This window comes from Salvelinus namaycush, unplaced genomic scaffold (assembly GCF_016432855.1).
Source record: "Salvelinus namaycush isolate Seneca unplaced genomic scaffold, SaNama_1.0 Scaffold218, whole genome shotgun sequence".
Classification (NCBI taxonomy): Eukaryota; Metazoa; Chordata; class Actinopteri; order Salmoniformes; family Salmonidae; genus Salvelinus; species Salvelinus namaycush.
Genome location: NW_024058986.1, coordinates 147,102 through 219,190, shown reverse-complemented (window position 1 = coordinate 219,190; position 72,089 = coordinate 147,102).

Here is a 72,089-nt window from a genome sequence, read left to right as displayed (position 1 = left end):
CAACAATCTGTATGGAATCTAAGCCCAACAATCTGTATGGAATCTAACCCCAACAATCTGTATGGAATCTAACCCCAACAATCTGTATGGAATCTAACCCCAACAATCTGTATGGAATCTAACCCCAACAATCTGTATGGAATCTAACCCCAACAATCTGTATGGAATCTAAGCCCAACAATCTGTATGGAATCTAACCCCAACAATCTGTATGGAATCTAACCCCAACAATCTGTATGGAATCTAACCCCAACAATCTGTATGGAATCTAACCCCAACAATCTGTATGGAATCTAACCCCAACAATCTGTATGGAATCTAACCCCAACAATCTGTATGGAATCTAACCCCAACAATCTGTATGGAATCTAACCACAACAATCTGTATGGAATCTAACCCCAACAATCTGTATGGAATCTAAGCCCAACAATCTGTATGGAATCTAAGCCCAACAATCTGTATGGAATCTAACCCCAACAATCTGTATGGAATCTAACCCCAACAATCTGTATGGAATCTAACCCCAACAATCTGTATGGAATCTAACCCCAACAATCTGTTTGCAATGTAATAAAAGCAATACCTTTTAAATTAAGTTCCCTCCCCCAAGAAAAGCAATGTAAAGCCTGGTAATCCTTCTGTGTTATCGTTTATTCTGACACACTAGTTTCAGATCTAACGTCTTGACTTGTGTCCAATCCAAAATGAACCGTTCTGTGCTGGCATGGTTGGAAATACACTAACTGATGAAGACAGGATTGATCTGGACCAGCACAGCACCATACGTTGACACTACAGAGTGAAAATGCACTGACTGATGAAGACAGGATTGATCTGGACCAGCACAGCACCATAAGTTGACACTACAGAGTGAAAATGCACTGACTGAAGGCAGCAGGAAACATGCTAACCGTGTGAGCCTCTCTCTTGTCCCAGCTTTCCCTTGGTCATTGGCTTGTTGAGCTGATTCACAAGAACTGACAGTATGTGCTGGTGTTGAATGACACTAACTTATGTATATACTGTCTGTTCTGATCAACGGAGGAGCATCATCCAACACATGGACTATCGACCCAGAGGTGCTGGCAGCCCCAGAGGTGCTGGCAGCCCCAGAGGTACTGGCAGCCCCAGAGGTACTGGGGCCTCAGAGGTACTGGAGCCTCAGAGGTACTGGCAGCCTCAGAGGTACTGGCAGCCTCAGAGGTACTGGAGTCTCAGAGGTACTGGCAGCCTCAGAGGTACTGGCAGTACCCCAGAGGTACTGGGGCCTCAGAGGTACTGGAGCCTCAGAGGTACTGGCAGCCTCAGAGGTACTGGCAGCCTCAGAGGTACTGGCAGCCTCAGAGGTACTGGCAGCCTCAGAGGTACTGGCAGCCCCAGAGGTACTGGAGTCTCAGAGGTACTGGCAGCCTCAGAGGTACTGGCAGCCTCAGAGGTACTGGCAGTACCCCAGAGGTACTGGGGCCTCAGAGGTACTGGAGCCTCAGAGGTACTGGCAGCCCCAGAGGTACTGGCAGCCTCAGAGGTACTGGCAGCCTCAGAGGTACTGGCAGCCTCAGAGGTACTGGAGTCTCAGAGGTACTGGCAGCCTCAGAGGTACTGGCAGCCTCAGAGGTACTGGCAGCCTCAGAGGTACTGGCAGCCTCAGAGGTACTGGAGTCTCAGAGGTACTGTACCATTCCAGATCCCCCCCACAGTTCCCCAATAGCTGTCCCTCAACCATTCCAGATCCCCCCACAGTTCCCCAATAGCTGTCCCTCAACCATTCCAGACCCCTCCCACAGTTCCCCAATAGCTGTCCCTCAACCATTCCAGATCCCCCCACAGTTCCCCAATAGCTGTCCCTCAACCATTCCAGACCCCTCCCACAGTTCCCCAATAGCTGTCCCTCAACCATTCCAGATCCCCCCAAAGTTCCCCAATAGCTGTCCCTCAACCATTCCAGACCCCTCCCACAGTTCTCCCGGAAGAAAAAAAAGAAAAAATACAATGAATTCCATTCCCCCAAGAACCCCCAATGCACCAACAACCAAGAACCCCCAATGCACCAACAACCAAGAACCCCCCAATGCACCAACAACCAAGAACCCCCCAATGCACCAACAACCAAGAACCCCCCAATACACCAACAACCAAGAACCCCCCAAGGCACCAACAACCAAGAACCCCCCAAGGCACCAACAACCAAGAACCCCCCAAGGCACCAACAACCAAGAACCCCCCAAGGCACCAACAACCAAGAACCCCCAATGCACCAACAACCAAGAACCCCCCAATGCACCAACAACCAAGAACCCCCCCAATGCACCAACAACCAAGAACCCCCCAATGCACCAACAACCAAGAACCCCCCCAATGCACCAACAACCAAGAACCCCTCAATGCACCAACAACCAAGAACCCCCCAATGCACCAACAACCAAGAACCCCCCCAATGCACCAACAACCAAGAACCCCCATTGTACCAACAACCAAGAACCCCCCCAATGCACCAACAACCAAGAACCCCCATTGTACCAACAACCAAGAACCCCCCCAATGCACCAACAACCAAGAACCCCCATTGTACCAACAACCAAGAACCCCCCAATGCACCAACAACCAAGAACCCCCCCAATGCACCAACAACCAAGAACCCCCCAAGGCACCAACAACCAAGAACCCCTCAATGCACCAACAACCAAGAACCCCCCAATGCACCAACAACCAAGAACCCCCCAATGCACCAACAACCAAGAACCCCCCCAATGCACCAACAACCAAGAACCCCCCAAGGCACCAACAACCAAGAACCCCCCAAGGCACCAACAACCAAGAACCCCCCAATGCACCAACAACCAAGAACCCCCCAATGCACCAACAACCAAGAACCCCCCCAATGCACCAACAACCAAGAACCCCCCAATGCACCAACAACCAAGAACCCCCCCAATGCACCAACAACCAAGAACCCCCCAATGCACCAACAACCAAGAACCCCCCCAATGCACCAACAACCAAGAACCCCCATTGTACCAACAACCAAGAACCCCCATTGTACCAACAACCAAGAACCCCCCCAATGCACCAACAACCAAGAACCCCCATTGTACCAACAACCAAGAACCCCCCCAATGCACCAACAACCAAGAACCCCCATTGTACCAACAACCAAGAACCCCCCAATGCACCAACAACCAAGAACCCCCCCAATGCACCAACAACCAAGAACCCCCCAAGGCACCAACAACCAAGAACCCCTCAATGCACCAACAACCAAGAACCCCCCAATGCACCAACAACCAAGAACCCCCCCAATGCACCAACAACCAAGAACCCCCCAAGGCACCAACAACCAAGAACCCCTCAATGCACCAACAACCAAGAACCCCCCAATGCACCAACAACCAAGAACCCCCCAATGCACCAACAACCAAGAACCCCCCAATGCACCAACAACCAAGAACCCATCAATGCACCAACAACCAAGAACCCCCCAATGCACCAACAACCAAGAACCCCCCAATACACCAACAACCAAGAACCCCCAATGCACCAACAACCAAGAACCCATCAATGCACCAACAACCAAGAACCCCCCAATGCACCAACAACCAAGAACCCCCCAATACACCAACAACCAAGAACCCCCAATGCACCAACAACCAAGAACCCCTCAATGCACCAACAACCAAGAACCCCCCACCGCACCAACAACCAAGAACCCCCCCAATGCACCAACAACCAAGAACCCCCCAAGGCACCAACAACCAAGAACCCCTCAATGCACCAACAACCAAGAACCCCCCAATGCACCAACAACCAAGAACCCCCCAATGCACCAACAACCAAGAACCCCCCAATGCACCAACAACCAAGAACCCATCAATGCACCAACAACCAAGAACCCCCCAATGCACCAACAACCAAGAACCCATCAATGCACCAACAACCAAGAACCCCCCAATGCACCAACAACCAAGAACCCCCCAATACACCAACAACCAAGAACCCCCAATGCACCAACAACCAAGAACCCCCAATGCACCAACAACCAAGAACCCATCAATGCACCAACAACCAAGAACCCCCCAATACACCAACAACCAAGAACCCCCCAATGCACCAACAACCAAGAACCCCCCAATGCACCAACAACCAAGAACCCATCAATGCACCAACAACCAAGAACCCCCCAATGCACCAACAACCAAGAACCCCCCAACGTACCAACAACCAAGAACCCATCAATGCACCAACAACCAAGAACCCCCCAATGCACCAACAACCAAGAACCCCCCAATGCACCAACAACCAAGAACCCCCCAATGCACCAACAACCAAGAACCCCCCAATGCACCAACAACCAAGAACCCCCCAATGCACCAACAACCAAGAACCCCCCAATGCACCAACAACCAAGAACCCCCCAATGCACCAACAACCAAGAACCCCCCAATGCACCAACAACAAAGAACCCCCCAATGCACCAACAACCAAGAACCCCCCAATGCACCAACAACCAAGAACCCATCAATGCACCAACAACCAAGAACCCATCAATGCACCAACAACCAAGAACCCCCCAATGCACCAACAACCAAGAACCCCCCAACGTACCAACAACCAAGAACCCATCAATGCACCAACAACCAAGAACCTCCCAATGCACCAACAACCAAGAACCCCCCAATGCACCAACAACCAAGAACCCCCCAATGCACCAACAACCAAGAACCCCCCAATGCACCAACAACCAAGAACCCCCCAATGCACCAACAACCAAGAACCCCCCAATGCACCAACAACCAAGAACCCCCCAATGCACCAACAACCAAGAACCCCCCAATGCACCAACAACCAAGAACCCCCCAATGCACCAACAACCAAGAACCCATCAATGCACCAACAACCAAGAACCCATCAATGCACCAACAACCAAGAACCCATCAATGCACCAACAACCAAGAGAACTAATGAGACAAAAGGAAAAGACAGAAAACAGCAAACAACAATGCAAAAATAAAACAAAATAATACATTTAAAACACATCAAGGACAATTGAAATCATGACAGCAATGCCAACTGTATATGTTTGTGTGCATGTCTGGCACTATTACATGTATGTGTGTGTTCTTGTATGTGTTTATTTGAATGAGAGTGTGTGTATATGCATGTGTACAAACACCTGCACGGCATCAGACTCAGGCAAACTGGCATTAGTTGTAGAAACACTGCCACCTAGTGTCATTCAAATGTACTTTTATTATGTTTTATTTTGACTTGTTTTCCTTTGACCATCATTCTCTCTCTCACACAGAAACTCCACTCCCACTTGTCTCCAATTCCACATCCCACCCTCAGCTTCCCTCAGCCCATCCCATCTATCTCTGCTGGCCACCCTCAGCTTCCATCAGCCCATCCCATCTATCTCTGCTGGCCACCCACTTCCTGTTTCTACGCAACACATATCTTTCAACTATGCTGTGATGTTTAACGTACAATTTCAATCTATCTAATCGAAAATAATCTACATATGGCGTGTTGAAGATAAATACTTTTACTTAGAGTATTAGTATATTAGTAATTGACTGACCCGGTCTCTCCAGATCTCCTAACAGTACTATTTCTAGGGTCAATTTTAGATCAATGCTAAGCATTTTCAGCCATTCCTGAACCTGAGACCAGAAACAGGCTACCTGAGGGCAATTCCAAAATAAATGGTCTATTGATTCTGTATCCTCACAACAAAATCTGCAGAGCTTCCATGATTTTATGCCCCAAATATTCAACATTTTGTTGTTGGCAAGAATTCTATGTAATAATTTTAGCCTAAAAGCACGAAGTCTTGAATCTTGCGTTTTATATATTAGCTCATACTCATACTCATACCATGGAATCGGTACATCAAAAATCTCTTCCCAACTATTTTGCAATCTGTATGGCCCAGTTGTCAACATCCTGGTCCTCAAATGAAACTTTCCTATTTATGACATTGTTATTCCTCTGCCAGTTCTGATCCTTTATATTTGGCAGACAGACCAGTTCAATACCTCCTCTATTTTGGGGGGTAATGCTGTAATCAATTGGTTGTACTCTTGGATTGAACAGACCTTCCCGTACAATTCTGATAACTCCATGAAGAACATAACTCTACCATTACAATTTACAATATCATTTAAGAACAAAATACCCTTTTCAAACATCTTTCCCATAAATACAGGTATTTTATCAACCAGCACATTTGAGTTCAGCCATAATATTTGTTGTAATATTTGATCTTTTCAGGGGAGTGAAATTGAAGTTGTAGCTCTGCAGTGCTGTTTTTAAAAGAAATATACTTTCAATAAGGTTTAATTCTCATTTAATCTAAAATGAGACATTGGCAATCTGCACAAAGACCAAAAAGGCCATTTTATTAAACAATGGATGAGCTTTTCTTATTAATCTACTGAAGAACCATTTAGGGTTCAAGTAAAACTGTTGAATAAGTGAAGCTTTTAGAGAGAGGTTTAGGGCTTTTATATCTAATAATCTCAACCCACCCAATTCATATTCATTATATAGATAGGCTCATTTTATTTTTTCTGGTTTAGCGTCCCAGATAAAGTGAAATATGTTTTGCTCATATGATTTAAAATTATCAGGAGTAAGCAGCACCATCAGTAAGTGAGTAAACTGATATGACTAAGGAGTTAATCAGGGCCATTTTTCCATGAACATACAGGTATTTACCTCTCCACGGTTGCAGGATCTTATAAAACAAAATTGTTTACATGTTTCTGGTCATGTGACATTGCCCTTATTTATCAAATGAAATCAAATGTTATTGGTTACATACACATGGTTAGCAGATGTTAATGTGAGTGTAGTGAAATGCTTGTGCTTCTAGTTCCGACCGTACAGTAATATCTAACAAGTAATCTAACAATTTCACAACAACTACGTTACACACACAAGTGTAAGGGAATGATGAAGAATATGTACATATAAATATATAGATGAGCGATGGCCGAACGGCATAAGCAAGATGCAGTAGATGGTATAGAATACAGTATATACATATGAGATGAGTAATGTAGGGTATGTAAACATTATATAAAGTGGCATTGTTTAGTGACTAGTGATACATTCATTACATCCAAAAATGTATTATTGAAGTGGCTAGAGTTGAGTCAGTATGTTGGCAGCAGCCACTAAATGTTAGTGGTGGCTGTTTAACAGTCTGATGGCCTTGAGATAGAAGCTGTTTTTCAGTCTCTCGGTCCCAGCTTTGATGCACCTGTACTGACCTCGCCTTCTGGATGATAGCGGGGTGAACAGGCAGTGGCTCGGGTGGTTGTTGTCCTTGATGATCTTTTTGGCCTTCCTGTGACATTGGGTGGTGTAGGTGTCCTGGAGGGCAGGAACTCAGTCTGCCTCCTCAAATTGCACTCTATAGTGCATTACTATTGGCTCTGGTCAAGTAGTGCACTATGTAGGGAATAGGGTGCCATAGGGCTCTGGTAAAGTAGTGCACTATATAGGGAATAGGGTGCCATAGGGCTCTGGTCAAGTAGTGCACTATATAGGGAATAGGGTGCCATAGGACTCTGGTCAAGTAGTGCACTATATAGGGAATAGGGTGCCACTTGGGACAGAGCCTCAGACTTGAATCACTGGTCCTGGTCTAAGGTAGTGCACTACACAGCCCTATAGGTCCTGGAGACGGCTAGTTGTTCATACGGTGTTGTTTTTAATGATTAACCTTGAAATGCAGTGGACTGAATCAGGGTCACAGTGTTTGTTGGAAGTCTTAAACAAATCTACTTTGAGACACAGGTATATACCTCACACACATGGTTATGGGTTTAAAAACAAGAAGACACCTGTACCATGTCAGAACTGGAGTTGAAATGTATTCTATATTGGTTTTTCATCCCAATATGACACTTTATATACATCACAGTTGACTGAACTATAACAAAACCATTTGGCAGAGAAACACCGGATTTTCGGCCTAAATTGTTTTATTATGTTAATTAATTGTGAAATTATTAAAATTATGAATTCCACCCATGACGTCACTAGGTAATCTGACTGCAGGAAAGGACTCCAGGTAATAATGATACAATATGAATAACATTCCACCATGAGGTCACTAGGTAATCTGACTGCAGGAAAGGACTCCAGGTAATAATGATACAATATGAATAACATTCCACCATGAGGTCACTAGGTAATCTGACTGCAGGAAAGGACTCCAGGTAATAATGATACAATATGAATAACATTACACCATGAGGCCACTAGGTAATCTGACTGCAGGAAAGGACTCCAGGTAATAATGATACAATATGAATAACATTCCACCATGAGATCACTAGGTAATCTGACTGCAGGAAAGGACTCCAGGTAATAATGATACAATATGAATAACATTACACCATGAGGCCACTAGGTAATCTGACTGCAGGAAAGGACTCCAGGTAATAATGATACAATATGAATAACATTACACCATGAGGCCACTAGGTAATCTGACTGCAGGAAAGGACTCCAGGTAATAATGATACAATATGAATAACATTCCACCATGAGGTCACTAGGTAATCTGACTGCAGGAAAGGACTCCAGGTAATAATGATACAATATGAATAACATTACACCATGAGGCCACTAGGTAATCTGACTGCAGGAAAGGACTCCAGGTAATAATGATACAATATGAATAACATTACACCATGAGGTCACTAGGTAATCTGACTGCAGGAAAGGACTCCAGGTAATAATGATAAAATATGAATAACATTCCACCATGAGGTCACTAGGTAATCTGACTGCAGGAAAGGACTCCAGGTAATAATGATACAATATGAATAACATTCCATCATGAGGTCACTAGGTAATCTGACTGCAGGAAAGGACTCCAGGTAATAATGATAAAATATGAATAACATTCCACCATGAGGTCACTAGGTAATCTGACTGCAGGAAAGGACTCCAGGTAATAATGATACAATATGAATAACATTCCACCATGAGGTCACTAGGTAATCTGACTGCAGGAAAGGACTCCAGGTAATAATGATACAATATGAATAACATTCCACCATGAGGTCACCAGGTAATCTGACTGCAGGAAAGGACTCCAGGTAATAATGATATAATATGAATAACATTCCCCCATGAGGTCACTAGGTAATCTGACTGCAGGAAAGGACTCCAGGTAATAATGATACAATATGAATAACATTCCACCATGAGGTCACTAGGTAATCTGACTGCAGGAAAGGACTCCAGGTAATAATGATAAAATATGAATAACATTCCACCATGAGGCCACTAGGTAATCTGACTGCAGGAAAGGACTCCAGGTAATAATGATAAAATATGAATAACATTCCACCATGAGGCCACTAGGTAATCTGACTGCAGGAAAGGACTCCAGGTAATAATGATACAATATGAATAACATTCCACCATGAGGTCACTAGGTAATCTGACTGCAGGAATGGACTCCAGGTAATAATGATACAATATGAATAACATTACACCATGAGGCCACTAGGTAATCTGACTGCAGGAAAGGACTCCAGGTAATAATGATACAATATGAATAACATTACACCATGAGGTCACTAGGTAATCTGACTGCAGGAAAGGACTCCAGGTAATAATGATAAAATATGAATAACATTCCACCATGAGGTCACTAGGTAATCTGACTGCAGGAAAGGACTCCAGGTAATAATGATACAATATGAATAACATTCCATCATGAGGTCACTAGGTAATCTGACTGCAGGAAAGGACTCCAGGTAATAATGATAAAATATGAATAACATTCCACCATGAGGTCACTAGGTAATCTGACTGCAGGAAAGGACTCCAGGTAATAATGATACAATATGAATAACATTCCACCATGAGGTCACTAGGTAATCTGACTGCAGGAAAGGACTCCAGGTAATAATGATACAATATGAATAACATTACACCATGAGGCCACTAGGTAATCTGACTGCAGGAAAGGACTCCAGGTAATAATGATACAATATGAATAACATTACACCATGAGGTCACTAGGTAATCTGACTGCAGGAAAGGACTCCAGGTAATAATGATAAAATATGAATAACATTCCACCATGAGGTCACTAGGTAATCTGACTGCAGGAAAGGACTCCAGGTAATAATGATACAATATGAATAACATTCCATCATGAGGTCACTAGGTAATCTGACTGCAGGAAAGGACTCCAGGTAATAATGATAAAATATGAATAACATTCCACCATGAGGTCACTAGGTAATCTGACTGCAGGAAAGGACTCCAGGTAATAATGATACAATATGAATAACATTCCACCATGAGGTCACTAGGTAATCTGACTGCAGGAAAGGACTCCAGGTAATAATGATACAATATGAATAACATTCCACCATGAGGTCACCAGGTAATCTGACTGCAGGAAAGGACTCCAGGTAATAATGATATAATATGAATAACATTCCCCCATGAGGTCACTAGGTAATCTGACTGCAGGAAAGGACTCCAGGTAATAATGATACAATATGAATAACATTCCACCATGAGGTCACTAGGTAATCTGACTGCAGGAAAGGACTCCAGGTAATAATGATACAATATGAATAACATTACACCATGAGGCCACTAGGTAATCTGACTGCAGGAAAGGACTCCAGGTAATAATGATACAATATGAATAACATTACACCATGAGGTCACTAGGTAATCTGACTGCAGGAAAGGACTCCAGGTAATAATGATACAATATGAATAACATTCCATCATGAGGTCACTAGGTAATCTGACTGCAGGAAAGGACTCCAGGTAATAATGATAAAATATGAATAACATTCCACCATGAGGTCACTAGGTAATCTGACTGCAGGAAAGGACTCCAGGTAATAATGATACAATATGAATAACATTCCACCATGAGGTCACTAGGTAATCTGACTGCAGGAAAGGACTCCAGGTAATAATGATACAATATGAATAACATTCCACCATGAGGTCACTAGGTAATCTGACTACAGGAAAGGACTCCAGGTAATAATGATACAATATGAATAACATTCCACCATGAGGTCACTAGGTAATCTGACTGCAGGAAAGGACTCCAGGTAATAATGATAAAATATGAATAACATTCCACCATGAGGCCACTAGGTAATCTGACTGCAGGAAAGGACTCCAGGTAATAATGATAAAATATGAATAACATTCCACCATGAGGTCACTAGGTAATCTGACTGCAGGAAAGGACTCCAGGTAATAATGATAAAATATGAATAACATTCCACCATGAGGTCACTAGGTAATCTGACTGCAGGAAAGGACTCCAGGTAATAATGATAAAATATGAATAACATTCCACCATGAGGCCACTAGGTAATCTGACTGCAGGAAAGCAGTAGCTACACAGCGATTGTGTAAACCCAAGGCTTGAATACAAAGTTAATCAGTAACTAAAATTACACACAGTTTCTTGACATTGGGGAGGTGAATAAACCCTTCCCAAGGTTTCTGTCTCAGCACAAAGGAAAATCTCACTGACTTGCATGTTCTGGTTGTGAATTCAGGCTACAAGGTAAGACTTTTCCCAGGGATTATTGTAAAGTTTGTAGAGACATTAACTGTATGGTTTTATTTTAGTATAGTGAATGACTGTAAAACACTCAGATCTAACAGTCCATTTCACCTGGGACAGGTACGTGACAGTTCAATCTTACAAAATGGCGCTAACTGGGCGTAGGCAAGTCAAATTCAGAAACATTGTACATATATCGTATTATACGACTCGTATATCGTGGTTATTTTACCATTTGTATATGTTTTATGTATAAGTTGTAAATCGTCTTTCAGAATATCAAAACATTTGTTGTTTTCTAAATTACAATGATCTCCTGCTTCCTGTGTAGTTTGGTATGAAACCACTGAACATACTTAACATTGTTATTATGAACTGAATTCAGTAACAGCAGAATAATATCAGACCTGTTGAACAAAGCAACACACTAGAATGAGAGACATTATTAAAAGAGAAAGTGAGACATTATTATTATTTATAATATTACTCTTATTATATTGGTATTATTATTATTATTAGTTATCTATTAATTAAATCACCTGACTGTTTGGATGTATCTGATAGTAAATATTTTATTTCTAAGAGATAATGAATCAAATAGAACAATTGACCTTCAATAATTAATTGTCACCACAACCAACATGTTGGATGGATCTCTGTTTAGGGGTCAGTGCTCTAAAATGAGTCTCTCTGGGGAGAAAGAGGAGGGGGACCAAGTGTCTAAAATGAGTCTCACTGGGGAGAGAGAGGAGGAAGGCCCTGCCTCTAAAAGGAATGTCTCTGGGGAACATGGCACCAAATCTAAGAGGTGAGATGACAATTTTTTAAAGATTTTATGAAGAGTTTATATCCAAAACACTATATCCACCATCTTTTCACATTTGTGTTTTTTCATCAGAAATGAAGGCTTATGGCTGTGTAAAATATTACTGTTCTAAGATTTTAAATTTATAGATGTTAGTATTTTACTGAGAACATCACAGCAAGATGAAACACATATTGTTGCGTTCTCTAGATTCTCCCATTTCATTTGCGCTATAGAGCCCCACTCATAATACCCATAACACCTAGCGGTCAAACAGGGAAATGGTTCCAATAGTTTTATAGAGCCCTACAGTGGAGGTGTCATAATACCCATAACACCTAGCGGTCAAACAGGGAAATGGTTCCAATAGTTTTATAGAGCCCCACAGTGGAGGTGTCATAATACCCATAACACCTAGCGGTCAAACAGGGAAATGGTTCCAATAGTTTTATAGAGCCCTACAGTGGAGGTGTCATAATACCCATAAAACCTAGCGGTCAAACAGGGAAATGGTTCCAATAGTTTTATAGAGCCCCACAGTGGAGGTGTCATAATACCCATAACACCTAGCGGTCAAACAGGGAAATGGTTCCAATAGTTTTATAGAGCCCCACAGTGGAGGTGTCATAATACCCATAACACCTAGCGGTCAAACAGGGAAATGGTTCCAATAGTTTTATAGAGCCCTACAGTGGAGGTGTCATAATACCCATAAAACCTAGCGGTCAAACAGGGAAATGGTTCCAATAGTTTTATAGAGCCCCACAGTGGAGGTGTCATAATACCCATAACACCTAGCGGTCAAACAGGGAAATGGTTCCAATAGTTTTATAGAGCCCCACAGTGGAGGTGTCATAATACCCATAACACCTAGCGGTCAAACAGGGAAATGGTTCCAATAGTTTTATAGAGCCCTACAGTGGAGGTGTCATAATACCCATAAAACCTAGCGGTCAAACAGGGAAATGGTTCCAATAGTTTTATAGAGCCCCACAGTGGAGGTGTCATAATACCCATAACACCTAGTGGTCAAACAGGGAAATGGTTCCAATAGTTTTATAGAGCCCCACAGTGGAGGTGTCATAATACCCATAACACCTAGCGGTCAAACAGGGAAATGGTTCTATAGTTTTTCCAACGCACACCCATATTTTATTTATGTGGAGGTGCTGACTAATGGCTAATAAACTATAAGCTATAAAACATAAAGAGAGTCCCACACTCCATATATAAACTCCATATATAAACTCCCAGTAATGTATTGGGTAAATAACCAATGTTTCGGCATCACTGTGCCTTCTTCAGGGTGATGTCATGAATACTTGAACCAGGTTATGTAGACAAACAGTCTAATTAGTGCAACCAATGACAATAGTGAGGGGTGTGTCATAATTATTAAGTTAATTAGAATGAATTAATGAAACTGTTAACAAAACAATAGTTTATGTCATATTGAATATATTAGGCTATTGCTATCATATGGAAACATAACTGAATATTGTACATAACATTAGCATCAACATACATTATTGTTTAATTCCACATAAGTAATTGTTTCCTATTTAATGTAATGTTTTGGTTCAACCTTAATGCATAATAAGTATCATCAACAAGGGGAACATATTGGATCTGATAAGATGTAGAAAGAATATAAACATTTACAAGAGAGAATTGTTCATAAGAAGGTCCTGAGATCAAAGTCAGTAGTCAGACCACTAGGGGTCAATGTTTTTAGACAGGATATCCTGTCTCCCTTTGTAGTAGTAAGATCTCCATGTTACCTCCTCTCCTCTGTAGTAGTGAGATCTCCATGTTACCTCCTCTCCTTGGTAGAGCAACATGCTAAATGCTACACTTATAGACCACCAGTGGGTGTTCCTTGAAGAGATGTGTGATTTTTTTTCTGATTGTAGAATATGAAAGTGCTTTTTCAGGATTGCTTTCATTTTCTCCTAATACTTGGTAAACTTGTTGCAAAATACGTTGTTTTTTTTAGTAATTGCTCTCTTGGTTTTTGAGATATTTTCATCATTGCAGCATCAAGAGTTTTGTCCTTGTAGCCTCTCCTTTTGAATTTATCTGTCATTTTGTTTATCATTGCTGTTCAAAATCCAATAGTTTTCCACCATATATTTATCCCATAGGGAATTGTAGAAACACTTAACATAAGGGATGTGTTCCGTGTAGGGTGGGGTGGTGCGGTGGTCCTTGTGGGAAAATGATGTCATCAAAGTCTGTCTCTGGATTTATGGTGCTTTCAACACAACTGGGATGTTCTAATTATGACGTCATTGATCTTCAGGTCAGAGCTCTAGAAACTGAACACTAAAAAATACAAAATAAAAACACAATAGAAAACAGGCTACCTAAATATGGCTCCCAATCAGAGACAGGTGTCAGTCGTTGTCTCTGGGATGTTTGAATTATGACGTCATTGATCTTCAGGTCGGAGCTCTAGAAAGAGGCCGAGTTCCCGTCTTGGAATTTCAAGTTGGATGACCGTTCAAACCTTATTTTCTCAGTCGGAGCTCGTTTTTTCAGAGTTTCCAGTTGTCCTGAACTCACTGAAGTCTGAGATTTCCCAGGTTCCAGGTGTTTTGAATGCAGCAGAAGTCACAGCATGGCCAATGTATTCAACCTTTTCTGGTCCATAGTGTTGCAGGTGAATGTTTATCCTTTTAAGCTTGAAAAAGAGACCCTAAAACGCAGAATTGGACCACACACCCTCTCCACTGAATAGCAGGCTAGTGATTGCTTTGCAATGCTTGCAGGTAGCCACTGATTCCTTCCAAACCACTCATTCCAAACCACTCATTGCCAGCTAAGATTTTGAACGTATGATGTTGACATGATCAGTCCAATCAAAGCTACGGTAGATATAATGTGATTTGATATCATTTTATCTGTGGCCAATGACCTTGAGCCTTTTGGATGGGCACTTTTAATGTAACTCTATGGCAGCACTCAATGGGCTTGAATGTTCCATCTCTCCCTGTAGATTTAGTGGTGACATAGTGTCTCAATGAGTGACAGAACACAGAGCCAATCAAGGCGCAACTACAGAACATTACCAACCCCTACGCTCAGTTTTTCCCGCTGGCTGCCCCACCACCACAGAAAGCACTGAACTAGGCTGAAACACCTTCATTTTGGAGCTGCCTTACTCAAGAAAACAAAAAAGAGACCATGTTTGTATGCAGCTTTATTAACTCAGTGATTATTGAAAAAAAAAAGTTTGACAATTAAAATGTTTAATCAGTCGTCTTCCTCAAATGAAGGGGATGATGATGCAGTCTTTGCAAGAGGGAGGGAATCTGATTTAATTGGTCGTCAACTGGTGGCTCAGTCATTTCATTCAGGGTAAGTGGAGTTAGCCCTGAGTTAGCCTGCAGCAGAGCAGGTCAGTTCTGAAGGACTCAGTCATTTCATTCAGGGTAAGTGGAGTTAGCCCTGAGTTACCCTGCAGCAGAGCAGGTCAGTTCTGAAGGACTCAGTCCTTTCATTCAGGGTACGTGGAGTTAGCCCTGAGTTAGCCTGCAGCAGAGCAGGTCAGTTCTGAAGGACTCAGTCATTTCATTCAGGGTACGTGGAGTTAGCCCTGAGTTAGCCTGCAGCAGAGCAGGTCAGTTCTGAAGGACTCAGTCATTTCATTCAGGGTAAGTGGAGTTAGCCCTGAGTTAGCCTGCAGCAGAGCAGGTCAGTTCTGAAGGACTCAGTCATTTCATTCAGGGTACGTGGAGTTAGCCCTGAGTTAGCCTGCAGCAGAGCAGGTCAGTTCTGAAGGACTCAGTCATTTCATTCAGGGTAAGTGGAGTTAGCCCTGAGTTAGCCTGCAGCAGAGCAGGTCAGTTCTGAAGGACTCAGTCATTTCATTCAGGGTAAGTGGAGTTAGCCCTGAGTTAGCCTGCAGCAGAGCAGGTCAGTTCTGAAGGACTTGTTGTGATAGAAATGTACCTGGCTAAAAGGTGAGCCACTTTAGTATGACCTGTTATCCTGAGTTGAATTCAGAGACGACCAAAGTTACCTCGTAGGATACCCCTCTGTAGAGATCTGTAAGATATGGCACTTCTCTAGCCAAATATATAATTCATACATTTTGTTCTGTTCTTAATGACCTGGTTTGATGGTGCATTGATCAGTTATACAGTTTAAAGCCACTATTTTCACGTCATCTGACCAAAGCACCGATTCCAAATCAAGTGCCAATGTCGTTTAACAAACTCCAGGCGTTTACATTTGCTCAGTATTTGAATTATTTGTTTTATACAGTCATTTGTGCTAAATTAAGAGTTTGTTTGGACAGATCTGAATCAGGAAACTAAGAGTTGGTTTGAACAGATCTGAATCAGGATACTAAGAGTTGGTTTGAACAGATCTGAATCAGGAAACTAAGAGTTGGTTTGAACAGATCTGAATCAGGAAACTAAGAGTTGGTTTAAACAGATCTGAATCAGGAAACTAAGAGTTGGATTAAACAGATCTGAATCAGGAAACTAAGAGTTGGTTAAAACAGATCTGAATCAGGAAACTAAGAGTTGGATTAAACAGATCTGAATCAGGAAACTAAGAGTTAGTTTAAACAGATCTGAATCAGGAAACTAAGAGTTGGTTTAAACAGATCTGAATCAGGAAACTAAGAGTTGGTTTGAACAGATCTGAATCAGGAAACTAAGAGTTGGTTTGAACAGATCTGAATCAGGAAACTAAGAGTTGGTTTGAACAGATCTGAATCAGGAAACTAAGAGTTGGTTTAAACAGATCTGAATCAGGAAACTAAGAGTTGGTTTAAACAGATCTGAATCAGGACACTAAGAGTTGGTTTAAACAGATCTGAATCAGGAAACTAAGAGTTGGTTTGAACAGATCTGAATCAGGAAACTAAGAGTTGGTTTGAACAGATCTGAATCAGGAAACTAAGAGTTGGTTTGAACAGATCTGAATCAGGAAACTAAGAGTTGGTTTGAACAGATCTGAATCAGGAAACTAAGAGTTGGTTTAAACAGATCTGAATCAGGAAACTAAGAGTTGGTTTGAACAGATCTGAATCAGGAAACTAAGAGTTGGTTTAAACAGATCTGAATCAGGACACTAAGAGTTGGTTTAAACAGATCTGAATCAGGACACTAAGAGTTGGTTTAAACAGATCTGAATCAGGAAACTAAGAGTTGGTTTGAACAGATCTGAATCAGGAAACTAAGAGTTGGTTTGAGGGTCAATAATGTTGGACCCCATTGTATACTTCAAAGTTAGAGATATGTTGAACCTGGATCATCATAATGATTCTACATGTTATAGTATGAACCTGGATCATCATAATGATTCTACATTTATAGTATGAACCTGGATCATCATAGTGATTCTACATTTATAGTATGAATCTGGATCATCATAATGATTCTACATGTTATAGTATGAACCTGGATCATCATAATGATTCTACATGTTATAGTCTGAACCTGGATCATCATAATGATTCTACATGTTATAGTATGAACCTGGATCCATCATAATGATTCTACATGTTATAGTATGAAACTAGATCCATCATAATTATTCTACATGTTATAGTATGAACCTGGATCATCATAATGATTCTACATGTTATAGTATGAACCTGGATCATCATAATTATTCTACATGTTATAGTATGAACCTGGATCATCATAAAGATTCTACATGTTATAGTATGAACCTGGATCATCATAATGATTATACATGTTATAGTATGAACCTGGATCATCATAATGATTCTACATGTTATAGTATGAACCTGGATCATCATAATGATTCTACATGTTATAGTATGAACCTGGATCATCATAATGATTCTACATGTTATAGTATGAACCTGGATCATCATAATGATTCTACATGTTATAGTATGAATCTGGATCCATCATAATGATTCTACATTTATAGTATGAATCTGGATTCATCATAATGATTCTACATTTATAGTATGAACCTGGATCCATCATAATGATTCTACATGTTATAGTATGAACCTGGATCCATCATAATGATTCTACATGTTATAGTATGAATCTGGATCATCATAATGATTCTACATGTTATAGTATGAACCTGGATCCATCATAATGATTCTACATGTTATAGTATGAACCTGGATCATCATAATGATTCTACATGTTATAGTATGAACCTGGATCATCATAATGATTCTACATTTTATAGTATGAACCTGGATCATCATAAGGATTCTACATGTTATAGTATGAACCTGGATCATCATAATGATTCTACATGTTATAGTATGAACCTGGATCATCATAATGATTCTACATTTATAGTATGAACCTGGATCCATCATAATGATTCTACATTTATAGTATGAACCTGGATCCATCATAATGATTCTACATTTTATAGTATGAACCTGGATCATCATAATGATTCTACATGTTATAGTATGAACCTGGATCATCATAATGATTCTACATTTATAGTCAGAACCTGGATCCATCATAATGATTCTACATGTTATAGTATGAACCTGGATCATCATAATGATTCTACATGTTATAGTATGAATCTGGATCATCATAATGATTCTACATGTTATAGTATGAACCTGGATCATCATAATGATTCTACATGTTATAGTATGAACCTGGATCCATCATAATGATTCTACATTTATAGTATGAACCTGGATCATCATAATGATTCTACATGTTATAGTATGAACCTGGATCATCATAATGATTCTACATGTTATAGTATGAACCTGGATTATTTTTGAATTATTTGTTTTATACAGTCATTTGTGCTAAATTAAGAGTTTGTTTGGACAGATCTGAATCAGGAAACTAAGAGTTGGTTTGAACAGATCTGAATCAGGATACTAAGAGTTGGTTTGAACAGATCTGAATCAGGAAACTAAGAGTTGGTTTGAACAGATCTGAATCAGGAAACTAAGAGTTGGTTTAAACAGATCTGAATCAGGAAACTAAGAGTTGGATTAAACAGATCTGAATCAGGAAACTAAGAGTTGGTTAAAACAGATCTGAATCAGGAAACTAAGAGTTGGATTAAACAGATCTGAATCAGGAAACTAAGAGTTAGTTTAAACAGATCTGAATCAGGAAACTAAGAGTTGGTTTAAACAGATCTGAATCAGGAAACTAAGAGTTGGTTTGAACAGATCTGAATCAGGAAACTAAGAGTTGGTTTGAACAGATCTGAATCAGGAAACTAAGAGTTGGTTTGAACAGATCTGAATCAGGAAACTAAGAGTTGGTTTAAACAGATCTGAATCAGGAAACTAAGAGTTGGTTTAAACAGATCTGAATCAGGACACTAAGAGTTGGTTTAAACAGATCTGAATCAGGAAACTAAGAGTTGGTTTGAACAGATCTGAATCAGGAAACTAAGAGTTGGTTTGAACAGATCTGAATCAGGAAACTAAGAGTTGGTTTGAACAGATCTGAATCAGGAAACTAAGAGTTGGTTTGAACAGATCTGAATCAGGAAACTAAGAGTTGGTTTAAACAGATCTGAATCAGGAAACTAAGAGTTGGTTTGAACAGATCTGAATCAGGAAACTAAGAGTTGGTTTAAACAGATCTGAATCAGGACACTAAGAGTTGGTTTAAACAGATCTGAATCAGGACACTAAGAGTTGGTTTAAACAGATCTGAATCAGGAAACTAAGAGTTGGTTTGAACAGATCTGAATCAGGAAACTAAGAGTTGGTTTGAGGGTCAATAATGTTGGACCCCATTGTATACTTCAAAGTTAGAGATATGTTGAACCTGGATCATCATAATGATTCTACATGTTATAGTATGAACCTGGATCATCATAATGATTCTACATTTATAGTATGAACCTGGATCATCATAGTGATTCTACATTTATAGTATGAATCTGGATCATCATAATGATTCTACATGTTATAGTATGAACCTGGATCATCATAATGATTCTACATGTTATAGTCTGAACCTGGATCATCATAATGATTCTACATGTTATAGTATGAACCTGGATCCATCATAATGATTCTACATGTTATAGTATGAAACTAGATCCATCATAATTATTCTACATGTTATAGTATGAACCTGGATCATCATAATGATTCTACATGTTATAGTATGAACCTGGATCATCATAATTATTCTACATGTTATAGTATAGTATTTTAGTATGAAACTGGATCCATCATAATGATTCTACATTTATAGTATGAAACTGGATCCATCATAATGATTCTACATTTCATAGTATTCCATGGCCTTTACTGGCCAAAGGTTAAACTGCTGTTATGTATATGATATACTATGGTGTTGTGTCACTAGACTTTGACCAGATATTATTGCATCCAAAGATCAACTGTACCTAGAACATAGATACAGAGACACTTGTCATCAGGAGGCTACTCTCTCAGCACAACGGAAAATATCTCAATGACTTGACATGTTCTGGTTGTGAATTCAGGCTACAAGGTGAGAATCTTCCCAGGGATTATTGTAAAGTGTGTAGATACATTAAATGTATGGTGTTATTTTAGTATAGTGAATGACAGTAAAACACTCAGATCTAACAGTCCATTACACCTGGGACAGCTACGTGACAGTTCAGTCATACAAAATGGCGCTAACTGGGCGTAGGCAAGTCAAATTCAATAACATATTGTTCATATATCGTATTATACGATTCGTATATCGGGATTATTTTACCATTTGTAAAAACGTTATTGTTTCATAGTTGTAAATCATCTTTCAGGATATATGAACATTTGTTGTTTTCTAAATGACAATGATCTCCTGCTTCCTGTGTAGTTTGGTATGAAACCACTGAACAGACTTTACATTGTTATTATGAACTGAATTCAGTAACAGCAGAATAATATCAGACCTGGTGAACAAAGCAACACACTAGAATGAGAGGAATTATTAAAAGAGAAAGTGAGACATTATTATTAATGTTATATTATTATTACTACTATTGTTAGTTCCACTAGATGGATAAAAGGTGAACAATATCAATCACAACTACATGTTCATGTGATGCATTAAATCACCTGACTGTTTGGATGTGTCTGTTAGTAAATGTTTTATTTCTAAGAGATAATGAATAAAATAGAACAATTGACCTTCAATAATTAGTTGTCACTGTGTTAACCACAACCAACATGTTGGATCTCTGTTTAGTTGTCACTGTGTTAACCACAACCAACATGCTGGATCTCTGTTTAGGGGACAGTGCTCTAAAATGCATCTCTCTGAGGGACATGACACCAAAGCTAAGAGGTAAGATGACAATTTTATGAAGAATTTATTAAGTTCATAAAAAAATAAATATCTATCTTAAGATGAATGTACTTCCTGTAAATCACTCTGGATAAGAGAATCTGCTAAATCAGGGGTTCTCAATCCGGGGTCTGTGGAGATACTGCAGGGGTTCTCAATCCGGGGTCTGTGGAGGTACTGCAGGGGTTCTCAATCCGGGGTCTGTGGAGGTACTGCAGGGGTTCTCAATCCGGGGTCTGTGGAGGTACTGCAGGGGTTCTCAATCCGGGGTCTGTGGAGGTACTGCAGGGGTTCTCAATCCGGGGTCTGTGGAGGTACTGCAGGGGTTCTCAATCCGGGGTCTGTGGAGGTACTGCAGGGGTTCTCAATCCGGGGTCTGTGGAGGTACTGCAGGGGTTCTCAATCCGGGGTCTGTGGAGGTACTGTAGGGGTTCTCAATCCGGGGTCTGTGGAGGTACTGCAGGGGTTCTCAATCCGGGGTCTGTGGAGGTACTGCAGGGGTTCTCAATCCGGGGTCTGTGGAGGTACTGCAGGGGTTCTCAATCCGGGGTCTGTGGAGGTACTGCAGGGGTTCCGCTCCACCCTGACTGTACTCGTTGCAATGTAAGACCTTTTATAGAATTTTCACACGACACGACCACTTTTTCTGCTTTTAATTATTGACTAATATAATGGAATTAATAGTTTTTTAACCAATTCTGATCGTTGTTACAAGCAGAATTTTGACAATATAACCGTTATATCAACACACTCTTCACACCCGTTTAACAACTCTAAATATCGTTGGCATAGTAGGCATCAAGTCCCTTCCCAATAATGTTGCCTACAACGTTGCAACAATGTTCATTTTCATGGAACACATATTACGCCCTAGATGCCTTCAATTGCCCAATTTATAGCCACGCCCAATTTAGGATCATCTTTTAACAATGTGATGTTGCGCTCCAAAGGGACAACTTGAAATAACATGATGTAGATAATTAAATAATCAAAAGAAAAACGTGTTTAGAAAATAAGTTTCCTTATAGAACCAAAAAGGCTTCTGTCACTTCCTTAATATATGGAACCACTAAAAGTTATATATATTTTTGGGTTCAGTGAAGAAGAACCTCTAGAGTTCTGATCAACGAAAGGTGAATGTTTTGAGGATGTGAACCCAGCAGCCCTCCAGTGGTCAGATCAATTCCACCTGTTTTTTCCAGCGCCCGGCCAGGGATTCGAACCAGCCACCTTTCGGCCACAGCTCCAACTCCAACCTGAGTTTCTCTTCAGAAATAAACATGAGTTAATCAGCCAAAATGAAGACAAAATGCTAGGCAGACATACATGGTATCGCTTGTTATACATAATTACTTTACATAAATCATTGCCAAAAGCACAAGACATACTGTTGCATGTAGGTCTATATTATTTATGGTTTGATCATATAGAAATATAAAAACATTATTTTTAACTACTACAAAGCAATTACATGTGGTGCAGGAACCACTGACTCACTGCATTATTCTATAGTATTATCAAGACACCTGCTGTTAACTCTTAACTACTTAGGACAGCTCACGAGGTGTCCTAAATATCTGCCGACTAGGTGGGACTAGAGACTTCATGCATAGCTTTAATTTATACCCATAAGTGTAAAATGTCTATTCTCAGCACTTATACAACCAATTTTCTACTCTGAGACACTTTGGCGATATAGGCCAAGATCTCAACATGTTGTTATAAAAAAACTTAGAATGTTTGTTTAACATAATAATAAAAAATGAATATTACTAATGTAACCCACTGTAAAGACTGGGTTTAGTTGATTGTGTTGCACTGCTCATGTCCGCGTCCTGGAACTGTCTGCGTCCCCGTACAGAACTGTCCGCGTCCACGTACAGAACTGTCCGCGTCCCCGTTCGCCAAGCATATTGTCCGGTTACGCGCAGAGTTGGCTGAGGTGATCTTGGAGAATAACGACGGAGTTCACTACCGTGTTGAGACACCGAAGTTTATTGTTCAATTTGCTTTTTTCTTTACGGTCAGGGACAGTATGAGTGTAGCCAGATCCTTTTCACTCTCTGTCCTTGTTTCATTTTGTGGTTCACCGGATTCGTAATTTTCATCGAGACGAGGTACAGAACGACCAGCTAGCTAGTCGGTACAGCTAGGTAAGCTAGCTAGCTACTATACCAGCAGCATCCTAGTTAACTTAGCTAACAATACATTATTCTCTCGTTGACGGATGCTGGATACCTCTGTCCGGTTCTCCTCTCTTCACTAGATGGACGGTAACTTTAGTGTTTAACCCCTCTGTGTCCAAGGACCAATCTTTTGAATAATATTTTCAGGGCGCCTCAATAGCAGGTATTGAACCCCGGGTAAATAATCACTAGTCAGAGCCTCAACCTTAGTATACATTCATTATAAAAAAAACATCTTGATATTGCGAGTAAACAACCTCAACAGTGCGTCTTCCAGCCCACCAATAAATTACATAATTCAACCTTCCCGGTTAGTAAATTTACCTTAACATGCCCCCGGAGAAGGCAGAGTAACGACACCAGCCTTTTAGCTGACAGGCGGACTACAACGCGAGCGTTGCTAAATGAATTTCGTTATTAAAAATGACACACTGCTCGCGCGCCAACGTGCGTCTAGAAGTCAGTTCAATTTGTGACGCAGTTCGCTCTGCATCTCCTCATTGGTTTATAGAAGCAGGTACCCACGTGCCATCTCCTCATTGGTTTATATTAGCAGGTACCCACGTGCCATCTCCTCATTGGTTTATATAAGCAGGTACCCACGTGCCATCTCCTCATTGGTTTATAGAGCAGGTACCCACGTTCCATCTCCTCATTTAGCAAAAAAATATAAACATAACTTAACATAAACATAACTTCTTTAAACAATAAAAGCTAATTTACGAACATTTCTGAAAATGGATATATAGCTTTTTGGAATGAAACTCTTCTTATGTTTCCCCGTCTGAGCTCAGAGTAGATGAGAGATGTAATGTTTGTCTCTGTTGTGTTGAAGTCCAATCAAGCAGGAGAGACCAGCCTCCCCTGAACCCAGCTGTGTGTCCATGAAGAGTGACTGGTCTATGGGTCAAATTATAGACTTTAGAGAGGGAGACATTTCTACTGAACAAAGGTAAGAACTCATGGGTCATGGTCAGTGAGTTAAACAACACTGTCTCTAGTCATTTCTCCTCTCCCATTTCCCCATTTATTTTTGTTGCTTTCATAATCCATAGGCTAATCCTTTAGTCCATTTTCAAAGTCCTAAAACAATATTTAGCAAACACCACATTCCCTCCCTGTGTGTGTGTGTGTGTGTGTGTGTGTGTGTGTGTGTGTGTGTGTGTGTGTGTGTGTGTGTGTGTGTGTGTGTGTGTGTGTGTGTGTGTGTGTGTGTGTGTGTGTGTGTGTGTGCGTGTGTGTGTGTGTGTGTGTGTACTCCCTGGAATGGGAGATGTAATCTCTATCCTGATTGCCTAGTCACTTTTATCCCTACCTACATGTACATATTACCTCAATTACCTGGTACCCCTGCACATTGACTCAGTACTGGTACTCCTTATAGTCTCATTATTACCTCAACTACCTGGTACCCTGCACATTGACTCAGTACTGGTACTCCTTATAGTCTCATTATTACCTCAACTACCTGGTACCCTGCACATTGACTCAGTACTGGTACTCCTTATAGTCTCATTATTACCTCAACTACCTGGTACCCCTGCACATTGACTCAGTACTGGTTCTCCTTATAGTCTCATTATTACCTCAACTACCTGGTACCCTGCACATTGACTCAGTACTGGTACTCCTTATAGTCTCATTATTACCTCAACTACCTGGTACCCCTGCACATTGACTCAGTACTGGTACTCCTTATAGTCTCATTATTACCTCAACTACCTGGTACCCCTGCACATTGACTCAGTACTGGTACTCCTTATAGTCTCATTATTACCTCAACTACCTGGTACCCCTGCACATTGACTCAGTACTGGTTCTCCTTATAGCCTCATTATTACCTCAACTACCTGGTACCCCTGCACATTGACTCAGTACTGGTACTCCTTATAGTCTCATTATTACCTCAACTACCTGGTACCCCTGCACATTGACTCAGTACTGGTTCTCCTTATAGTCTCATTATTACCTCAACTACCTGGTACCCTGCACATTGACTCAGTACTGGTACTCCTTATAGTCTCATTATTACCTCAACTACCTGGTACCCCTGCACATTGACTCAGTATTGGTTCTCCTTATAGTCTCATTATTACCTCAACTACCTAGTACCCCTGCACATTGACTCAGTACTGGTACTCTGACTCAGTACTGGTACTCCTTATAGCCTCATTATTACCTCAACTACCTGGTACCCCTGCACATTGACTCAGTACTGGTACTCTGACTCAGTACTGGTACTCCTTATAGCCTCATTATTACCTCAACTACCTGGTACCCCTGCACATTGACTCAGTACTGGTACTCCTTATAGCCTCATTATTATGGTCGGTCACATTTGAGAGTGAGGCAGATGTATAGCATTTTGCGAGAAAAAAAAACATGATTATTTGTCTCTCTGAAATGAAAACATCAAGTGATTTTTAAACAAATACATGTCTGTCATTGAACAACCCCATGCCATGATTAGATAGTGGAAAAACACACCAATCTCTTTCATAATTTCTTTAAACAATAAAAGCTAATTTATGAACGTTTCTGAAAATGGATATACAGCGTTTTAGAATGAATCTCTTGTTTCCCCATCTGAGCTTAGAGTAGAAGAGAGATGTAATGTTTGTCTCTGTTGTGTTGAAGACCAATCAAGCAGGAGAGACCAGCCTCCCCTGTTCCCAGCTGTGTGTCCATGAAGAGTGACCAGTCTATGGAGCTTCCTATAAAGTTTAGAGAGGGAGACTTTTCTACTGAACAAAGGTAAGAAGAACTCATGGGTCATGGTCACTGAGTTAAACAACACTGTCTATAGTCATTTCTTCTCTCCCATTTTCCCATTTATTGTTGTTGTTTTCATAATCCATAGGCTAATCCTTTTGTCCATTTTCATAGTCCTAAAACAATATTAAACAAACACAACATTCCCTCCCTGTGTGTGTGTGTGTGTGTGTGTGTGTGTGTGTGTGTGTGTGTGTGTGTGTGTGTGTGTGTGTGTGTGTGTGTGTGTGTGTGTGTGTGTGTGTGTGTGTGTGTGTGTGTGTGTGTGTGTGTGTGTACTCCCTGGATGAGGAGATGTAATCTCATGTTTTGTCCACAGAAACCAACAGGAGAGATCAGAGTCAGAGATTCTCAGTGGTCAGTCTTCCCAGAGTCATCAAACAGACCTGGCCTCCATATTCAGTGTATGTGGTCCTGTTATGTACATTTGTTTTTGTTTACCTCAAGAAAAGTTGATCTGTCAATCATTCATTAATGTGTTGATGAGAAAGCATTTTGTCTCTTGCTTAACTTATTTACTTTATTTATTTCAGTTGCTTGAAGAGAAAATTATGACATTTCTGAAGAACGAGCTGAAGATGTTCAAGAGGATTCTCAGTCCAGAACTCCCAGAAGGCTTTGAGAGTCAGAAGCAGGAAGTGGTGGACGCTGAAGATGAGAAGCAGGAGAGCAGTGCCAGAGAGGGGGCTCTGAAGATCACACTGCACGTCCTGAGGAAAATGAACCAGAATGAGCTTGCTGACACACTGGAGAAATGTAAGATCTGTCTGCCTCATGTTGAATGTTGTTTTATAACATTTAAAAGCTGTAGCTAAAGTACAGATAAAGTAGCTGTGTAACTCAATGATATTGTAGCAGCCTTAACACAACACCTAGTGACCTCATCAAGTAGCAGCAGGGATGTGTTGTGGTGATTCATTTAGAGAGAGAGACAACATTAATAATACCATCAATAATACCAATAATAATATAATCAGTCACACCAGTCTGTAATGCATTATGAAAACATTTACACATTTATATAGTCAGTTAAAAGAAAAAATTATGATAATTTAAAACTTTATAACAGTCCTACAATACTGTAGTCATTAAAACAGACGTAATATTAATATCCTCTGTGTTATTTCTTCATTCAGATGAACTTGCTGTGATTTGCCAACGTGAACTCAAATCTAATCTAAAGAAGAAGTTTCAATGTGTATTTGAGGGGATCGCTAAACAAGGAAACCCAACACTTCTCAATAAGATCTACACAGAGCTCTACATCACAGAGGGTGGAACAGGAGAGGTCAATAATGAACATGAGCTGAGACAGATTGAGACAACAACCAGGAAACAAGCAAGACCAGAGACTGCAATCAAATGTAACGACATCTTCAAACCCTTAACTGGACAAGACAAACATATCAGAACTGTGCTGACAAAGGGAGTCGCTGGCATTGGAAAAACAGTCTCTGTGCAGAAGTTCATTCTGGACTGGGCTGAAGGAAAAGCAAATCAGGATGTCCAATTTGTATTTTCATTCCCTTTTCGGGAGCTGAATTTGATGAAAGAGGACAAACACACTTTCATTGAACTTCTCAATCACTTCTCAATGGAAACCAAACAATCAGGAATCTCCAACTACGACAAGTACAAAGTTCTGTTCATCTTTGATGGTCTGGATGAGTGCCGACTGCCCCTAGACTTCCAGAAGAACAAGATATGTTGTGACGTCACACAGTCAACCTCAGTGGATGTTCTGCTGACAAATCTCATCAAGGGAAATCTGCTTCCCTCTGCTCTCCTCTGGATAACTACCCGACCTGCAGCAGCCAATAAGATCCCTTCAGGGTGTGTTGACCAGGTGACAGAGGTACAAGGGTTCAATGACCCACAGAAGGAGGAGTACTTCAGGAAGAGATTCAGTGATGAAGACCTGGCCAGCAGAATCATCTCACACATAAAGACATCAAGGAGCCTCCACATCATGTGCCACATTCCAGTCTTCTGTTGGATTTCTGCAACAGTCCTTGAACCCATGCTGAAACATAAGAGAGAAGAGATGCCCAAGACTCTGACTGAGATGTACACACGCCTTGTGGTGTTTCATACCACACAGAAGAATGAAAAGTATCCTGGGAACGAAGAGACAGGTCCACACTGGAATAAAGAGAGCATTCTGTCACTGGGAAAACTGGCTTTTCAACAGCTTGTGAAGGGCAATCTGATTTTCTATGAAGGAGACCTGAAAGAGGATGGCATTGATGTCAATGAAGCCTCAGTCTACTCAGGATTGTGCACACAGCTCTTTAAAGAGGAATGTGGGCTGTACCAGGACAAGGTGTACTGCTTTGTTCATCTGAGCATTCAGGAGTTTCTGGCTGCTGTATATGTGTTCCTCTCATTCATCGACAACAATGAGAATCTAATGGCCGAACCGCAATCAACGTCCAGGAACCTTTCTGCGCTGTTCAGAGACAAGCCTAAAGTTACTGTCTACAAGAGTGCTGTGGATAAAGCCTTACAAAGTGGGACAGGAAACATGGACCTTTTCCTCCGCTTCCTTCTGGGCCTCTCACTGGAGTCCAATCAGAAGCACTTACGAGGTCTACTGACAAAGACAATAAGCAGCTCACAGAGCCATGAAGAAACAGTCAAGTACATCAAGGAGAAGATCAGGGAGAATCCCTCTCCAGAGAAGAGCATCAATCTGTTCCACTGTCTGAATGAACTGAATGACCATTCTCTAGTGAAGGAGATCCAAAGCTACCTGAGATCAGGAAGTCTCTCAAAACCCAACCTGTCACCTGCACAGTGGTCAGCTCTGGTCTTTGTGTTGCTGACTTCAGAAAAGGAGCTGGATGTGTTTGACCTGAAGAAATACTCCAGATCAGAGGAAGGTCTTCTGAGGCTGCTGCCAGTGGTCAAAGCCTCCAGAGCTGTTCTGTGAGTAAATAAAAATGACATAATAGAACTAATCATCAGGAAGAAATATTCAGTTTAGAGAATAATATGTATTATAATATGTATATAATATTAAACCAAATGCATCTGCCATTGTCCTTCTACACTACTGGTGTTAAATTAACAGTGTTTTTGAAGTCATGATGATCTCTTTGTCAGGCTGTCAGGCTGTGGAGTCACAGAGGAAGGCTGTGCTTCTCTGGTCTCAGCTCTGAGGTCTGAGACCAGCTTACAGTTTTACATTTGGTGTTATGCTCCTGCATTTTGGATTTGAGATATAATGTTAGATATTAGGTGACAGTACAGAATATCACCTTCTATTTGAGGGAATTCATACATGTATTATGTTATTGGTAATGGTGAGAGGTTAGCATGTTTTGTTGTAGCCTCTGTTATTGGTAATGGTGAGAGGTTAGTATGTTTTGTTGTAGCCTCTGTTATTGGTAATGGTGAGAGGTTAGCATGTTTTGTTGTAGCCTCTGTTATTGGTAATGGTGAGAGGTTAGTATGTTTTGTTGTAGCCTCTGTTATTGGTAATGGTGAGAGGTTAGCATGTTTTGTTGTAGTCTCTGTTATTGGGAATGGTGAGAGGTTAGTATGTTTTGTTGTAGTCTCTGTTATTGGAAATGGTGAGAGGTTAGCATGTTTTGTTGTAGCCTCTGTTATTGGTAATGGTGAGAGGTTAGCATGTTTTGTTGTAGCCTCTGTTATTGGTAATGGTGAGAGCTAAGCATGTTTTGTTGTAGTCTCTGTTATTGGTAATGGTGAGAGGTTAGCATGTTTTGTTGTAGCCTCTGTTATTGGTAATGGTGAGAGGTTAGCATGTTTTATTGTAGTCTCTGTTATTGGTAATGGTGAGAGGTTAGTATGTTTTGTTGTAGCCTCTGTTATTGGTAATGGTGAGAGGTTAGTATGTTTTATTGTAGTCTCTGTTATTGGTAATGGTGAGAGGTTAGTATGTTTTGTTGTAGTCTCTGTTATTGGTAATGGTGAGAGGTTAGCATGTTTTGTTGTAGCCTCTGTTATTGGTAATGGTGAGAGGTTAGCATGTTTTGTTGTAGCCTCTGTTATTGGTAATGGTGAGAGGTTAGCATGTTTTGTTGTAGCCTCTGTTATTGGTAATGGTGAGATGTTAGCATGTTTTGTTGTAGTCTCTGTTATTGGTAATGGTGAGAGGTTAGCATGTTTTGTTGTAGCCTCTGTTATTGGTAATGGTGAGAGGTTAGTATGTTTTGTTGTAGCCTCTGTTATTGGTAATGGTGAGAGGTTAGCATGTTTTGTTGTAGTCTCTGTTATTGGGAATGGTGAGAGGTTAGTATGTTTTGTTGTAGTCTCTGTTATTGGAAATGGTGAGAGGTTAGTATGTTTTGTTGTAGCCTCTGTTATTGGTAATGGTGAGAGGTTAGCATGTTTTGTTGTAACCTCTGTTATTGGTAATGGTGAGAGGTTAGCATGTTTTGTTGTAGCCTCTGTTATTGGTAATGGTGAGAGGTTAGCATGTTTTGTTGTAGCCTCTGTTATTGGTAATGGTGAGAGGTTAGCATGTTTTGTTGTAGCCTCTGTTATTGGTAATGGTGAGAGGTTAGCATGTTTTGTTGTAGCTTATGTAACTTTCTCACTCATTATTCATGAATCATTCATGATTTGTATTAATCAAGGCATCATCAGGATTAATTTAGTAGTGTTTAGAAACATGTTATCTTCTCACTTATAAAGAAAATTACTCCAGTCATCATCCACCATTGAGTTTCTATTGGGCAAAACACAACCAAAACAAACTGCAAATGTGTCAATGTCACCTCATATGAAACATTTGATCTGAAATCCAAAATGTTGGAGTATAGAGCCACATTTAAAATGTTAGCTTTACTGTCAAAATAGATATGATGTGGACTGTATACTCAATACAATCTAAATCTGATACCTCACTGTCTGTCTTTTGACTGATATTGCTTTTTAAACTGGTCTGGTCAGTCTACTATAATATTTGTACTATAGATTTTTCTCTCTACAATTAACACTTTGATAATTTGTCATTTCAAATAATGAAACATCCATTTATGAATAGATATGGCAGGTTTCAGGACGCTGATGTATCTGAAAATGTTAAAATGTTATACTGCCACTATTTTCACCACCAAAGAATAGCAGTGTGATTTTAATATGATTTGACTCTTTGCAGGCTGTCAGGCTGTCTAGTCACAGAGGAAGGCTGTGCTTCTCTGGTCTCAGCTCTGAGGTCAAACCCCTCACACCTGAGAGAGCTGGACCTGAGCTACAATCACCCAGGAGACTCAGGAGTCAGACTGCACTCTGCTGGACTGGAGGATCCACACTGCAGACTGGAGAAACTCAAGTATGTAGAGGGTTTATGTCAATGTTCATATCAGACATGTTTGACTTATCAGGCTAGTTAAGACAAACATTCTTACCTCCACTTGGACAAAGTTATATGCTGACTGTGTGTGTGTGTGTGTGTGTGTGTGTGTGTGTGTGTGTGTGTGTGTGTGTGTGTGTGTGTGTGTGTGTGTGTGTGTGTGTGTGTGTGTGTGTGTGTGTGTGTGTGTGTGTGTGTGAGTTCAGGTGTATCCCTCAATGACTGTCTGTTCTTCTGCTTACCGCTACAGTGTGGAACATGGTGGAGAGAACAGAATGAAACCTGGGCTTAGAAAATGTGAGTGTTGACTGCTGTGAAGAATATGACTAAGAATAAGTCTTAATTCAAGTTAAGTCAAAGTCAAAGACCACCATCATTACTTACTTGGTCATATTAAATATCAGCTGTAGTTCTACAGAAGCAGAAATCAGGGACAACAACGTTTACAAAGAGTTGCTTTGACAATGTGTGTGTGTGTGTGTGTGTGTGTGTGTGTGTGTGTGTGTGTGTGTGTGTGTGTGTGTGTGTGTGTGTGTGTGTGTGTGTGTGTGTGTGTGTGTGTGTAATTATTGGGAATAAGTGTGTTTTATATTACCATACAGTATAACATATGATCATTCAACAAGTCTCAAGTTACCTAAACTTCTCCTTTTGATACCTAGAAACATCTACATTAAATGAATCAGTGAAAAGTGAGTTAACATTCTAATGTGAATGATGATGATTTCTAATATTGTGTCTGGTTTCATCCATCAGATGTCTGTGATCTCACACTGGACCTAAACACAGTAAACAGACGCCTCTCTCTGTCTGAGGAGAACAGAAAGGTGACATGGAGGAGAGAGGAGCAGCCGTATCCTGATCACCCAGAGAGATTTGAGGACTGTAGACAGGTGCTGTGTAGAGAGGGTCTGACTGGGCGCTGTTACTGGGAGGTAGAGTGGAGTGGGGGAGGGGCTGGTATAGGAGTGACATATAAAGGAATCAGCAGGAGAGGAAGGGGTGATGACTGTTGTCTTGGAAACAATGAAAAGTCCTGGAGTCTGTTCTGCTCTGACAACAGTTACTCTGCCTGTCACAATAATAAACCCACTCCCATAGACGTCCTCCCCTCCAGCTCCCACAGAGTAGGAGTATATCTGGACTGGCCAGCCGGCACTCTGTCCTTCTATAGAGCCTCCTCTGACACTCTGACCCACCTGTACACATTCAGCTCCACATTCACTGAGCCCCTCTATCCAGGGATTTGGGTTTATGATGACTCCTCAGTGTCCCTGAAATAATAACCTGACACACACACACACACACACACACTGGACTCACACACACTGGACACACTGGACACACACACTGGACACACACACTGGACACACACACACACACACTCACACTGGACACACACACAGACACATTGGACACACACACAGACACACTGGACACACACACACACACACTGGACACACACGCACTCACACCGGACACACACACAGACACACTGGACACACACTCACACTGGACACACACACACACACTGGACAGATACACACACACACACACACACACACACACATGCGTGTCTTCCTATAATTGTGACAATAACACCGTTAAAATACCAATGTGATCATTTGTTGTCTTTTATGTTGAATAACAAATTGTATAATTATATATGGACATACGCTCCATAGTTGTACAAGTATACAAGGATATATTGTACTTTTCAAATAAAACATTCTTGAAACAAGAAAAGCATGTTAATTGTGAAAACAGTTTGGTTATTGATGTTACGTTTCCTCTGTCAGGTTGACGTTAACCTGCGACTGGTTGAAACATGAAACAAATATGAAATGAAATACAAAACAATTAAATATGTGGAATTGAATTAAACAAATTGTACAACAGAGTGTTGTGATGCAGGGTTACTATAGCAACAGAGTGTTGTGATGCAGGGTTACTATAGCAACAGAGTGTTGTGATGCAGGGTCACTATAGAACTCTATACAGAGTTCACTCTGCTCCCTCTGTGCTCTCTCTGCTCTGCTGTTCTCTCTTTTCTCTGCTCTCTCTCTGCTCTCTCTCTCTGCTCTCTCACTCTATGCTCTCTCACTCTCTCTTTGCTTTCTCAGCCTGCTCTCTACTCTCTGCTCTCCGCACTCTCTGCCCTCTGTTATCTCTCTCTCTGCTCTCTCTTTTCTCTGCTCTCTCTCTTTTCTCTGCTCTCTCTGCCCTCTTCTCTCTGCTCTATTCAATTCAAGGGGCTTTATTGGCATGGGAAACATGTGTTAACATTGCCAAAGCAAGTGAGGTAATAATATTAATCCAGCCGCCGTGTCTGATTTCAAAAATGCTTTACAGCGAAAGCTCCACAAATGATTATGTAAGATCACCACCAAGTCACAGAAAAAACACAGCCATTTTTCCAGCCAGAGAGGAGTCACAAAAAGCACAAATAGAATTAAAATGAATCACTAACCTTTGATGATCTTCATCAGATGACACTCATAGGACTTCATGTTACACAATACATGTATGTTTACATTGGCGCGTTACGTGTATGTTTTGTTCGCTAAAGTTCATATTTATATTAAAAAATCAAATTTTACATTTGCGTGTTATGTTCAGTAGTTCTAAAACATGCAGCATCAAATTACAGAAATACTCATAATAAACATTGATAAAGATACAACTATTATATATGGAATTAGAGATATGCTCCTCCTTAATGCAACCTCTGTGTCAGATTTCAAAAAAACTTTACGGAAAAAGTGTCACGATCGTCATAATAAGCGGACCAAGGCGCAGCGTGAGAGACATACATCTTCCTTTTATTAGACGAAGACGTAACACGAAACACTCTTACAAAACTAACAAAACAATAAACGACCGTGAAGCTATAAACGAAAGTGCACACACAAGCTACTAACGTTCAACATAGACAATTACCCACAATCACCTAAAGCCTATGGCTGCCTTAAATATGGCTCCCAATCAGAGACAACCATAAACAGCTGTCTCTGATTGAGAACCAAACCAGGCAACCATAGACTTTCCTAAACCTCTCTACTTAACCCAACCCCATCCACTATACAACACCCCCTAAACAATACACACACCCTAAACTAGACAAAACACACAAACATCCCATGTCACACCCTGACCTAACTAAACTAATAAAGAAAATCAATATAACAAAGGCCAGAGTGTGACAGTACCCCCCCCCCCAAAGGTGCGGACTCCGACCGCAAAACCTGACACAGAAGGGGAGGGTCCGGGTGGGCCTTCCTATGGCGGCGGCTCGGGTGCGGGACGTGGGCTCCCCTCCACCATAGTCACTACCCGCTTTGGTGGCGCCTCTGGAACGGCGAGTCCCAGACTGAATACCATCCCAGAGGGCGCCACCGGACTGAGGGGCAGCTCCGAACTGAGGGGCAGCTCCGGACTGAGGGGCAGCTCCGGACTGAGGGGCGGATCCTGGCTGGCTGGCTCTGGTGGATCCTGGCTGGCTGGCTCTGGCGGATCCTGGCTGGCTGGCTCTGGCGGATCCTGGCTGGCTGGCGGCTCTGGCGGATCCTGGCTGGCGGGCGGCTCTGGCGGATCCTGGCTGGCGGGCGGCTCTGGCGGATCCTGGCTGGCGGGCGGCTCTGGCGGATCCTGGCTGGCGGGCGGCTCTGGCGGATCCTGGCTGGCTGGCGGCTCTGGCGGATCCTGGCTGGCGGGCGGCTCTGGCTGGTCATGGCTGGCGGACGGCTCTGGCTGCTCCTGTCTGGCGGACGGCTCTGGCTGCTCCTGTCTGGCGGAAGGCTCTGGCTGCTCCTGTCTGGCGGAAGGCTCTGGCTGCTCCTGTCTGGCGGAAGGCTCTGGCTGCTCCTGTCTGGCGGAAGGCTCTGGCGGCTCCTGTCTGGCGGAAGGCTCTGGCGGCTCCTGTCTGGCGGACGGCTCTAGCGGCTCCTGTCTGGCGGACGGCTCTGAAAGCTCATGGCAGACGGGCGGCTTTGCAGGCTCAGTACAGACGGGCGGCTTTGAAGGCTCAGTACAGACGGGCAGTTTATGCGGCGCTTGGCAGACGGACAGTTCAGACGGCGTTGGGTAGACGGGCAGTTCAGGCGCCGTTGGGCAGACGGGCAGTTCAGGCGCCGTTGGGCAGACGGGCAGTTCAGGCGCCGCTGGGCAGACGGGCAGTTCAGGCGCCGCTGGGCAGACGGCAGACTCTGGCCGGCTGAGACGCACTGTAGGCCTGGTGCGTGGTGCCGGAACTGGTGGTACCGGGCTGAGGACACGCATCTCAGGGCTAGTGCGGGGAGCAGGAACAGTGCGTACAGGGCTCTGGAGACGCACATTAGGCCTAGTGCGTGGTGCCGGAACTGGTGGTACCGGGCTGGGGACACGCATCTCAGGATGAGTGCAAGAAGCAGGAACAGGACACACCGGTTTGTGAAGGTGTACAGGAGACCTGGTGTGTATAGCCGGCATCAAATCTTCCGGAACTTTAACACAAGTTTCAGGCTGAGTACGAGGAACTGACACAGGTGGCATCGGACAGCTAACACGCTCCTCAGGGAGAATGCCATGCATACTCTGCCAAACCAACAGCTCTCTCTCTTCACTCTCCTCCAATTTCGTCAACAACTCCTCGAATGTCTCATAATCTCCCCTTCGTTCACTCTCCTCCAATCTTTCCAATAACTCCTCGACAATCTCAGACTCACCCCTCAACTTCGCCGACTGCTCCAAGTGCCCCCCCCCCCCCCCCCAAGAATTTTTTGGGGCTGTCTCTCGGGCTTCCTACCGTGTCACCGTGCTGCCTCCATCTCTGCCTTGGGGCGGTGATATTCCCCCGGCTGTGCCCAGAGTCCTCTCCCGTCTAGGATTTCCTCCCACGTCCAGGAGTCTTGACATCGCTGCTGCTGCTTTTTACCACGCTGCTTGGTCCTGGTTTGGTGGGTAATTCTGTCACGATCGTCATAATAAGCGGACCAAGGCGCAGCGTGAGAGACATACATCTTCCTTTTATTAGACGAAGACGTAACACGAAACATTCTTACAAAACTAACAAAACAATAAACGACCGTGAAGCTATAAACGAAAGTGCACACACAAGCTACTAACGTTCAACATAGACAATTACCCACAATCACCTAAAGCCTATGGCTGCCTTAAATATGGCTCCCAATCAGAGACAACAATAAACAGCTGTCTCTGATTGAGAACCAAACCAGGCAACCATAGACTTTCCTAAACCTCTCTACTTAACCCAACCCCATACACTGTACAAAACCCCCTAAACAATACACACACCCTAAACTAGACAAAACACACAAACATCCCATGTCACACCCTGACCTAACTAAACTAATAAAGAAAATCAATTTAACAAAGGCCAGAGTGTGACAAAAAGCAAACCATACAATAATCTGAGAACAGCGTTCAGACAACAAACAAAGAAGCCAAAGCGATACTTTCCATAAGTCCACTCAGGTTTATATACATATATATGTAACATGTCTTACTGAGCCTTTCCATAAGTCCACTCCAGTTTATATATATATATATGTAACATGTCTGACCGAGCCTTTCCATAAGTCCACTCCAGTTTATATATATATATATATGTAACATGTCTTACTGAGCCTTTCCATCAGTCCACTCCAGTTTATATATATATATATGTAACATGTCTTACTGAGCCTTTCCATCAGTCCACTCCAGTTTATATACATATATATGTAACATGTCTTACTGAGCATTTCCATAAGTCCACTCCAGTTTCTTCAACTGTCTTCTGACTGTTATTAGAGCGATGTTGATGTGCCATGAAGCCAGCAGATTACAGATGGTCTTTGCTGATCGCTCATCATCTTCATTCATCAGTGAATCGATGGCTTGAATCGTCTCGCTGGAAATACAGGAGACAGCTGATGCATTGGTCCAGAGACAGGCGACAGCTGATGCATTGGTCCAGTATGTACTGCGGGCTGTGTTTACTACAGTATGTACTGTAGGCTGTGTTTACTACAGTATGTACTGTGGGCTGTGTTTACTACAGTATGTACTGTAGGCTGTGTTTACTACAGTATGTACTGTAGGCTGTGTTTACTACAGTATGTACTGTAGGCTGTGTTTACTACAGTATGTACTGTAGGCTGTGTTTACTACAGTATGTACTGTGGGCTGTGTTTACTACAGTATGTACTGTAGGCTGTGTTTACTACAGTATGTACTGTGGGCTGTGTTTACTACAGTATGTACTGTGGGCTGTGTTTACTACAGTATGTACTGTGGACTGTGTTTACTACAGTGTGTACTGTAGGCTGTGTTTACTACAGTATGTACTGTAGGCTGTGTTTACTACAGTATGTACTGTGGGCTGTGTTTACTACAGTATGTACTGTAGACTGTGTTTACTACAGTATGTACTGTGGGCTGTGTTTACTACAGTATGTACTGTAGGCTGTGTTTACTACAGTATGTACTGTGGGCTGTGTTTACTACAGTATGTACTGTGGGCTGTGTTTACTACAGTATGTACTGTAGACTGTGTTTACTACAGTATGTATTGTAGCCTGTGTTTACTACAGTATGTACTGTAGACTGTGTTTACTACAGTATGTACTGTAGACTGTGTTTACTACAGTATGTACTGTAGGCTGTGTTTACTACAGTATGTATTGTAGCCTGTGTTTACTACAGTATGTACTGTAGACTGTGTTTACTACAGTATGTACTGTAGACTGTGTTTACTACAGTATGTACTGTAGGCTGTGTTTACTACAGTATGTACTGTAGGCTGTGTTTACTACAGTATGTACTGTGGGCTGTGTTTACTACAGTGTGTACTGTAGACTGTGTTTACTACAGTATGTACTGTAGGCTGTGTTTACTACAGTATGTACTGTGGGCTGTGTTTACTACAGTATGTACTGTAGGCTGTGTTTACTACAGTATGTACTGTGGGCTGTGTTTACTACAGTATGTACTGCGGGCTGTGTTTACTACAGTATGTATTGTGGGCTGTGTTTACTACAGTATGTACTGTGGGCTGTGTTTACTACAGTATGTACTGTAGACTGTGTTTACTACAGTATGTACTGTAGGCTGTGTTTACTACAGTATGTACTGTAGACTGTGTTTACTACAGTATGTACTGTAGACTGTGTTTACTACAGTGTGTACTGTAGGCTGTGTTTACTACAGTATGTACTGTGGGCTGTGTTTACTACAGTATGTACTGTAGGCTGTGTTTACTACAGTATGTACTGTAGACTGTGTTTACTACAGTATGTACTGTAGGCTGTGTTTACTACAGTATGTACTGTAGGCTGTGTTTACTACAGTATGTACTGTAGACTGTGTTTACTACAGTATGTACTGTAGGCTGTGTTTACTACAGTATGTACTGTGGGCTGTGTTTACTACAGTATGTACTGTAGGCTGTGTTTACTACAGTATGTACTGTGGGCTGTGTTTACTACAGTATGTACTGTAGACTGTGTTTACTACAGTATGTACTGTAGGCTGTGTTTACTACAGTATGTACTGTAGCCTGTGTTTACTACAGTATGTACTGTAGCCTGTGTTTACTACAGTATGTACTGTAGCCTGTGTTTACTACAGTATGTAAGTGTAGGCTGTGTTTACTACAGTATGTACTGTGGGCTGTGTTTACTACAGTATGTACTGTGGGCTGTGTTTACTACAGTATGTACTGTAGACTGTGTTTACTACAGTATGTACTGTAGGCTGTGTTTACTACAGTATGTACTGTGGGCTGTGTTTACTACAGTATGTACTGTGGGCTGTGTTTACTACAGTATGTACTGTGGGCTGTGTTTACTACAGTATGTACTGTGGGCTGTGTTTACTACAGTATGTACTGTGGGCTGTGTTTACTACAGTATGTACTGTGGGCTGCGTTTACTACAGTATGTACTGTGGGCTGCGTTTACTAAAGTATGTACTGTGGGCTGTGTTTACTACAGTATGTACTGTAGCCTGTGTTTACTACAGTATGTACTGTAGCCTGTGTTTACTACAGTATGTACTGTAGCCTGTGTTTACTACAGTATGTAAGTGTAGACTGTGTTTACTACAGTATGTACTGTGGGCTGTGTTTACTACAGTATGTACTGTGGGCTGTGTTTACTACAGTATGTACTGTAGACTGTGTTTACTACAGTATGTACTGTAGGCTGTGTTTACTACAGTATGTACTGTAGACTGTGTTTACTACAGTATGTACTGTGGGCTGTGTTTACTACAGTATGTACTGTGGGCTGTGTTTACTACAGTATGTACTGTAGGCTGTGTTTACTACAGTATGTACTGTAGACTGTGTTTACTACAGTATGTACTGTAGGCTGTGTTTACTACAGTATGTACTGTGGGCTGTGTTTACTACAGTATGTACTGTGGGCTGTGTTTACTACAGTATGTACTGTGGGCTGTGTTTACTACAGTATGTACTGTGGGCTGCGTTTACTACAGTATGTACTGTGGGCTGCGTTTACTACAGTATGTACTGTGGGCTGCGTTTACTACAGTATGTACTGTGGGCTGCGTTTACTACAGTATGTACTGTGGGCTGCGTTTACTACAGTATGTACTGTGGGCTGTGTTTACTACAGTATGTACTGTGGGCTGTGTTTACTACAGTATGTACTGTGGGCTGTGTTTACTACAGTATGTACTGTGGGCTGTGTTTACTACAGTATGTATTGTGGGCTGTGTTTACTACAGTATGTATTGTAGGCTGTGTTTACTACAGTATGTACTGTAGACTGTGTTTACTACAGTATGTACTGTGGGCTGTGTTTACTACAGTATGTGCTGTGGGCTGTGTTTACTACAGTATGTGCTGTGGGCTGTGTTTACTACAGTATGTACTGTGGGCTGTGTTTACTACAGTATGTACTGTGGGCTGTGTTTACTACAGTATGTACTGTGGGCTGTGTTTACTACAGTATGTACTGTGGGCTGTGTTTACTACAGTATGTACTGTGGGCTGTGTTTACTACAGTATGTACTGTGGGCTGTGTTTACTACAGTATGTACTGTGGGCTGTGTTTACTACAGTATGTACTGTGGGCTGTGTTTACTACAGTATGTACTGTGGGCTGTGTTTACTACAGTATGTACTGTGGGCTGTGTTTACTACAGTATGTACTGTGGGCTGTGTTTACTACAGTATGTACTGTGGGCTGTGTTTACTATAGTATGTACTGTGGGCTGTGTTTACTACAGTATGTACTGTGGGCTGTGTTTACTACAGTATGTACTGTGGGCTGTGTTTACTACAGTATGTACTGCGGGCTGTGTTTACTACAGTATGTACTGCGGGCTGTGTTTACTACAGTATGTATTGTAGGCTGTGTTTACTACAGTATGTACTGTAGACTGTGTTTACTACAGTATGTACTGTAGGCTGTGTTTACTACAGTATGTACTGTAGGCTGTGTTTACTACAGTATGTACTGCGGGCTGTGTTTACTACAGTATGTACTGCGGGCTGTGTTTACTACAGTATGTACTGTGGGCTGTGTTTACTACAGTATGTACTGTGGGCTGTGTTTACTACAGTATGTACTGTGGGCTGTGTTTACTACAGTATGTATTGTGGGCTGTGTTTACTACAGTATGTACTGTAGACTGTGTTTACTACAGTATGTACTGTGGACTGTGTTTACTACAGTATGTACTGTAGGCTGTGTTTACTACAGTATGTACTGTAGGCTGTGTTTACTACAGTATGTACTGTAGACTGTGTTTACTACAGTATGTACTGTAGGCTGTGTTTACTACAGTATGTACTGTAGGCTGTGTTTACTACAGTATGTACTGTAGACTGTGTTTACTACAGTATGTACTGTAGGCTGTGTTTACTACAGTATGTACTGTAGGCTGTGTTTACTACAGTATGTACTGTAGGCTGTGTTTACTACAGTATGTACTGTGGACTGTGTTTACTACAGTATGTACTGTGGGCTGTGTTTACTACAGTGTACTGTGGACTGTGTTTACTACAGTATGTACTGTGGGCTGTGTTTACTACAGTATGTACTGTGGGCTGTGTTTACTACAGTATGTACTGTGGGCTGTGTTTACTACAGTATGTACTGTGGGCTGTGTTTACTACAGTATGTACTGTGGGCTGCGTTTACTACAGTATGTACTGTGGGCTGCGTTTACTACAGTATGTACTGTAGCCTGTGTTTACTACAGTATGTACTGTAGCCTGTGTTTACTACAGTATGTACTGTAGCCTGTGTTTACTACAGTATGTACTGTAGCCTGTGTTTACTACAGTATGTAAGTGTAGACTGTGTTTACTACAGTATGTACTGTGGGCTGTGTTTACTACAGTATGTACTGTGGGCTGTGTTTACTACAGTATGTACTGTAGGCTGTGTTTACTACAGTATGTACTGTAGGCTGTGTTTACTACAGTATGTACTGTAGACTGTGTTTACTACAGTATGTACTGTGGGCTGTGTTTACTACAGTATGTACTGTGGGCTGTGTTTACTACAGTATGTACTGTAGGCTGTGTTTACTACAGTATGTACTGTAGACTGTGTTTACTACAGTATGTACTGTAGGCTGTGTTTACTACAGTATGTACTGTGGGCTGTGTTTACTACAGTATGTACTGTGGGCTGTGTTTACTACAGTATGTACTGTGGGCTGTGTTTACTACAGTATGTACTGTGGGCTGCGTTTACTACAGTATGTACTGTGGGCTGCGTTTACTACAGTATGTACTGTGGGCTGCGTTTACTACAGTATGTACTGTGGGCTGCGTTTACTACAGTATGTACTGTGGGCTGTGTTTACTACAGTATGTACTGTGGGCTGTGTTTACTACAGTATGTACTGTGGGCTGTGTTTACTACAGTATGTACTGTGGGCTGTGTTTACTACAGTATGTATTGTGGGCTGTGTTTACTACAGTATGTATTGTAGGCTGTGTTTACTACAGTATGTACTGTAGACTGTGTTTACTACAGTATGTACTGTGGGCTGTGTTTACTACAGTATGTGCTGTGGGCTGTGTTTACTACAGTATGTGCTGTGGGCTGTGTTTACTACAGTATGTACTGTGGGCTGTGTTTACTACAGTATGTACTGTGGGCTGTGTTTACTACAGTATGTACTGTGGGCTGTGTTTACTACAGTATGTACTGTGGGCTGTGTTTACTACAGTATGTACTGTGGGCTGTGTTTACTACAGTATGTACTGTGGGCTGTGTTTACTACAGTATGTACTGTGGGCTGTGTTTACTACAGTATGTACTGTGGGCTGTGTTTACTACAGTATGTACTGTGGGCTGTGTTTACTACAGTATGTACTGTGGGCTGTGTTTACTACAGTATGTACTGTGGGCTGTGTTTACTATAGTATGTACTGTGGGCTGTGTTTACTACAGTATGTACTGTGGGCTGTGTTTACTACAGTATGTACTGTGGGCTGTGTTTACTACAGTATGTACTGCGGGCTGTGTTTACTACAGTATGTACTGCGGGCTGTGTTTACTACAGTATGTATTGTAGGCTGTGTTTACTACAGTATGTACTGTAGACTGTGTTTACTACAGTATGTACTGTAGGCTGTGTTTACTACAGTATGTACTGTAGGCTGTGTTTACTACAGTATGTACTGCGGGCTGTGTTTACTACAGTATGTACTGCGGGCTGTGTTTACTACAGTATGTACTGTGGGCTGTGTTTACTACAGTATGTACTGTGGGCTGTGTTTACTACAGTATGTACTGTGGGCTGTGTTTACTACAGTATGTATTGTGGGCTGTGTTTACTACAGTATGTACTGTAGACTGTGTTTACTACAGTATGTACTGTAGACTGTGTTTACTACAGTATGTACTGTGGACTGTGTTTACTACAGTATGTACTGTAGGCTGTGTTTACTACAGTATGTACTGTAGGCTGTGTTTACTACAGTATGTACTGTAGACTGTGTTTACTACAGTATGTACTGTAGGCTGTGTTTACTACAGTATGTACTGTAGGCTGTGTTTACTACAGTATGTACTGTAGACTGTGTTTACTACAGTATGTACTGTAGGCTGTGTTTACTACAGTATGTACTGTAGGCTGTGTTTACTACAGTATGTACTGTAGGCTGTGTTTACTACAGTATGTACTGTGGACTGTGTTTACTACAGTATGTACTGTGGGCTGTGTTTACTACAGTGTACTGTGGACTGTGTTTACTACAGTATGTACTGTAGGCTGTGTTTACTACAGTATGTACTGTAGGCTGTGTTTACTACAGTATGTACTGTTGTTTACTACAGTGTGTACTGTGGGCTGTGTTTACTACAGTATGTACTGTGGGCTATGTTTACTACAGTATGTACTGTAGACTGTGTTTACTACAGTATGTACTGTTGTTTACTACAGTGTGTACTGTAGGCTGTGTTTACTACAGTATGTACTGTAGACTGTGTTTACTACAGTATGTACTGTGGGCTGTGTTTACTACAGTGTGTACTGTGGGCTGTGTTTACTACAGTGTGTACTGTAGGCTGTGTTTACTACAGTATGTACTGTAGGCTGTGTTTACTACAGTATGTACTGTAGACTGTGTTTACTACAGTATGTACTGTAGGCTGTGTTTACTACAGTATGTAATGTAGACTGTGTTTACTACAGTATGTACTGTAGACTGTGTTTACTACAGTATGTACTGTAGGCTGTGTTTACTACAGTATGTACTGTAGACTGTGTTTACTACAGTATGTACTGTAGCCTGTGTTTACTACAGTATGTACTGTAGCCTGTGTTTACTACAGTATGTACTGTAGCCTGTGTTTACTACAGTATGTAAGTGTAGGCTGTGTTTACTACAGTATGTACTGTGGGCTGTGTTTACTACAGTATGTACTGTGGGCTGTGTTTACTACAGTATGTACTGTAGACTGTGTTTACTACAGTATGTACTGTAGGCTGTGTTTACTACAGTATGTACTGTGGGCTGTGTTTACTACAGTATGTACTGTGGGCTGTGTTTACTACAGTATGTACTGTGGGCTGTGTTTACTACAGTATGTACTGTAGACTGTGTTTACTACAGTATGTACTGTAGACTGTGTTTACTACAGTATGTACTGTGGACTGTGTTTACTACAGTATGTACTGTAGGCTGTGTTTACTACAGTATGTACTGTGGGCTGTGTTTACTACAGTATGTACTGTAGGCTGTGTTTACTACAGTATGTACTGTGGGCTGCGTTTACTACAGTATGTACTGTGGGCTGCGTTTACTACAGTATGTACTGTGGGCTGCGTTTACTAAAGTATGTACTGTGGGCTGTGTTTACTACAGTATGTACTGTAGGCTGTGTTTACTACAGTATGTACTGTAGACTGTGTTTACTACAGTATGTACTGTAGCCTGTGTTTACTACAGTATGTACTGTAGCCTGTGTTTACTACAGTATGTACTGTAGCCTGTGTTTACTACAGTATGTAAGTGTAGACTGTGTTTACTACAGTATGTACTGTAGGCTGTGTTTACTACAGTGTGTAATGTAGGCTGTGTTTACTACAGTGTGTAATGTAGGCTGTGTTTACTACAGTGTGTAATGTAGGCTGTGTTTACTACAGTATGTACTGTGGGCTGTGTTTATTACAGTATGTACTGTAGGCTGTGTTTACTACAGTATGTACTGTAGGCTGTGTTTACTACAGTGTGTAATGTAGGCTGTGTTTACTACAGTATGTACTGTGGGCTGTGTTTACTACAGTATGTACTGTGGGCTGTGTTTACTACAGTATGTACTGTAGACTGTGTTTACTACAGTATGTACTGTAGGCTGTGTTTACTACAGTATGTACTGTGGGCTGTGTTTACTACAGTATGTACTGTGGGCTGTGTTTACTACAGTATGTACTGTGGGCTGTGTTTACTACAGTATGTACTGTGGGCTGTGTTTACTACAGTATGTACTGTGGGCTGCGTTTACTACAGTATGTACTGTGGGCTGCGTTTACTACAGTATGTACTGTGGGCTGCGTTTACTACAGTATGTACTGTGGGCTGCGTTTACTACAGTATGTACTGTAGGCTGTGTTTACTACAGTATGTACTGTAGACTGTGTTTACTACAGTATGTATTGTAGACTGTGTTTACTACAGTATGTACTGTAGGCTGTGTTTACTACAGTATGTATTGTAGACTGTGTTTACTACAGTATGTACTGTAGGCTGTGTTTACTACAGTATGTACTGTGGGCTGTGTTTACTACAGTATGTACTGTGGGCTGTGTTTACTACAGTATGTACTGTGGGCTGTGTTTACTATAGTATGTACTGTGGGCTGTGTTTACTACAGTATGTACTGTGGGCTGTGTTTACTACAGTATGTACTGTGGGCTGTGTTTACTACAGCATGTACTGCGGGCTGTGTTTACTACAGTATGTACTGCGGGCTGTGTTTACTACAGTATGTATTGTAGGCTGTGTTTACTACAGTATGTACTGTAGACTGTGTTTACTACAGTATGTACTGTAGGCTGTGTTTACTACAGTATGTACTGTAGGCTGTGTTTACTACAGTATGTACTGCGGGCTGTGTTTACTACAGTATGTACTGCGGGCTGTGTTTACTACAGTATGTACTGTGGGCTGTGTTTACTACAGTATGTACTGTGGGCTGTGTTTACTACAGTATGTACTGTGGGCTGTGTTTACTACAGTATGTATTGTGGGCTGTGTTTACTACAGTATGTACTGTAGACTGTGTTTACTACAGTATGTACTGTAGACTGTGTTTACTACAGTATGTACTGTGGACTGTGTTTACTACAGTATGTACTGTAGGCTGTGTTTACTACAGTATGTACTGTAGGCTGTGTTTACTACAGTATGTATTGTGGGCTGTGTTTACTACAGTATGTACTGTAGGCTGTGTTTACTACAGTATGTACTGTAGGCTGTGTTTACTACAGTATGTACTGTTGTTTACTACAGTGTGTACTGTGGGCTGTGTTTACTACAGTATGTACTGTGGGCTATGTTTACTACAGTATGTACTGTAGACTGTGTTTACTACAGTATGTACTGTTGTTTACTACAGTGTGTACTGTAGGCTGTGTTTACTACAGTATGTACTGTAGACTGTGTTTACTACAGTATGTACTGTGGGCTGTGTTTACTACAGTGTGTACTGTGGGCTGTGTTTACTACAGTATGTACTGTAGGCTGTGTTTACTACAGTATGTATTGTAGACTGTGTTTACTACAGTATGTACTGTAGGCTGTGTTTACTACAGTATGTACTGTGGGCTGTGTTTACTACAGTATGTACTGTGGGCTGTGTTTACTACAGTATGTACTGTGGGCTGTGTTTACTACAGTATGTACTGTAGACTGTGTTTACTACAGTATGTACTGTAGACTGTGTTTACTACAGTATGTTCTGTGGACTGTGTTTACTACAGTATGTACTGTAGGCTGTGTTTACTACAGTATGTACTGTGGGCTGTGTTTACTACAGTATGTACTGTAGGCTGTGTTTACTACAGTATGTACTGTGGGCTGCGTTTACTACAGTATGTACTGTGGGCTGCGTTTACTACAGTATGTACTGTGGGCTGCGTTTACTAAAGTATGTACTGTGGGCTGTGTTTACTACAGTATGTACTGTAGGCTGTGTTTACTACAGTATGTACTGTAGACTGTGTTTACTACAGTATGTACTGTAGCCTGTGTTTACTACAGTATGTACTGTAGCCTGTGTTTACTACAGTATGTACTGTAGCCTGTGTTTACTACAGTATGTAAGTGTAGACTGTGTTTACTACAGTATGTACTGTAGGCTGTGTTTACTACAGTGTGTAATGTAGGCTGTGTTTACTACAGTGTGTAATGTAGGCTGTGTTTACTACAGTGTGTAATGTAGGCTGTGTTTACTACAGTATGTACTGTGGGCTGTGTTTATTACAGTATGTACTGTAGGCTGTGTTTACTACAGTATGTACTGTAGGCTGTGTTTACTACAGTATGTACTGTGGGCTGTGTTTACTACAGTATGTACTGTGGGCTGTGTTTACTACAGTATGTACTGTGGGCTGTGTTTACTACAGTATGTACTGTGGGCTGCGTTTACTACAGTATGTACTGTGGGCTGCGTTTACTACAGTGTGTACTGTGGGCTGCGTTTACTACAGTATGTACTGTGGGCTGCGTTTACTACAGTATGTACTGTAGGCTGTGTTTACTACAGTATGTACTGTAGACTGTGTTTACTACAGTATGTATTGTAGACTGTGTTTACTACAGTATGTACTGTAGGCTGTGTTTACTACAGTATGTATTGTAGACTGTGTTTACTACAGTATGTACTGTAGGCTGTGTTTACTACAGTATGTACTGTAGACTGTGTTTACTACAGTATGTACTGTGGGCTGTGTTTACTACAGTATGTACTGTGGGCTGTGTTTACTACAGTATGTATTGTAGACTGTGTTTACTACAGTATGTACTGTAGGCTGTGTTTACTACAGTATGTATTGTAGACTGTGTTTACTACAGTATGTACTGTAGGCTGTGTTTACTACAGTATGTACTGTGGGCTGTGTTTACTACAGTATGTGATGTGGGCTGTGTTTACTACAGTATGTGCTGTGGGCTGTGTTTACTACAGTATGTACTGTGGGCTGTGTTTACTACAGTATGTACTGTGGGCTGTATTTACTACAGTATGTACTGTGGGCTGTGTTTACTACAGTATGTACTGTGGGCTGTGTTTACTACAGTATGTACTGTGGGCTGTGTTTACTACAGTATGTACTGTGGGCTGTGTTTACTACAGTATGTACTGTGGGCTGTGTTTACTACAGTATGTACTGTGGGCTGTGTTTACTACAGTATGTACTGTGGGCTGTGTTTACTACAGTATGTACTGTGGGCTGTGTTTACTACAGTATGTACTGTGGGCTGTGTTTACTACAGTATGTACTGTGGGCTGTGTTTACTACAGTATGTACTGTGGGCTGTGTTTACTACAGTATGTACTGTGGGCTGTGTTTACTACAGTATGTACTGTGGGCTGTGTTTACTATAGTATGTACTGTGGGCTGTGTTTACTACAGTATGTACTGTGGGCTGTGTTTACTACAGTATGTACTGTGGGCTGTGTTTACTACAGTATGTACTGCGGGCTGTGTTTACTACAGTATGTACTGCGGGCTGTGTTTACTACAGTATGTACTGCGGGCTGTGTTTACTACAGTATGTACTGCGGGCTGTGTTTACTACAGTATGTACTGCGGGCTGTGTTTACTACAGTATGTACTGCGGGCTGTGTTTACTACAGTATGTACTGCGGGCTGTGTTTACTACAGTATGTACTGTGGGCTGTGTTTACTACAGTATGTACTGTGGGCTGTGTTTACTACAGTATGTATTGTGGGCTGTGTTTACTACAGTATGTACTGTAGACTGTGTTTACTACAGTATGTACTGTAGACTGTGTTTACTACAGTATGTACTGTGGACTGTGTTTACTACAGTATGTACTGTGGACTGTGTTTACTACAGTATGTACTGTGGACTGTGTTTACTACAGTATGTACTGTGGGCTGTGTTTACTACAGTGTACTGTGGGCTGTGTTTACTACAGTATGTACTGTAGGCTGTGTTTACTACAGTATGTACTGTGGGCTGTGTTTACTACAGTATGTACTGTAGGCTGTGTTTACTACAGTATGTACTGTGGGCTGTGTTTACTACAGTATGTACTGTGGGCTGTGTTTACTAAAGTATGTACTGTGGGCTGTGTTTACTACAGTATGTACTGTAGGCTGTGTTTACTACAGTATGTACTGTGGGCTGTGTTTACTACAGTATGTACTGTGGGCTGTGTTTACTACAGTATGTACTGTGGGCTGTGTTTACTACAGTATGTATTGTGGGCTGTGTTTACTACAGTATGTACTGTAGACTGTGTTTACTACAGTATGTACTGTAGACTGTGTTTACTACAGTATGTACTGTGGACTGTGTTTACTACAGTATGTACTGTGGACTGTGTTTACTACAGTATGTACTGTGGACTGTGTTTACTACAGTATGTACTGTGGGCTGTGTTTACTACAGTGTACTGTGGGCTGTGTTTACTACAGTATGTACTGTAGGCTGTGTTTACTACAGTATGTACTGTAGGCTGTGTTTACTACAGTATGTACTGTAGACTGTGTTTACTACAGTATGTACTGTAGGCTGTGTTTACTACAGTATGTACTGTGGGCTGTGTTTACTACAGTGTGTACTGTGGGCTGTGTTTACTACAGTGTGTACTGTAGGCTGTGTTTACTACAGTATGTACTGTAGGCTGTGTTTACTACAGTATGTACTGTAGGCTGTGTTTACTGCAGTATGTACTGTAGACTGTGTTTACTACAGTATGTACTGTAGGCTGTGTTTACTACAGTATGTACTGTAGGCTGTGTTTACTACAGTATGTACTGTAGGCTGTGTTTACTACAGTATGTACTGTGGGCTGTGTTTACTACAGTATGTACTGTAGGCTGTGTTTACTACAGTATGTACTGTAGACTGTGTTTACTACAGTATGTACTGTAGGCTGTGTTTACTTGTCAGACAGTAGCCTAATAAACAAATGCAGGCGTATTCTATCTTCAAAATGCTTTATATGCTTTATTATCCACATGTTACTAGTGTGTGGGTGACCTCATGCAACCACAAGATGTCCTATAAAGCTGTACAGTACTGTATTTCTTCATTAGCATCTTTATGCTTTCGTTAATAAAATAATGATAAAAATACTCTTTCAAAATGCAGATGTTTATTTAGTTATGGATCCATAACGAATTACTATGGGAATAAATATCACTGAATTACAGAAATATTGGAACAAAGTTGTCTAATGAAGGTTAACAGTTTGTTGCTTTCTGGAAAAATCTAGTACAGTGCCATTATGGCTATTAGCAGCGCTATTAGCAGGACAATAGACTTGTCTATTAGCAGGGCTATTAGCAGAACAATAGACTTGTCTCTTAGCAGGGCATTTAGCAGGACAATAGACTTGCCAAGAAGGAGGGTAGGGTGACAATTCTATCGTCAAATGTATTTCTTAGTTAGGTTGGCTGTATCACAACCGTCCGTGATTGGTTGCAATTTCAGTTTAATCCACCAGAAAATACAGAACCAATAATACAACACATATTGTGGTTAAACTCAAATATACTAATTGATAAAAAATATGTGGAAGGGGACAAGTATTATTATTGTTATTGTTAACCTGTTTTTCAGGCTGTGAATTCTGCAGACAACGTTTCTAGGATGGGCTGTTAGAAGGACAATATATATTGGTCATATTGTTCATGGCTCCCGAGTGGCGCAGTGGTCTAAGGCACTGCATCACTACAGTCCCTGGTTTGAATCCAGGCTGTTTTGGCTGGCCAGGGATGTCCTTCTCTCCCTCTAAAAACATAAATAAATATTTTGGCCTTTATAAATATTATTTTAGCCTTTATTCAGATTACAATCGCTCACTTTCTTTAAAAAAAAACTAAATAATCTCCAAAATATTGTTACATAGAGCCTAACCGTTGTGGACGACTGTTTCAGCACCGTTTCTGCTCTGACACAAGCATGGAGAAAATAAAATGTTAAATTATATTCCATGATATTATTATTTTTTAAACGAAACCGTCTCCAAAATATTGTTCTATATTATCAAGTTCACGGCACAGTCATATAGCCCCGACACCTACATAAAGCTCAGTGACTCACTCATTCATATCTTTGGATCAAAATAAATAAGTACCTAGGGTCCTTTTTTCAGAATTTCCGCCTGACCTACGTGTCCAAAGTAAACTGCCTGTTACTCAGGCCCAGAAGACAGCATATGCATATAATTGGTAGCATTGGATAGAAAACAGTTTGAAGTTTCAAAGAATTTTAAATCATGTCTGAGACTATAACATAATTGATATGGCAAGCCAAAATCCGAAGAAAAATACTCTTATAATGGAAAGCTATGGGTCCTATGTAATTCCTATGGCTTCCACTAGATGTCAACAGTCTTTAATCAAGGTTTAAGGCTTGTTTTTTGAAAAACAAGAAAGAATTTGGAGTTTTGTTGGAGACCACCGGAACAAATTCAGTCTTTTGGCACGCGAGGAAGAGGGAGCGCACTTATTAATTTTACATTCCTATTGAACATACTACTTTCCGTATGAAATATTATAGTTTATTTACATTTTAGGGTATCTGAGGATTAGATAGAAACGTCGTTTGACTTGTTTGGACGAAGTTTAGCGGTAGCTTTTTGGATACCTTTGTCTGCATGTTGAACGAGTGGATTACTCAAATTGATGGCGCTAACTAAACTGACTTTTTGGGATACAAAAAAATATTTTATCTAACAAAAGGACCATTCATGTTGTAGCTGGGACCCGTGGGATTGCAAACAGAGGAAGATTTTCAAAAGTAAGTGATTTATTTAATCGCTATTTATGATTTTGTGAAGCCTGTGCTGGTGACAAATATGTTGATGTGGGGCGCCATCCTCAGACAATCGCATGGTATGCTTTCGCTGTAAAGCCTATTGTAAATTGGACAACGCAGTTAGATTAACAATAATTTAAGCTTTTAAATGATATAAGATACTTTTATGTTCATGAATGTTTAATATTACGATTGTTTATTTGAATTGCGCCCTCCAACGTCACCGGATGTTGTCGACTGGTGTCCCACTAGCGGGACGCGTAGCCTTATTATTAATAAAGAAATGTTTTGGTTATCCTGATCTGGACACCATGTACAGTATTATAATAGCCCATTATGGACTGTTAGCGGGACAATATACCTTTACCAACACTTCTCTGTATTTTAATGCTTTGTGGATGGGGCCTCCTGATTGGATGGGGCCTCAGGAGTGGCGCAGCAGTCTAAGACACTACATCACAGTGTAAAATGCATTGCTACAGATGCAGGTGTAACAGTACTCTTCTTGCGTTGTGTACAATCAATCCTCGACACGAACTCCAACGTGTAGCACCAGTCAGGGAGATTTATTCTGATAGGAACAGCACAAAATTGCACGTCATGCAATGCACGGCTCACCATCCAAACTCTGCACTCACGCACGCTGGTTTGGTGCTTGTTCACTGGGCTGTAGTTACCAAAATAATACAATTACAATATACAATATAATATCTTTAACAATGTACCTGATAGGAACAGCACAAAATTGCACGTCATGCAATGCACGGCTCACCATCCAAACTCTGCACTCACGCACTGTACAAAATATATGAACCCCCCCCACCAGACACCGGAATTTGATAGCTAGTACTGGCGGGAATTCTTTACAACAAAATGCACAACCAATATTCTCCAAAAAACACTGCATGATGTTCGAATAACATTTACAAACCGATTGATATAAATTGTACATTTAAATCATCACTTGGGAGTATAAAAATCACTTTTGACGTACAGTGCTTTGCAACCAACAACTTACCGCTGGTTTGGTGCTTGTTCACTGGGACGATTCTAACTGAAACATCCCCCCTCGTAAGCAAGCTACGCAAACCAGCCAATAAGATGCCATGTTGAGTAGGTGAAGGCAAGACAAAACTAAAACCAAAAACCCATTGGCTTAACAATAAAGTGGCAAGGGGAATCACCAATATAACCCTGTTACACAGGTTTGATACCTGTGCAGGTTGCAGGTTTGATACCTGGGAGACCCGTAATTATTGGCGGTCACGTCATTGAACCATTTTGTTGTTGTTGATATACTGTAGGCCTATCGTAGGCGACATGAGTCTCACTAGTGTTGAGTAATGTTCTGTAAAGGGAATCGCGGTCAACAACATTCAGTGAAATTGGAGGGTGCGCAATTCAAATAAATAATCGTAATATTAAAAGTGGTGTAGATCTTATTTATTTAAAGAGCATTTTGAAGTTAGAAGCAATAGGATTTGAAGCAATAGCCTACCTGCTGTAGTCAACTATTTTAGCACAGTCTCACGCTGCACGTGGACTGGTCTTGATTAATCTATGACATTTTAATTTTCATTGAATCTCTGTTTGGGTTTTGGTTAGACTACAATTATACAATTAGGGTGTGGAAATGTTCTGCTCTTAATACTGTAGCCTACTACCGACCGTCACGTTGCACAGTGCCATATTGTCCGTTCCATCCTAACGGAAACCCAGAGGATTTTTCATTTTTCTTGAAATAGAAACAGTATAATTTTTATAAAATGAATTAAGCAACATTTATTAAAATCAGTCCGATAAACTATGTTATTACACAAAAAGGTTTTAAATTCTCTAGTACAGCCACTATTGAAGGCTATCGAATGATTCTCAAAGATACCTTCTGGTGGTCAAACTAGCACTAACTAGCATTAATGGTAACATCGGCTGACACTTAAATAACGTGTCATAGAATTCTGCGGCACCATGCAAGCTGTGCTGCAGTACGCTGCAACTTTTAAAGGTCAAACCACTGTACGCTACATGGTCAAATGCATGTGGACACCCCTTCATAAAGTTGGTGCTGTCTTTTCAATGACATTATCTTCTAACCTTGTTAAAGGAAAACAACCTTGAATCATGACTCATCATCCTTCTCTACAGGGGAAATGGAAGCTCATCCAGAGTCCGCAGCTCATCAGTCCCATCGTCCTCTGAAAGGAGCATTAAACATGACAGCTGCTGAGATCTTATTAGCCTTCCTATTAGGAGGAACAGCCTTATAATAATAATAATATATAGTTAATAATAATCAGGCAAACCAAGCAAAAAACACACGCTGCAGCCCAGCCACCGCTGCAACCCCAATTTCCAAACAGGGATTCCAACCAAGTTGTAAGTATCCACTCTGGTTTTGGGGGATTTTTCTTAGCAGCAGTGGTGAGATCAGTCACATTAGAAGAGTGATCTGGGAGAACAAAAATACAACATTCATCCCCAATGATTACACCATTACCATTACCATGACCTGCCAGAAGATAGTCAAGAGCCTCTCTGTTTTGCAGAGATAACTTTAGCAATTCTTTTAGTTCCCCATTCAATTGTTCCTGGGCATTTCTACTTGCTTTGCCAATGTTCTCTATGTGTCTAGAGATGTCATGAATTTGGTCTAGGGCACATACAACTCCATACCCAGAGAAAAACACAGCAAAGAACCTGGAGGCAGGTGCCTGAGTGTGAGTGGTGTCAGCTGGAGACCTCTTATCTCTCCTCATTCCAGGAAGTTTGTAGTCTCTAAACAGAGCCATCAGATCCCTCTGATTATTTGGAACGGTTCTCATAGCTGTCACCACAAACCCAACAGTACAAGTACCTCCCCAGTTCGAGGGCAGGCTATAGTAAGCCATCTTACCACACAGCCAATAGGTGCCATTTGGGGCTCCTCTCAGAGTTGTGCTATGTTTGTCAACCCACATTTTAAATGGTTCCTTATCTGCCTGACCATTCTCCTGCATTACTGTTAAATTGCAAGCATTTGATCCATTAAGATTCATAGTACAATTACATTTCAATTCACCCAAATGGTGATCTCCATATCCTCTAATACACCAAGGGGCAGTCATCACCCCAGTCACTGAAATGGGTGGGATTGAGACATTACCAGGCCTCAGGTAATAGGATACGTGGGGTTGATTATATACCTTAACATTGCTGGTCATAGTCTGGAAAGGAATTTTTCCTGCCAATGCTATAGTAAAGTTCACTCCTATTGGGACTCCCATAAGGGGCAGACCTGCCCCTACCTCAACCGGACCCATCCCACACACCCAACAGTCCTTTTCTTTGGATGTTAGGTTGGCAACCATTTCTGCTCTAGATAAGAACGAAGTGTCCTCTTGTTTTTGAGGTCCCAGCAGGGCTGTCCTTCTACGATGACCATCTACTTCTAGGCCATTACTACAGGTCTGCATTGGTCCCTCTTGCTCAGGACTCCTTTTGTCATTACCATCTACTTCTGGGCCACTACTACAGGCCTGCGTTGGTCCTTTTGGCTCAGGACTCCATCTGTTATTACCATCTACTTCTGGGCCACTACTACAGGCCTGCGTTGGTTCCTTTGGCTCAGGACTCCATCTGTTATTACCATCTACTTCTGGGCCACTACTACAGGCCTGCGTTGGTTCCTTTGGCTCAGGACTCCTTCTGTTATTACCATCTACTTCTGGGCCACTACTACAAGCCTGCGTTGGTCCTTTTGGCTCAGGACTCCATCTGTTATTACCATCTACTTCTGGGCCACTACTACAGGCCTGCGTTTGTTCCTTTGGCTCAGGACTCATTCTGTCATTACCATTTACTTCTGGGCCACTACTCTGGGCCTGCATTGGCCCCTTTGGCTCGGGACTTATCTCTCCCTCTGTCAGTTTTCCCACAAGAGGACAATCTACTGTTCTTATTAGCATTCCTGTGCTAACGCAGAGGAGGGCCACACTGCACCACCGGACCTGGTGAGACCCCATCTTCTTCTGGATCAGGAACTCGTCTGCAGTGCGACAGGTGGGTCCAGGTATCTCTCTCAGCAACCTTTACCACAGTGGGGGAGGTGTGTCCAGGTATCTCTCTCAGCAACCTTTACCACAGTGGGGGAGGTGGGTCCAGGTATCTCTCAGCAACCTTTACCACAGTGGGGGGGGGGGGGGGGGTCCTGGTATCTCTCTCAGCAACCTTTACCACAGTGGGGGAGGTGTGTCCAGGTATCTCTCTCAGCAACCTTTACCACAGTGGGGGAGGTGTGTCCAGGTATCTCTCAGCAACCTTTACCACAGTGGGGAGGGGGGGGGGGGGGTCCTGGTATCTCTCTCAGGAACCTTTACCACAGTGGGGGAGGTGTGTCCAGGTATCTCTCTCAGCAACCTTTACCACAGTGGGGGAGGTGTGTCCAGGTATCTCTCTCAGCAACCTTTACCACAGTGGGGGAGGTGGGTCCAGGTATCTCTCTCAGCAACCTTTACCACAGTGGGGGAGGTGGGTCCAGGTATCTCTCAGCAACCTTTACCACCGTGGGGAGGGGGGGGGGGGGGGGGTCCTGGTATCTCTCTCAGCAACCTTTACCACAGTGGGGGGGGTCCAGGTATCTCTCTCAGCAACCTTTACCACAGTGGGGGGGGGGTCCTGGTATCTCTCTCAGCAACCTTTACCACAGTGGGGGAGGTGGGTCCAGGTATCTCTCTCAGCAACCTTTACCACAGTGGGGGAGGGGGGTCCTGGTCTTGCGTCACTGCAGTACCTGGTTAGAATCCAGGCTGCATGATTGGCCCAGCGTCGTCAAGGTTTGGCTGGGGTAGGTCGTCAATGTTAATAAGAATTTGTTCTGACTTACCCAGTTAAAAAAAAGTTAAATAAAAATATATCTTCCACTAGATGGCAGTAAACACCTGCTGTAACCTAACTTTACAGCAGAATCATTATGATATAAAAAGCTAAACTGATCTGAGATCAGCTCTCCTATGAATACTGTCACAGGTTTACAGCAGTATCATTATGATATAAAAAGCTAAACTGATCTGAGATCAGCTCTCCTATGAATACTGTCACAGGTTTATAGCAGCTGACAGTTGCAACTTCATCGCTACTAACTCAAACTGTCTTGGTTTAAATAAAGACAATATATGTAACGATAAAAAGGTATATACCTTATAAATAATGAGCCTCATCTTGAGGAGTATGTGATTGGATGTTATAGACCCCCATCTGAACAGTTTCTTTCCCCATGCTGTGACCCTCACCAACTGACCATCTGGCCCATAGAGACTAAATGACTATGCTGTGGCCCTCACCAACTGACCATCTGGCCCATAGAGACTAAATGACTATGCTGTGGCCCTCACCAACTGGCCATCTGGCCCATAGAGACTAAATGACTATGCTGTGGCCCTCACCATCTGGCCTATAGAGACTAAATGACTATGCTGTGGCCCTCACCATCTGGCCCATAGAGACTAAAGGACCATGCTGTGGCCCTCACCAACTGACCATCTGGCCCATAGAGACTAAATGACTATGCACTCTTCGCTGCACACCGCATCAACGGGGATGTGGTGGAGGGTAAACGCGCGGAAGCACCTTTTAATTTGTAAAATAGCGTAAACTCACATTGTATTTTGTTATTATCGTTTACCCACTTATTATGCGTTCCCAACGTTAAGCCTAAATTCCATCGTGGAAACCGGGTCCAGGTTGGTCAGCATGATAAGAATCATATCTCAAGCCTACTCTGTCTACTGAATGTCTGACGACAACCTAACTTTATAATAGTTATATGTAGCCTAGACTTACCAGAGTCTGCCAGTTTTTCCTTCAAATCAACAAATTTATCCTTTATCCTTTACAAATCAACAAACGCCTTTATAAAATGACTGTTGAAACTGTAGCGCACATTTCTCGGCGACATTAGAAGCAGGATAAATGTGTTGATTTGAAGGACAGACGGGCAGACTCTGGTAAGTCTTGGCTACATATAACTATTATAAAGTTAGGTCGTAGTCAGACATTCAACAGACAGAGTAGGCTTGAGATATGATTCTTTATCCTGCTGACCAACCTAGACCCGGTTTCCACGATGGAATTTAGACTTAACGTTGGAAACGCATAATAAGTGGGAAACGATAATAACAAAATACAATGTTGAGTAAACACTATTTTACAAATTAAAAGGTGCTTCCGCGCGTTTACCCTCCACCACATCCCCGTTGATGCGGTGTGCAGCGTAGAGTGCCTAGTCCTTTAGTCTCTATGGGCCAGATGATCAGTTGGTGAGGGTCACAGCATAGTCCTTTAGTCTCTATGGGCCAGGTGGTCAGTTAGTGAGGGCCACAGCATGGGGAAAGAAACGGTTCAGATGGGGGTCTATAACATCAATCACATACGCCTCAAGATGAGGCTCATGATTTATAAGGTATATACCTTTTCATCTTTACAGATATTGTCTTTATTTAAACCAAGTCAGTTTGAGTTAGTATCGATGAAGTTGCAACTGTCAGCTGCTGTAAACATGTGACAGTATTCATAGGAGAGCTGATCACAGATCAGTTTAGCTTTTTATATCATAATGATACTGCTGTAAACCTGTGACAGTATTCATAGGAGAGCTGATCTCAGATCAGTTTAGCTTTTTATATCATAATGATACTGCTGTTAACCTGTGACAGTATTCATAGGAGAGCTGATCTCAGATCAGTTTAGCTTTTTATATCATAATGATACTGCTGTAAACCTGTGACAGTATTCATAGGAGAGCTGATCTCAGTTCAGTTTAGCTTTTTATATCATAATGATACTGCTGTAAAGTCAGGTTACAGCAGGTGTTTACTGCTATCTAGTGGAAGATATTTAATTTGTATTGAACTTTTATTTAACTAGGTAAGTCAGAACAAATTCTTATTAACATTGACGGCCTACCCCAGCCAAACCTTGACGACGCTGGGCCAATTGTGCGCCACCCTATTGGACTCCCAATCATGCAGGATTCGAACCAGGTACTGCAGTGACGCAAGAGGCGGGACTCTGCACCACTCGGGAGGCGGCTGATTGAAACAGAAAGTAAAGTTGTTATTTTGTACCGGATCCATTTTGAGACGACAGAGTAGAAAACGCTATATGGAGATGACTGACAAATAAAGTAAGTATTTCTGAACAATAATCTATTCTAAAGGACAGAATAAGATAATTAATACCTGAAATTAGATATTACTAGTTAGTAGAACTGTTACTTGAGCTGAGTTGCTGACAGACAGCAGTTTTCAAAGTGGAAACTAATCAGTAGGCCGACATGTTATCAGTAAAACGTCTGGTAAAGATGGTGGAGGAGCTTTTCAATTATATGGTTTTATGTTTATCTCAGGGTTTCTCTATCCTTTTGTTCTTACCAGCACTTACACACCTGATTCAACTAATCATCAAATATTTTAAGACAGTTTAATATTTGAGGCATACAAATGAACATTCTGAAATTAAAAACTTTTTGGTTTGTAGGCCTGTTAACAATTATTAAAGTCCTACAGTAACTCATATTTTGGAGGGAAAAACACAACTAAACTTGGTTTCGAGTAAATGATAAGTTTAGCAAAAATAATGTAAGAGAGATGTATTGAAAAAAGACTAATAAAATTGAAGCAAGATGCGACACAATGTCATGATTTACTGCTGTCGCATGAAGCTGACTGTTAGCCCCACCCTCTGGTTACTGTTGTTATATGAAGGGGTGACGCCTTGACTGCAGTTGAAACTGACTGTTAGCTCCACCCTCTGGTTACTGTTGTTATATGAAGGGGTGACGCCTTGACTGCAGTTGAAACTGACTGTTAGCACCACCCTCTGGTTACTGTTGTTATATGAAGGGGCGACGCCTTGACTGCAGTTGAAACTGACTGTTAGCGCCACCCTCTGGTTACTGTTGTTATATGAAGGGGAGACGTCTTGACTGCAGTTGAAACTGACTGTTAGCTCCTCCCCCTGGTTACTGTTGTTATATGAAGGGGTGACGCCTTGACTGCAGTTGGAACTGACTGTTAGCCCCACCCTCTGGTTACTGTTGTTATATGAAGGGGAGACGCCTTGACTGCAGTTGAAACTGACTGTTAGCTCCTCCCTCTGGTTACTGTTGTTATATGAAGGGGAGACGCCTTGACTGCAGTTGAAACTGACTGTTAGCCCCACCCTCTGGTTACTGTTGTTATATGAAGGGGTGACGCCTTGACTGCAGTTGAAACTGAAAACAGAAAGTACCTGTACAGGGCCATTTTGAGATGACAGAGTAGCTCATAGTTTAATCTCTGAACTGCAACACAGTTTCCAAGTAAAGTGAGTGATCTCGGATCAGTTTAGCTTTTTATATCATAATGATTCTGCTGTAAAGTCAGGTTACAGCACATGTTTACTGCTATCTAGTGGAATATATTTTATTTTTATTTAACTTTTATTTAACTAGGTAAGTCAGAACAAATTCTTATTAACATTGAAGGCCTACCCCGGCCAAACCTTGACGACGCTGGGCCAATTGTGCGCCACCATATGGGACTCCCAGTCATACTGCCTGGATTCTAACCAGGTACTGCAGTGACGCAAGAGGCGTCCCAAGTAAAGTGAGTATTTGAAAGGTTAATAATCTAGAATAAAGTAGAGGGAAGATTTGGAATACAGTAAACGAGTGTCGGAGTACTGCTGAGTCATTCCTACCATGTGGTGCCTTTTTACGAGGATTAAATGTCAGGGATTGTGAAAAACTGAGTTTAAATCTATTTGGCTCAGGTGTATGTAAACTTTCGACTTCAACTGTATGTATGTGTATATATTATTTTACTGCTCTAAGGATGTAATTATTGTTTGGATCACCTTATTTACTATTATGTTTTGATTTTTCCCTTCAATTTTTTTCGCTATTTATGTGATGCGCAATGCAGAGAACACTGAAGAGGAATTATCATTTAATTACCACGGTTAATTATTGTAATGTTTGTTTATGTGTCTTTTAACCACATAAGGGATGGGTTGCCAGTTGGCGATTTGACACAAAAATAAAGTTTTCATTCACTCATTTGTTCATTCATTTTTCATTCATATATTTCCATTTAAGATGTTCTGTGTGTCCCTAATATCACTTTACTCCCTGTTAGTTTGTTGTAATTCCTAGAGCAGAACGGAGAACACCACCGGGTTCGTACAAGTCTCAGCTTACATTATGGGCGATATCGGAGGATGAGGTGGATTGAGACACAGCCCATGTAAAAAACAGACATCTCCATCTTTAACAGACAGATGTTGATGGGGATTTGTTTATTATGTTCATTACATCTCAGCGGAGGCGTGACCATTGTAGGCTAAGGGTTTAAAATGAGGATGACCTGGTCTCAAAAATCCACCAAAGGCTCTTTTAAAGGTGGATCAGTTTATCCTTTTAGATCATAATGAATCAGATTACATGGAGAGAAGGGACCTGATCCTAGATCATAATGAATCAGATTACATGGAGAGGGGGACCTGATCCTAGATCATAATGAATCAGATTACAATGAGAGGGGGGACCTGATCCTAGATCATAATGAATCAGATTACATAGAGAGGAGGACCTGATCCTATATCATAATGAATCAGATTACATGGAGAGGAGGGACCTGATCCTAGATCATAATGAATCAGTTTACATGGAGAGGGGGACCTGATCCTAGATCATAATGAATCAGATTACATGGAGAGGAGGGACCTGATCCTAGATCATAATGAATCAGATTACATGGAGAGGAGGGACCTGATCCTAGATCATAATGAATCAGATTACAAGGAGAGGGGGGACATGATCCTAGATCATAATGAATCAGATTACATGGAGAGGGGGACCTGATCCTAGATCAGCACTCCTCCTCTGGGACACTGCCTGTATGAATCAGAACACATAGTTGTAAAGTCTAGTTACAGCAGGTGTTTACTGCCATCTAGTGGAAGATACTAATAAAACACTTTATTATCAGGGTGGGGAGGCGGCTGATCTGAAACAGAAAGTAAAGTTGGTCTTTTGTTCAGCATCCATTTTGAGACGACAGAGTAGAAAACACTACATGGAGAGAATTGACAAATAAAGTAAGTATTTCTGAAAAATAATCTATTCTATTGGACAGAGTAAGAGAATGAATATCTGGAATGAGATATTACTAGTTAGTAGAACTGCTACTTGAGCTGAGTTGCTGACAGACAGCAGTTTTCAAAGTGTAAACTAATCAGTAGGCCGACATGTTATCAGTAAAACGTCTGGTAAAGATGGTGGAGGAGCTTTTCAATTATATGGGTTTATGTTTATCTCAGGGTTTCTCAATCCTTTTGTTCTTACCAGCACTTACACACCTGATTCAACTAATCATCAAATATTTTAATACAGTTTAATATTTGAGGCATACAAATGAACATTCTCAAATTATAACCTTGTGGGTTTGTAGGCCTGCTTACAATTATTAAAGTCCTACAGTAACTCACATTTTGGAGGAAAAAAACACAACTAAACCTGGTTTCGACTAAATTATATGTTTATTAAAAATAATGTAAGAGAGATGTCTTGAAGAAACGCGTCTGGGTTTAGAACTCTGTGTCTCAGTGCGCTGCGACAGTGGGATGTTCGTTTTGCATGGCTCGGTGCTACAGGGGAGTGGACATTTATTTTAAGTAAAAGTCTAAAAATATTTGGTTTTAAATATTATTAAGTATCAAAAGTAAATGTAAAGTAGTAATAATTTAAAATTCCTTATTTTAAGCAAATCAGAAGGCACATTTTTCTTGTTATTTTAATTTAAAAAGTATCTGGCCAAGGCTATAAATATCTTGCATTACTCATCTCATATGTATATACTGTATTCTATACTATGTATTACTCATCTCATATGTATATACTGTATTCTATACTACTGTATCTTAGTCTATGCATTACTCATCTCATATGTATATACTGTATTCTATACTATTCTACTGTATCTTAGTCTATGCATTACTCATCTCATATGTATATACTGTATTCTATACTATTCTACTGTATCTTAGTCTATGTATTACTCATCTCATATGTATATACTGCATTCTATACTATTCTACTGTATCTTATTCTATGTATTACTCATCTCATATGTATATACTGTATTCTATACTATTCTACTGTATCTTAGTCTATGCCGCTCAGACATTGTGACCAATAACATTTGATTTGATTTAGATTAGGCGTTATACACTACATCACCAAAAGTATGTGGACACCTGCTAGTCGAACATCTCATTACAAAATCATAGGCATTAATATGGAGTTGTTCCCCCCCATTGCTGTTATAACAGCCTCCACTCTTCTGGGAAGGCTTTCCACTAGATGTTGGAACATTTCTGTGGGGACTTGCTTCCATTCAGCCACAAGAGCATTAGGGAGGTCGGGCACTGATGTTGGGTGATTAGGCCTGGCTCGCAGTCGGCGTTCCAATTCATCCCAAAGGTGTTCGATGGGGTTGAGGTCAGGGCTCTGTGCAGGCCAGTCAAGTTCTTCCACACCGATGTTGACAAGCCATTTCTGTATGGACCTTGTTTGTGCACAGGGACATTGTCATGCTGAAACAGGAAAGGGCCTTCCCCAAAATGTTGCCACAAAGTTGGAAGCACAGAATCGTCTAGAATGTTATTTTATGCTGTAGCATTAAGATTTATCTTCACTAGAACTAGGGGGCCTAGCCCAAACCATGAAGAACAGCCCCAGACCATTATTCCTCCACCAAACTTTACAGTTGGCACTATGCATTCGGGCAGGTAGTGTTTTCCTGCCATCTGCCAAACTCAGATTCGTCCGTCGGACTGCCAGATGGTGAAGCGTGATTCATAACTCCAGAGAACACATTTCCACTGCTCCAGAGTCCAATGGCGGCGAGCTTTACACCACTCAAACCAATGCTTGGCATTGCGCATGGTGATTTTGTGTGCGGCTGCTCGGCCATGGAAACTAATTTCATGAAGCTCTCCGACGAACAGTTATTTTGCTGTTTGGAACTCGGTAGTGAGTGTTGCAACCGAGGACAGCGCTTCCGCACTCGGCGGGCCCATTCTGTGAGCTTGTGTAGCCTACCACTTCACGGTTGAGACGTTGTTGCTCCTAGAGGTTTCACAATAACAGCACTTACAGTTGACCCGGGCAGCTCTAGCAGGGCAGAAATTTGACAAACTGACTTGTTGGAAAGGTGGCATCCTGTGATGATGCCACGTTGAAAGTCACTGAGCTCTTCAGTACAGGTCATTCTACTGCCAATGTTTGTCTATGGAGATTGCATGGCTGTCTGCTCGATTTTATACACCTGTCAGCAACAGGTGTGGCTGAAATAACCGAATCCACTAATTTGAAGGGGTGTCCACATACTTTTGTATATATAGTGTACATGCTCTGTCCTGCTACTGGTAGGACTATAACATTATGTGTACTGATCTGAACAGGTTTAGACTGGTCATCTATGATATGTAGGTTATATACAGTACATTCTCTGTCCTGCTACTGGTAGGACTATAACATTATGTGAACTGATCTGAACAGGTTTAGACTGGTCATCTATGATATGTAGGTTATATACAGTACATTCTCTGTCCTGCTACTGGTAGGCCTATAATATTATGTGAACTGACCTGAACAGGTTTAGACTGGTCATCTATGATATGTAGGCTATAGCTGAGGTATAGACCTTGATCTGCATATCACTAACAAACCACTACTATACATTATAACCTAGTCTACTTTACATAATATAACATCTACATATCACTAACAACCCACTACTATACATTATACCCTAGTCTACTTTACATAATATAACATCTACATATCACTAACAAACCTCTACTATACATTATAACCTAGTCTACTTTACATAATATAACATCTACAGTGGGGAGAACAAGTATTTGATACACTGCCGATTTTGCAGGTTTTCCTACTTACAAAGCATGTAGAGGTCTGTAATTTTTATCATAGGTACACTTCAACTATGAGAGACGGAATCTAAAACAAAAATCCAGAAAATCACATTGTATGATTTTTAAGTAATTAATTAGCATTTTATTGCATGACATAAGTATTTGATACATCAGAAAAGCAGAACTTAATATTTGGTACAGAAACCTTTGTTTGCAATTACAGAGATCATACGTTTCCTGTAGTTCTTGACTAGGTTTGCACACACTGCAGCAGGGATTTTGGCCCACTCCTCCCTACAGATCTTCTCCAGATCCTTCAGGTTTCGGGGCTGTCGCTGGGCAATACGGACTTTCAGCTCCCTCCAAAGATTTTCTATTGGGTTCAGGTCTGGAGACTGGCTAGGCCACTCCAGGACCTTGAGATGCTTCTTACGGAGCCACTCCTTAGTTGCCATGGCTGTGTGCTTCGTGTCGTTGTCATGCTGGAAGACCCAGCCACGACCCATCTTCAATGCTCTTACTGAGGGAAGGAGGTTGTTGGCCAAGATCTTGCGATACATGGCCCCATCCATCCTCCCCTCAATACGGTGCAGTCGTCCTGTCCCCTTTGCAGAAAAGCATCCCCAAAGAATGATGTTTCCACCTCCATGCTTCACGGTTGGGATGGTGTTCTTGGGGTTGTACTCATACTTCTTCTTCCTCCAAACACGGCGAGTGGAGTTAGACCAAAAAGCTCTATTTTTGTCTCATCAGACCACATGACCTTCTCCCATTCCTCCTCTGGATCATCCAGATGGTCATTGGCAAACTTCAGACAGGCCTGGACATGCACTGGCTTAAGCAGGGGGACCTTGCGTCCGCTGCAGGATTTTAATCCATGACGGCGTAGTGTGTTACTAATGGTTTTCTTTGAGACTGTGGTCCCAGCTCTCTTCAGGTCATTGACCAGGTCCTGCCGTGTAGTTCTGGGCTGATCCCTCACCTTCCTCATGATCATTGATGCCCCACGAGGTGAAATCTTGCATGGAGCCCCAGACCGAGGGTGATTGACCGTCATCTTGAACTTCTTCCATTTTCTAATAATTGCGCCAACAGTTGTTTCCTTCTCACCAAGCTGCTTGCCTATTGTCCTGTAGCCCATCCCAGCCTTGTGCAGGTCTACAATTTTATCCCTGATGTCCTTACACAGCTCTCTGGTCTTGGCCATTGTGGAGAGGTTGGAATCTGTTTGATTGTGTGTGGACAGGTGTCTTTTATACAGGTAACGAGTTCAAACAGGTGCAGTTAATACAGGTAATGAGTGGAGAACAGGAGGGCTTCTTAAAGAAAAACTAACAGGTCTGTGAGAGCCGGAATTCTTACTGGTTGGTAGGTGATCAAATACTTATGTCATGCAATAAAATGCAAATTAATTACTTAAAAATCATACAATGTGATTTTCTGGATTTTTGTTTTAGATTCCGTCTCTCACAGTTGAAGTGTACCTATGATACAAATTACAGACCTCTACATGCTTTGTAAGTAGGAAAACCTGCAATATCGGCAGTGTATCAAATACTTGTTCTCCCCACTGTACATATCACTAACAACCCACTACTATACATTATAACTTAGTCTACTTTACATAATATAACATCTACATATCACTAACAAACCTCTACTATACATTATAATCTAGTCTACTAGTCTACTTTACATAATATAACATCTACATATCACTAACAACCCACTATTATACATTATAACCTAGTCTACTTTATATAATATAACATCTACATATCACTAACAACCCACTACTATACATTATAACCTAGTCTACTTTACATAATATAACATCTACATATCACTAACAACCCACTACTATACATTATAACCTAGTCTACTTTACATTATATAAAAATTCTTACTTGTTGCAAATAAACTTTCTGAATGGATCAATGATTTCCCCCTCAGATCAATCATGTCCGTTTTAGCCCTTCTGTCTATATTCTCAGATACGTTTAGAAAATAACAGATTGAAAGACAATAAATAGCCTACTTTTAATTAATGCAAATAAGTGTGAGACATGGCCTTGTGTTGTCTGTAACTACCTTAACAAACAGTGACTTATTATTATTTTTGACAGTTACCATGGAGAAGAGATGTCACAACTACATATTCATGTGATGCATTAAATCACCTGAGTGTTTTTATGTCTGTTAGTAAATGTTTTATTTCTCAAAGAGATAATGAATAAATGAGAACAATTGACAATCAATAATTAGTTGTCACTGTGTTAACCACAACCAACATGTTGGATCTCTGTTTAGTTGTCACTGTGTTAACCACAACCAACATGTTGGATCTCTGTTTAGTTGTCACTGTGTTAACCACAACCAACATGCTGGATCTCTGTTTAGTTGTCACTGTGTTAACCACAACCAACATGCTGGATCTCTGTTTAGGGGTCAGTGCTCTAAAATGGGGAACAGTCTCTCTGGAGAGAGAGAGGAGGGGGGCCCTGCCTCTAAAATGCATCTCTCTGGGGGACATGACACCAAAGCTAAGAGGTGAGATGACAATTTTATGAAGATTTGATTAAGTTTATTTCCAAAATAAATAGCTATCTTAAGATGAATGCACTTACTGTAATTCACTCTGGACAAGAGCATCTGCTAAATCAGGGGTTCTCAATCCGGGGTCTGTGGAGGTACTGCAGGGGTTCTCAATCCGGGGTCTGTGGAGGTACTGCAGGGGTTCCGCGGCACCCTGACTGTACTCGTTGCAATGTAAGACATTTGATAGAATTTTCACGACACGACCACTTTGCCTACTCCTAATTATTGCCTAATATAATGGAATGCATATTTTTTTAACCAATTCTGATCGTTGTTACAATAAGACTTTTGACAATATTACCGTTATATCAACACACTGTTCACACCCGTTTAACCTTTCACTACTACCAAACCCGGATCCGGGATCCCCCCCATCACAAAAGCTGACTAGCATAGCCTAGCCTAAAGCTACAGGGATATCATATAATAAAATGTTCATGAAATCACAAGTCCAAGACACCAAATGAAAGATACACATCTTGTGAATCCAGCCATCATTTCCGATTTATTTTTGTGTTTTACAAGGAAGACAAAATATGTATTTCTATTAGCTAACCACCATAGCAAAAGACGCAACTTTTTTTTGTCCACCATTTTTCCCTGCATAGGTAGCCATCACTAATTCGACCAAATAAAGATATAAATAGCCACTAACCAAGAAAAAACTTCATCAGATGACAGTCTGATAACATATTTATTGTATAGCATATGTTTTGTTAGAAAAATGTGCATATTTCAGGTATAATTCATAGTTTACCATTGCAGCCACTATCACAAAACTCACCAAAGCGACTAGAATAACTACAGAGAGCAACGTGTATTACCTAATTACTAATCATAAAACATTTCTTAAAAATACACAGCGTACAGTAATTGAAAGACACAGATCCTGTGAATCCAGACAATATTTCAGATTTTCTAAGTGTTTTACAGCGAAAACACAATAAATCGTTATATTAGCATACCACATGTGCAAACATTACCCCAGCATTGATTCAAGGCAAAAAGAGCGATAGCGTTATCACCACCAAAATATATTAATTTTTTCACTAACCTTCTCAGAATTCTTCCGATGACACTCCTGTAACATCATATTACAACATACATATAGAGTTTGTTCGAAAATGTGCATATTTAGCCACAAAAATCGTGGTTATACAATGAGAAAAGTGGGCAAAACTTAAACAACCTGTCCGGCGCCATCTTGGATTAGCACCTATTCTAATCGAAAACTATTCATAAACTTGACTAAAAAAATACAAGTTGGACAGCTAATGAAAGATAAATTAGTTCTTAATGCAATCGCGGTGTTAGATTTTTAAAATTAACGTTACTAGACATACAGTGTGCGTTACAGCCAGACCAGTGCCGCAATAACGGCGACCAAACACTTTTACATTTTTCCACATAAATACGGAATAACATCATAAATAGCTCTTACTTTTGGACGAGCTTCCATCAGAATCTTGGGCAAGGTGTCCTTTCGCCAGAACAATGGTCTTTGGGTTGAAAGATGTCCTCTTCTCCTGTCGAAATAGCAGCTAACGTTAGCCACCCACTGGAGAGGTGTCCAACTCGTGAAAGCGCATCACAAAGAAATCCAGGAAAATCGCAATAAACTAATATAAACTGCTATAAACTGCTATAAGTCGGTTTAAATTAACTACCTTATGATGTCTTTAACAACTATAACGAATAAAAACATGACCGGAGATACAGAACTGCTAAAACGAAAGCTTTGCAGGAGGCCATTGTGATGTCCCTGACGCGCCAGACGCCCAGTTGAAAAGAACGCTACTTCCGTTCCACGGGCTTATAAAGGGTCCCAGATTGCGCAATCCACTCCATTCAAAATCTCACCGCTTACTGACATCTAGAGGAAGACGTATGCAGTGCATGTAGCCCGATGGCTTACATGGGGACTTATGAACTGACCTCAGAACAGGGACCTCGATTTCTGAAATCTCACTCCCTGACAGGAAATGTGTTGCAGAATGGGCTCTGTTTCACCCACAGACATAATTCAAACGGTTTTAGAAACTAGAGATTGTTTTCTATCCAATAGTAATAATAATATGCATATTGTACGAGCAAGAATTGAGTACGAGGCAGTTTAATTTGGGAACGCTAAATGTCGAAGTTGAAACAGCACCCCCTGTAGTGACAAGAATTAACAACTCTAAATAGCTTTGGCATAGTAGCATCAAGTCCCTTCCCAATAATGTTGCCTACAATGTTGCATACAATGTTCATATTCATGGAACACATATTACACCCTAGATGCCTTCAATTGCCCAATTTACAGCCACGCCCAATTTAGGATTATTTTTTAACAACGTGATGTTGCGCTCCAAAGGGAAAACTTGAAATAACATGATGTAGATAATTAAATAATCAAAAGAAAAACGTGTTTATTTTACACTCTTAGAAAAGAAGGTTCCTTATAGAACCAAAAAGGCTTCTATCACCTCCTTAATATATGGAACCACTAAAAGTTAAATATATTTTTAGGTTCAGTGAAGAAGAACCTCTAGAGTTCTGATCAACGAAAGGTTAATGTTTTGAGGATGTGAACCCAGCAGCCCTCCAGTGGTCAGATCAATTCCGCCTGTTTTTTCCAGCGCCCGGACCCGGGATTCAAACCAGCCACCTTTCAGCCCCAGATCCAACTCCTGCCACAGCTCCAACTCCTTAGCCGCTCGGCGAAAACCTGAGTTAATCTTCAGAAATAAGCATAAGAGTTAATCTGCCAAAATGAAGACAAAACGCTATGCAGACATACATGGTATCGCTTGTTATACATAATTATTATACATAAATCATTGCCAAAAGCACAACACATACTGTTGCATGTAGGTCTATATTATATATAGATTGATTATATAGAAATATAAAAACATTATTTTAACTACTACAAAGCAATTACATGTGGCTCAGGAACCACTGACTCACTGCATTATTCTATAGTATTATCAAGACACCTGCTGTTAACTCTTAACTACTTAGGACAGCTCACGAGGTGTCCTGAATATCTGCTGACTAGGTGGGACTAGAGACTTCATGCATAGCTTTAATTTATACCCATAAGTGTAAAATGTCTTTATTCTTATTCTTAACTTATACGACCAATTTTCTACTCTGAGACACTTTGGCGATATGGACCCAGATCTCAACACATTGTTATAAAAAACTTTGAATGTTTGTTTAACATAATAATAAAAAATGAATATTACTAATGTAACCCACTGTAAAGACTGGGTTCAGTTGATTGTGTTGCACTGCTCATGTCCGCGTTCTGGAACTGTCCGCGTCCCCGTACAGAACTGTCCGCGTCCCCGTACAGAACTGTCCGCGTCCCCGTACAGAACTGTCCACGTCCACGTACAGAACTGTCCGCGTCCCCGTACAGTTCTGTCCGCGTCCCCGTTCGGTGTGGCGCCAAGCATATTGTCCGGTTACGCGCAGAGTTGGCTGAGGTGATCTTGGGGAATAACGACGGAGTTCACTACAGTGTTGAAACACCGAAGTTTATTGTTCAATTTCCTTTTTTTCTTTACGGTCAGGGACAGTATGAGTGTAGCCAGATCCTTTTCACTCTCTATCCTTGTTTCATTTTGTGGTTCACCTGATTCGTAATTTTCATCGAGACGAGGTACAGAACGACCAGCTAGCTAGCCAAGCTAGTCGGTACAGCTCGGTAAGCTAGCTATCTATCTACCAGCAGCATCCTAGTTAACAATACATCATTCTCTCGTTGACGGATGCTGGCTACCTCTGTCCGGTTCTCCTCTCTTCACTAGATGGACGGTAACTTTAGTGTTTAACCCCTCTGTGTCCAAGGACCAATCTTTTGAATATTATTTTCAGGGCGCCTCAATAGCAGGTATTGAACACCGGGTAAATAATCACTAGTCAGAACCTCAACCTCAGTATACATTCATTATAAAAAACATCTTAATATCTGATATTGCGAGTAAATAACCTTGGAATAGAAAAGACAAGAGCGCGTCTTCCAGCCCTCCAATAAATTACATCATTCAACCTTAATTTAGTTATTAAAAATGACACACTGCTCGCATGCGCCAACGAGCTTCTAGAAGTCAGTT